The sequence below is a fragment of the Aristolochia californica genome, unplaced genomic scaffold, assembly GCF_029961685.1.
Source record: "Aristolochia californica isolate CCGP_79_NKW_82.1479 unplaced genomic scaffold, dmAriCali1.0.hap1 SCAF_13, whole genome shotgun sequence".
Lineage (NCBI taxonomy): Eukaryota > Viridiplantae > Streptophyta > Magnoliopsida > Piperales > Aristolochiaceae > Aristolochia > Aristolochia californica.
The window spans coordinates 26,394,743-26,455,690 of NW_027181804.1; the positions used below are offsets into that span (position 1 = coordinate 26,394,743).

Sequence of the window (60,948 nt, forward strand, 5' to 3'; positions counted from 1 at the left end):
TATCTCTATGTCCCAACGATCATTTTGTATCCATTCCTAATTGTTGTCAAACCAAAGTTCAAGGAATAGGCTTTGCATCACCTTCTTCATCTTTACCTATGACTAATGTTTAATTTGTTCCAAAATTTTCCTTGAGTCTTATGCCTATTAGTCAAATTAACAAAAGACTTAATTGTTTTATCTTTGTTTGAAGATGGGCCTAAGCCCACATGACCAAAGAAGGCCCACACGTCCAAGTGTGTTAGAAGATGGGCTCAAGCCCACATGACCATAGAAGGCCCACACGTCCAAGTGTGTTAGAAGATGGGCTCAAGCCCACACAACCAAGGAACCCATACATTCAAGAGAGGTAGAAGATTGGTTTGTGAAGAGTATTTCTGCTGAGAAATCCCGAGATTCGTTTGCCTCGATGGGAATTGAATTACATTGCCTTTGCATGAGCCCCTTAAAACAAAGAACTGGATTACCAGAGTGAGTCCCATCATGCATTCAACTACGTTGTTTCTTTCCATTTTGGTTAGAGCTTGACAAAGATCTGACTGGAAGGATCTAAAGGACTTGAAGGTGGATAGTCCAACATCATCGTAGTCAATGAGCACTTCGTTGTTCGAGTTCCCGAAGGTCTACCTCTGGACACTGCTACACCGATCCTCTGCTCTGGAATAACCGTCTACAAGCGACTCAAATACTTTGGCTTCTATGAGCTTAGCCTTCATGTTGGGGTTGGTGGTCTCGGTGGACTTGGCTACGTTGCCATCAAATTCGGCAACACTTTGATGGCTTGAAAGGCCTCTCGAACTACCAATCTTCCCTCTGATGAACACAGTGATGGAGCGTCTCCTTAAGTTTGATGTGCGATGCTGATTCGTGATTGATATCGCCAACACCTTGATGGCTTGAAAGCTAGCAATTCAGTTGATTCTATTAATTGTTGAAGATTGCAATTCATATTCGCTACTCAGTTGTTGATAGAATTTTTTCACCTACTGATTCTAATATCAAAACTGGGAATTGGAAGAAGTTAAGAAAATCAAAATATGGTTAGGCCAACTTTGAATGAATAGTTGAGACAACAAAATAGGAATTCAAAAAAACCACAGCTACAAGTCGTGAAAATCAATGCTCTAATACAAAGTAGATTTTTATGACTCCATGGATTAGCTCATGGAAAAAAAAAAGAGACGACATATTGGGGAGAAAACATGAAGAAGAAAAGGTTATGGACTTGTCTCCTAACCCTACCTCTTAAGCTCTATTTATAGATGAGTAAAACTATAATATTATAATTATGCCTCTAAAACTTAAACTAATTACATCAATGTCATATTTGTGAGATGACTCTTTATTTACCATCATGCCATCACTTGTGGGCCTTCTTTGGTTGTGCAGATTATCCCGCTGGCGTTTGATACTTCATTCCAAAAGTAGCAACGCCGAATAGAACATGCCAACTATAGAAATAATCTAATTGATTTCGTTTGGAAAGTTTCTCTGTGATCTCTAGTCGTTGCTTTGCTGGAATTTCCCTTCCCCACAGCTTCTCCAAGATGTCTAGCCGTAATTACCGTCCGAAGTTGTTGTCGGGATTGTTGTCCCGCTATGTTCATAAGCAAACCCCGTCGGGAAGATAATGTTCTATTCTATATAATCTACTAAACAACCATATGGAGAAAAAATGTTTAATTTATTGAGTCAACCCATCAAACCAGGTTGATCCGTCTCGAGCCGCACCAGACTTTTTCGAGTCAACTCGATACAGGTCAACTTGGTCCTAGTCAACCTGACTCAGTCCACTTGTTCTTTGACTTTGTATATGGGTCCAGGTCTTGAGTTATCTGCTAATTCCTCCCGTGATTCGGCTATATTGGTCTGATACTTGACTTGACTTGGTCCCTTGTCTCCGGCTGGATTATTATCTTGGATTTTTTGGCGGCTTATTACTCAGATCCCTATTCAAGGTTGGACTCTCTAAGGATTATTTCATGTGTCCTTTTTAAGGACTTTCTTTATTTGGTATGTGTTATTTTGGCCCAGGCCCATATCCGCTAATACTATTGTATCTCTCTAACTGAGACATCATTATTGAAGGACTTCTCGGTTGTTGAATGTTGTGAGCATTGGTTATTCTCATGAAGAAGAAAGCACATGGTGGCCCCAAGATATTGTCTTTTAGTGATTCCCCATTACCCTCTTATTATTACTTCTGAACAATGCTTATAGACCCGCTACCTACTGAGGATAGGAGTGCCCCCAACATCCAGCATGAGTCAAGTCTAATATTCACCTAAGATGTGTTTTTTTGAGCTACCTTGAGAAAGTGGGTAGACTATGTGCCCCATAATTGGGCTACTTTTTTGTTGTTGAAATTGAGTAGAGAGTATTTCTCACTATGACCATTTGACTGGACCATGGAGCTTTGACATACTACTAGGAGTGATTTTTTCTCACCATTATTATGCCAGCTAGGTATCTTGACAAGAACAAAGAGACCACAAGCTTGAGGGGGAGTATTGGAAGATATGGTAGTGCCATTTTATACGGGAATATCCTATACACCATTTGTAGCAAGCTTGGCGTTTATGATGTTCGCTCACTCCCAACTTGAGAGGCAGTGTTGGAAGGTGGGCCCAAGACCAAGGAATGCCCACACGTCCAAGTGTATTATAAGATGGGCTCAAACCCACACAACGAAGGAAGGACCACACATCCAAGAGAGGTGGAAGATGGGCTCAAGCCCACAGACCAAGGAGAAGGCCCAAAAGTGGTGGCATGATGGTAAATAAAGAGTCATCTCATAAAGATGACATTGATGTAATTAGTTTTAAGTTTCAGGAGCATAATTGTAATATTGTACTTTTGCTCATCTATAAATAGAGCTTCAGGGGGAGGGTTAGGACACAAGTCTATAACCTCTTTCTTCCTCCTGTTTTTTCCCCAATTTGTCTTCTCTTTTTTTCTCCATGAGCTAAACCATGGAGACCTAAAAATCAAAAATCTTTTTATCCATCCTATTTAGTTTTAGGATAGCTAGACTTAGCGGGTGGCTAGCGGCGGCCATGAAAGGGGAAAGCTTTCTTTTTTGGATGTTGCTACAATTTCAACAATGGCTGCTTCATTACAAGAGGTACTACAATGGCACAATTAATTGGCCGCCCCTCTTTACTAGTTTTATGCTCTTTAGTTCCGTCTTGAAAGTTTGTTTATAGTTTACAACGTGAATTTATTGATTTAAGAAAATATCATTGGAGTTCTTTTCACTCTAGACTTGAAAATGTTAGTTATGGTCCTTTTTTAGTAGTCCATTTAGATATATGGGGACCATACATGTTTCTAGTATTACTCAGTCCAAGTACTTTGTCATATTTTTAGATGATTGTACTCGAGTAACTTGGGGTCCTATATGAGAATGCCTTCCGAATGCCTTCCTCAATGCTGATTTACACGAAGTTTATATGTTGCAACGCCTAGTTTAATGGTTGAGAGGAAAAGGTACACAAATTTTAAAAATCTATTTATGGGCCGAAACAGTCACCACATGCTTGGTTTGAAAAATCCAATTTATGTCTAAAAGGTGTGAGGTTTAATCGAGGCATGATTCTTATGATTGTTTATGTAGATGATATCATTACCATAAACACTGATATTAATGGCATACAACATGTAAAAGAGGATAAAGCATTCCAAAGGAAAGACCTTTGATTGTTCAAGTATTTTCTTGGGTTAGAATTGCTACAATCCAAACATGACATTATTTTGTCTAGAAGGAAATATGTATTATAATTTTTCTGGAGAAATTGGTATGCTTGGGTGTAGGCCAGTTGACACATTTATGGATCCAAATATTAACTTATTGTTAAAAAATAGGTCATGAGGTAGACGTTTGTAGATTTCAATGATTTACTGGAAAACTTATCTTCCTTACTATTAGAAGGCATGTCATCTCATTTGCGAGTAGTGTTATTAGTAAATTCATGCAACAACCTCAACGGGTTCACTGCCTAGCATTGGAAACAAATTTTCGTTATTTGAAAAAAAATTCAAGACAAAGACTGCTCTATAAGTGTCATAGTCATATTAACATTGAAGGTTTTGCAAATGATGTTCGAAAATCCACCTCTGACTACAACATAATCTTAGGTGGGACCTTGGTAATATGAAGAAGTAAACAAAAAGAGTAGTGTAAGATCAAGTGTTCAAGCTGAATACCGGGCCATGGCTCATGCATTAAATGAAATGTTGTGGCTTAAATCCTTGTTGATTGAGCTTAGTTTTTTAATGTGTTGAAGTTATGAAAAAAGAGAAATACTTCATTGACTTATTATAATTTGAGTACAATGAACCACTAATTATAATAGAGGAAATAAGTAAAATCCAACTACAATTAAACTACCCTTGTCCCAGTTACACCTAAAGTTAAACACTAAAAGATAAGTCCTAGAACAATTGAACATAAATAGAAGACTAACATAATGGAACACCTTTAACTGAGACTCTTCATTGAGACTTACTCCTGGGAGAGTCCTATAAGACTCCACCATAATAATTCTGGCTTTATGAGACTTCTTGATGTGAGAGTCATGTAAGATTCTTTCATACCTGCTCTTCAACACTTTCCCATAACTTGGACTTTATAACTTCAGCTTGCAAGAAAAAAATTCTTGGTCTTCAATTTTATTTTACTGAATAAAATCTTCATAGATGAAAAAACTTCATCTTTTGTTCTCCCCTTTACTTAAATATTTTTTATCATATAAAAATTCCCACAACATGTGGAACAAAATAACTCTTTTTTGTACTTCTTCTTCTACTTCTCCCCTCAAGCTGAGGACAAAAAGGACATAGATGTTAGAAATTAAACGCCCTAATTCCAAACTAACGAGACCAATAATAATAAATGGGGAAGAAAGAAAAAACAAACACGAGAACAAATAAGATTTATACAGGTTTGCCTGAAGGTGAAACTACATCTTGTCTTCCGCTGCTGCAGTAATCCACTATTGATTATAAGTTGGTTGATAAACAACATGGAAGAATAAGTAACAAATAACTTTGTTCACTTGGAAACCGTCAAAGATATTTGACTGACATGTTTTAAACTATATTCTACTCCTGACTATCTTAAAAAGATTTATGATATTTTTTAGGAGATGTGTATGACAAAGCATGAGGATTACTTTCATGTATACTTTACTAGATTTAGAGGACTTCTACAAGAGTGACAAGTTACCCAACCATATTCAACTGATATAGCAACTCAAAAGAAATAGAAGAAGATTTTGTCTCTTCCATATGCCTTTCAAATTTAAAGCCTTATTTGGATGTTGCAAAATCTTAGCTACTCAGCTCTTCTGCTAGACCTTCTTTTGATAATGTTTGTACTGCCATGCTTAGAATTCTACTCAAAGGATCCACCTCTCAGCCAAAATAAGTAGAAAGTTCAGTCATGTTCTCCCAAAGAAGGGAACGTAGTAGGTATGGAAGAGGACGAAGAAGAGGTGGTGGATCATTTGGTAAAGGTAGAAGAGGCGGTGACTCCAATTCTAATTTCACAAATTTTGGTCAGAATAGAAAGTGAACTTTTTATGGTTTAAATTACCACCTGGTAGACAAGTGATGGAACTTACATGGTAAACTAGGTTTTTAAAGGCTAATCAAGCCTCCACCTCTACCACATTAACCAAAAATGAACTATCCTTAGATCCGTTTAAAGGGAAGATGGTCCTTATAGAGGAGGACACTATGTAAGGACCATGATTTGTTACAAAAACTTAAGAACCTAATGGCTACTTCTCAAAGTGATCCTACAACGACTATTGCTACTATTTGTACGTTCTCTATTGTTTCATGTTCCAGTTATTTACCTTGGATTATTGATTCAAAGCCTTTGAACACCTTATTGGTAAAATTGGAAACTTATCCACTTTGATTTCTTGTTTTTATTACCGATTTGTATCTATTGCAGATGGGTCCCAAATAAAGGTCCAGGGAACCCTTTCACTCTATATTACCCAATTAAACAAGAAGTTTAACTATTTTGTCACCTTTTTTTCTTTTCATCGAGTATTTCATAATATCAACAAGTGATTGGTGGCAGCCATGAGAGAGCAGGCCCTTATTTTCTGGATCCTTCAATTTTGATAGCTTCAAAAAACAAGTGATAAAGACGCATTACAGTGGCACAACCAATTGGGTCATCCATCGTTGTCAAGTTTGAAAAAAATAATTCCATCTTTTAAATTAATTTATGAATTACCTTATGAGTTTTGTAAGTTTGGGAAGCATCACAAATCAGTTTTTCAACCCAGGCAAAACAAAGTTTCATCTTGTTCTTTCTCTTTAGTTCATTTGGATGTGTGGGGACTGATTAATGTCCCAAATATTTCTCAATCAAAGTGTTTTGTGATATTTGTAGATAATTATAATACAATTACTTGGTTATATTTAATGAAAGATAGACCAAAAGTGTTAGCTGTATTTGATTTTGTTTGTTCTATACTCGAAACACAGTTTCAAAGAAAATTCAGATCTTCGGGTCTAATAATGCTAAAGAAAAATTTTCTTCTCAATTTAAATCTTTATATCAACAAAGGGGCATTATTTATCAATCATCTCATTCTTACACATGCCAACATATTGATATTTTAGAAAGAAAAAATAGACATCTAATTGAAGTTGCTTGAACACATAAACCCAAGTCCCCCAATTTTACTGGTCATATGCTGTCCTTACTACTTATTTCCTTATTAATCACATGCCTAAAAAGATTTTGCCTAAAAAGAGCACTAACAAGCCCTATCTATTGGAAAAAATAGGTTTGTACTTGGTCATAGAATCTATGATTCAATTGCAATTTTTGAAGAAAACGATGCGGTTGGAGAGGCTTCTCAGTGCCGCGAAACCAAAGGTGGCATTGTAGCTTAGCAAAAAAACAAAGTAAAATTGTTTTGGCAGAAAAAACGCAATTCCAAGATCAAATAACCAAATAAACATAATGGATTGTTATTGGATAGCCAACAACTACCACTTATGAAATCCAATAAATGCCTAAATTAATTTAAATCACAATAATTATTTAAAATAATTAAAGTTATGAAAAAAATTATATAAACTTTCTAAATATGTCACATGAAATACAAATGACCAAAAATATTTAAATTTATAAAAAAATATAAAAAATTTTTGATAAAAATATCAATTAAGTAAAAATAAAAAAAATTCTATATATCAATAAATAAAAAAATAAAATTTAAAAATTCATTAAAATTTAAATAAAATTCCAAAAAATATTTTTAAAAGTAATAATATAATTTAAAGAACTAATATTAAATAGAATAATTACAATAAAATAATTTAAATTGCTGAAAAATATTAAAATAAATAATAATCTAAATTATGGAAAAATTTTAAAATTTTAAATCACAAAACTTATAAAAATTAATAAAATTTACAAAAATAATTTAATAAAAATAATTAAAATTAAAAAATATTTTTAATTTATTAATAAAATTATTTTTACTTTAAATTTAAAATTATATAATATTTTTAATTAAATAAATATAAACAATAGTTTAAATTTTTAGAAAAGATAATATTATTAATATTTTTAAAAATAATTTGAACGATGAAAATATACCACATAATAAATCATAATATATTTAAATAAAAATAAAATAGCTTAAAAATATAAAATAATTATCATTTTAAAATATTATTTCTAATAAAATTATAAAAGATAATTTAAAATTTTAAAATTATTTGAATACACATCATCATATACATTTTACAATTGTCTCGTAGTTACATCTATTTCTTTAAAGTTGGATGTCTGGGATAAAAATGCCATCTTAGTTTCTATTACTTGAAAATGAGATAGAATGAAACTCATTCCTGTTCAAAAACTTACTATAAAATAGAATGGCAGCCACCCACACTACTATAAATATATAAAAAACATACAATAGGTTCCATAAGAAAGAAAGAAAGAAAACATGAAGCATCCCAATACATAATATTAGTTTATTCACAACTTGAACTAAGAGGCAAAAATATACAAAATAATTTGTAATCTTCTTTTGCCACCGTCACTTCTACAAGACATAAAACTCTTAGTTTTTTTAATCTTCTTAAAATTTAATGATAGAGCCCATTAAGTGCTCCAAAACAAAGTACAAAAAGCACATGTCTAAATGCTTCAAAACCTTCTCTTGGTTTCATTAAACACCAAATATCCATATGTAATTGAACAAAATATCCATCTCTTGGTTTCATTCAATAACCATATAAACTTATGATAACATTTTTTTTTTAATTTATTACCTCATCCAAGCACTTACAATTGTTGAAAAGGATGAACAATCTTTTAGTACAAATTACAATATGTTATCATGCTACAATTAGTAGAGTCATGTTATATAATACAGAATAAAATGAAATCACTCAAATATTACACACTTTACCTTGTGTTTCATTTATTGTCAAATTTTATGTTCTAGTTATAGCTATCACATTATTTGGGTGCATAGAACACTGATAGTGACCCAAAACCCGACCTACAGTGTTAAATGAAAACTTCTGGTGAAACTTTAGATATTGAAATTGCTAATATATCATGGGCTGTTATTTTCATAATAGGATATCTCGAAGCATTTTCTTTCCACCTTGTCAACATGTCACTGTATTTGCTAATGTATGTGCTATTTTAATAAACCAGTGTGAATCCACTTCATAGGGGTTACCATTCTTGACTAGGAGTAACTATGTGGATGATAAAAGTGATAAGAAAAAAGGACAATGAAATTTCTAAAGTTGGATTGCTATGTGATGTACAATAGGATTGCAAGTTCCTTTACACCCCTTGAAACAAGCATAAAACTTCAAGAGAGAAATTCGTAAAGAAAACTACAACAATAGTTATTAGAAGATAGGCCTAAGCCCACACGACCAAGGAAGACCGACATATCTAAGAGTATTATAAGATGGGCCACATGACCAAGGAAGAAGGCCCACAAGATGAGTCCAAGCGCATAGGAAGTAGGGTCCACCGTGATTACTACGAGCTGACATCTTTACCACATAAGTTGGAAGATCAAGAAGGAGTCACAAAGACATCTTTATCTTATGGTCACCTCCTAGAAGAGTTCTAGTTTTAGTTATGTTTATCTTTTATCTATATTGAGTTATTTAATTATGCTAGGACTTATCTTTAAGTGTTAGAGTTTGGGTGTAATTGGGACAAATGTAGTTTTATTGTAATTAGACTCTACAACCTTCCTCTGTTATAAATAGAGGTTCATGTATTCTTATTATAATAAGTTAATGAAGTCAATGAAATATTTTTTCTTTTCCATAAATTCAACATGGTATCAGAGCAGGTTCTGTGAGTTTACTTGGGCAACCCACAGAGATAATGAGATCCTTTTCTCTAAACCCTAAACCCTAAGTCAAGGTTCGTAGTTTTTTTTTTTTTCAGTCCCTACAATTGTAGTTTGCTTTGCATTTTCACCTCTATACTGAGATTTTTATATTGAAAATTATATATTGATGTAAACATATTTGAGTCTACTTTCCAAGGAAAAATGATGTTTTCCAACTGGAGTTATCTACAGAGAGATATCGATATTTGAATGAGCGAAGGTTAGATTGCAAAAGAGGTTCGAGCAGCAGTACAAAACTTCAACTTCCGAGGTATTTTATGCTATCAATAATGAGACTTTATATGGAGATATAGATATATATATATATATATATATATATATATATATATACACACACACACATACATCAAAAGAAATATATGTAAGTCTATTCTCTTATATATTCAACTAATTTTTATTTGGATTTATCCACAAAGAGAAATCAATATTTGAAGCAGCGAAGGTCAGATTGAAAAAAAGGTTCAAGCAGCAGCAGGAAACTTCAACTTCCGAAGTATTTTATTCTATCAAACGCAAGAATTTATATGTAGAATTATATATCAAAAGAAATATCTATAAGTCTATTTTCTTACATATTCAACAAATTCTCGATTTAAGTTTTTTATAAGGAGATATTGATCTCGGAAGAGTCAATGGTCATGCTAGGAAAAAAGGAGAAACAATGCTTAGTTCGTCCAGATGACAGAGACTGAAATTTATCAGATTATTTATCTTCTGATAATTATATTTTATGAAGAGAAGTTATACTTTGATGAAAGGTATTTAATTCTAGTTTCAAAAGGATAAAATTTTATGTCAATCTGATCAATATATAAAGATATATTCGCATTGGAAGAATCAAAGGTTATCCTGGTATTCTGTTGTATTAAAAAATCCGAATTTATGCCCTTTGTTTTGTATTATTCTTTGAGTTGCTATATCAGGAAAATACCTCTCTTCTCCCTGGTTTAAGGGCTTATTACTACGTTTATGTTATTTGGGCTTATTTATGCATCTATGATATTGGGTTTAATCTGGGATCACTGCCATTACCTCCCAGCTTGAGGGGGAGAAGTAGAAGAAGTACAAGAAAGATGTATTTTATTCCATATGTTGTGGATAAGTTTATGTGACCAAAATATTCAAGAAAGGGGCAACACAAAAGATGAAGCTTATGCATCTAAGAAAAAATATTTATATCAGATTATGATTATTTCATGGTCCTTCTACAAGGTTTATTATTTTAGTTCGTGTTACATTACAGTTGCTGCTATTATATCTCATTGGATGAGATATTATTATTGAAGAAGAGGTGGCTTCAGTACCATTTCTCATATCATAATTTATTTGACTATAAAAAAATCACGGTTGGGACACCATGGGAGTCGGTGCCCGAATTGGGACACCATGATAATTTTAACTGTAAAAAATATCACAGTTGCGATACCATGAGAGTTGGTGTCCGGATTGGGACACCATTATAAATAAACCCACTACCCCCATGTAATGGCTTTTATTACTCCTACCACTTGAGAGTCGTTGTCCTGTGGAGGGACACGGTGGTGGACACTTCAAAGCAATGCCGATAGTCACACTACCTATATAAGACGAAGTGTGCCCTACATCCAACATTAGGACTGGAGTATGGAGCAATGTCTTACCGTCTAAGAGTGATTTTTACTCTCACTTATATTATACCAACAGGGCCTCATGGAAGGCCGCAACAACGTGAGGGGGAGTGTTGGAAGATGAAGGCATATTGGAAGATGTGCCATTTTATACAAAAAGATTCTATACATCGTTTGCGACAAGCTGGGAATTCATGTTGTTCTCTCACCCCCAGATTGAGGGGGAGTGTTGGAAGGTATGCCCAAACCCACACGACCAAGGAAGATCAACATATCTAAGAGTATTATAAGATGGGCCACATGACCAAGGAAGAAGGCCCAAGCACATAAGAAGTAGGACCCACCATGATTGCCACGAGTTGGGATCCTTATCACATAAGTTGGAAGATCAAGAAGGACTCACAAATACATCTTTATCTTATGGTCACATCCTAAAAGAGTTCTAGTTTGAGTTATGTTTGTCTTTTATCTATATTGAGTTATTTAATTATGCTAAGACTTATCTTTAAGTGTTAGAGTTTGGGTAAAATTGGGACAAAGGTAATTTTATTGTAATTGGACTCTACTACCTTCCTCTATTATAAATAGAGTTTCATGTACTCTGATTATAATAAGTTAATGACGTCAATGAAGTATTTTTTCTTTTTCATAAATTCAACAATAGTAGCTTTTTATGTATGAGTAATGAGCATTTGCACAAAGGGATCCTATAAATTGAGTTTATTTTTTCCTTCATAGGCGAGATTTAGGAGAAAACCAAAAACATGTCACCGTGAGGGATTTGGGAGAAAATGTCTTTCATCTTTTTTTTTTAATCTAAACTTAAAAATAAGAATACATGAATGGGTTGGATGGATAATCCATTAGCTTAAGGACATGTTTGGAACCCATAAAAAAAGAAAAAAAGAAAAAGAGAGAGATATTTTCTATTGTATGGCAACAATGAATCATTGAGAGAAAAGAAAGTAAAAGAGAAAATCACTCTCTCATTTAGTTAATAATTTTTTTCTCACAAAATGATGAAATCTGGGGAGAAAAGAAAATAAATAGAAACTAAAGAGAAAATCTTAATAATAAAAAAATTAAAATATTACTAATTTTCTGTTCTTTTTCATTTTTCATATGTATCCAAATAAGAAAAACTATATTTCTCTTCTGCTTTCTCTTATTTTTAATGGGCATCCAAATAAGAAAAAAAAAAATTCTTTTCTTTTCTTTTCTCTTTCTAGTTCTCTTCTCTTCCTTTTCTTTTCTCTCCACTTTCTGTGTTCCAAACACAACCTAATGGGTTAAATTGATCTCTAATCCAATCGAATATCCATTTAGTGCATTAACGGATATCCAATTCTTAACGGGTCAGATATGGAGACTTACTTAACAAGTTAGAATCCGACCCATCAACACCCCAGTTAGTGTATAATCCCATGGAGGTCATTGACATGTTCACAGAACTGTAAGGTTGTTATTTTTTTACAAAATCAAACTCTCGGATGTGTTTTGTTTAACATAAAACTGGATCCATAATGTTTGATTCTGCCTTGTGACTAACACCCATTTGGAATATTTCTCAAGTGAGAAGATCTTGAGTTCAATGCCCATTGGTTGTAGCGACTACCCTAGAATACAGTTTGCTAAACCTGAAAAGGAAAAACAAAAAACGATCTGCAATGCTTTGAAGGTTACAAAGTTGGCCATTAAACAAAAAAATATGAAGGTTCTGGCACTGGTGCAAGTGTGCCACCTTACGACGGATCCATCTCTGTCGTGGGTCCGTTGAAAAGGAAGAGAGCAGCTTTCTGGGTTGATGACTTTTGAGAATCGATTCAAGGAAAAGGCCGTCGATGAGACAGGCCTACCAAATTCCATTTACCGACTTAAAGAGTTTGAACAATGGCGGCAAGTTGGTGGTTGCTTTCTATCCATTTAGTCAATAAAACCCGGTCGTCTTCTTTCGATTACAGAGGGAGACAAAGGCACAAGCGCATCATTCTTTTGTCACTGTAATCATAGGGGCGGTGGTTTGCCTCCTTCGCTTTTCTGTCTGCCTTCATTCCTCCGTATTATCTTAATCCTTGCGGTCACTCAAAGCATCTGAAGAATGAGAATTAGACCGGCTCGCATGTTGTAGCAGCAGATTTCTACGAGTCAAATTCAATTAGCATGAGACAAACTTTACCAGAAATCCTGCTTTTCATATCGAGGAACAAGAATGATGGTAGAGACCGAAGCTACGAACGCGTTTCGTACATGTGAAGATGAAGAAAGTCAACTACTTTTCTGAGCTTTCGTCGTGACAAAGCGAAGAGACGAAGAGGCGAGGACAGCTCGTTTTAGACCCATGGATGCGGCTGAGGTTGAACCCAGGTCATCGACAAAAGGTTCGTTGACGACATAAACAGCTCTACCAAAAATATACAGAAAGAGAAAAGAAGTTAATAGCGCCATACATGGGTGGAGTATATTGGGTTTAGGTATTGAAAGTTGGAATGAGAAAAGGAGAGAAGACCATTCAGACACAGAGAAGATGGTTCACGATAGGTTTTAGAGAAGAAGGAGAACTACCTGAGGATAAGTGACCCTTGAACTTGGGCCACGTTAGGAGAGTGATTCTCCTCTCTTTATTTTATTAAATAATGTATTTAAATTTACATTCAAGCCTTTGGGCGTATATTCTTAAAATATAGAGAGTAAATATTTGTACACTCCCTCTTACGTTGGACGATACGTATTATAGAATCCCTACTTGTCACTTAACTTGTTGAGATGAGAATTGGGCAATGCCTTTGGTGAACATATCAACTAGTTGCTCCTTCTAATCATGACATTCTCTTAAATGAAATGGTAATCTATTTTAATATATTCAAAATGTTCACGAAGTACAGGATTGTTGGCAATGAACATAGAGACTTGATTATCTCATAGCACAAGCATAGGTGAAGTCTCATGAATTCTAAATTTTGACAACAAGGAGTGTACCCAAATCAACTCATGCAGTATGAGCCATAACTCTATACTCACCCCGTTACTTGATCTCGTCACCACTGTCTTTTTCTTACTTCTCCAAGTGCCAAGACTACACCCTATAAAAAGTACTAAACCACTGGTTGATCGAGCGCCAATTTTAAATCTTATATAATATGGTTCAAAGAAGCTTTCTACATCAGTTTCACCATGTTTCTTATAAACAAGACCTTTTCTAGGTCCTCCTTTTAAGTATCAAAGGATTCTATGGGAGCGACTTCAAGATTAAGTCTTTTTTTCCAAAAGTGCTATCCAAGATAGAGTTTAATATATGCAATTCCTTGCATATCATCACCCAAAATAATGTGATTGACATAAATAATTAACAACACAATACTTGACTTCCTCCTTAAGATAAAAAATTGACCCGATCAACTCCTCTAAAAACCAAATTGCATCAACTCTCAACTGAACTTCTAAAACCATGCTCGTGGACTTCATTTAAGTCCATAAATTCACTTGTGAAGCTTACACACCTTGTCTCCCCTTGAAAACCCCAGTGGCTGCTCAATATAAAGTTCCTCATTCAAGTCACCATACAAAAACATGTTTTTAACATCTAATTGATGAAGATGCCAACCCACATTGAAATAAGTATTTGGAAAAAACTCGATTAGGCAACGGGAGTAGGGGTGGCTTCGAACCAAGCCGGCTCGCGAGCGGCTCCAGTTTGGCTCGGTGCCGGCTCGGTTCGATTAGTTATCTATCGAGCTCGAGCTCTGAAATCGGCTCGTTTACCTTAACGAGCCGAGCTCGACCGAACCAAGGTTTGGTTCGTCGGCTCGCGAGCCGGCTCAAGGTGAGTCGGGATCGGTATCGGGTCGGGAGTGGGGGAGCAGGGAGCTTGAGCAAGAGAGAGAGGGGGGGGGGGGGGGATTTTCCTCCCCTCGTCACCTCCGATCCCCTCCCGTCGGCTGTTGTCGCCGCCTCTACCACCGTCGACAGCAGTTTGCCGGCCGCCTCTATGGCCATCTGTTCGATTTCTTCCTCCGATTTCTTCCTCTCCTCGCTGTCGCCTTTGTTTCTATCGTTGTCGCCTTTGTTTCCGTCATCCCCGCCGTCTCGGCGAAAAACTAGAACCAGGGGAGAAATTAGGAGAGGAATAATCTCCCCCCTCCCTAGCGCGAAATGATTTCGCATGTGCGAGATCATACAATAAAAAAAATAAAATAAAAAATTCCTTAAATTCTCTTTCCTCGTAGCTTTTGAAAAAAATTAAAAATAAAATTTATAGAAGTAAGTTTCTACGAACTATTAGTGTCTCATATTTTTTAAAATATTTTTCTAATTAAAAATTCTTTAAAAATCATATAATTTCCTAAGTAAGATTTTCCTACCAAGATGGGGTAGAAAACTGTATAAATCTTTTTTGAATAAATATTTATGCTATAATACTTTTAGTATGAAGCAATTTTCATTGAAATTTTGTGTTTGACATTTTATTTGATTAAAAATTTATAAATAAGTATAATAATATATTAGATTGATTATTAATTTTTATTTATTTCCCTAGAAGATGCAATAAAATGTCCATTTAACATTCCTAAGAAAATTTAAAAATATTTTTTGTAATTTTCTAATATGTCACTAAAAGTAATAGGATTTTATTTAAAGTTTTTTTTTGGGAATATGTATTATAGGAAAAATATTTCTAGTTTTTCCTAGAATATAAATTTTCTCTAGGGGCACTAAGGAGGCCATAGTAAAATTATGGCCAGATTCAAAAATTACAAAACAAGCTAGACAACAATTTTGAGTAAAAAAGATTAATATTGGTGCATTTTAATCCATTATTAAAATTCAATCCTTAACTTTCTCTATCATTCCTTTTTTTTAAGGTGTATGCATAATTTTATATATAATTTATTCGAAACCTCCCCTACGTGCGAGATCATAAACAAGGAAAAAAAACTCTTTGTCCCTTCCTCATGACTCTTGAAGAAATTGAAAAGATATTTTAGTAGAAATACGCTTCTATAGACTATTAGTAGTTTTTTCAATAAATGTTGGAAAGACTTTTTTAGTAGAAATATAGGGATCATTAGTGCCTCATTTTTTTAAAAATATTTTTCTAATTATAAATTCGTGCTAAAAAATCATATAATTTTCTAAGTAAGATTTTCTTGCCAAGATGGGCTAGAAAACTGTATAGAAAATTTTTGAATAAGTATTTGACAGTTGATGATATAATACTTTTAGCATGAGGCAATTTTCATAGCAATTTTGTGTTTGACATTTTATTTGATTAAAAATTTATCGATAAGTATAATAATATATTAGATTAATTATTAATTTTTATTTATTTCCTTAGAAAAGGCAATAAGAGGTCCATTTAACTTTCCTAAGAAAAATTTAAAATATTTCTTGTAATTTCTAGTAAGTCTCTAATAGTAATAAGATTTTATTTAAAGGATTTATAGTTTTATTTGGGTGATTGTAAATTGATAGTGATATTTCATTTAATTTTATTGTGTTTGATTATTGTATAGAGTTTATTCATAATGTTATGCAATGTATGGAGTGTTTAGGCTATTTATGGAGTGTATAAACAATTTTATGGAGTGTTTATGGAATGTATAGACAATTTTATGGACTGTTTATGGAGTGTTTATGCAGGTATTATGTATATACATAGATTATGCTCAATTTTAAGTAGAGGCCATGCCCAATCTTATACATGTATTATATACATAAGTTATGCCCAATTTTATGTAAAATATATGCATAATTTTATATATATTTTTTGAAAAAAATTAAATGTATGTTGAAGCTCGAGCTCGGCTAAAAATTGGTTAAAATTTTTGGGCTCGAATTCGATAAAAATTTTAGGTTCGAGACGAGGTTTGACTCGAAATATTTAAATCAAGCTCGGCTCGAACATGGGCAGGTTCGGGCTCGGCTCGGCTCGATGCCATCCCTAAACGGGAGAATGTCTCACCATAATCAACTCCATATGTTTGGCTATACACCTTCAAGATGAGCTTTATATCTTTCAACCCATTTGATATTTGTTTAATTTTAAACACCCATTTGCATCCAACTACTATAACATCAAGAGGAGAGTTACACAAGGCTCAAGTCCCTCAAGAAAGTAAGGTAGACTTCTCTTCAATTGTAGCCTTCCACTAGGATACTTGAAACACTGCAACAAAAGTAGCAACTACTCGGTACAAGGGAGAAAACCTATGGAAAAGTCATATTTAGAAATATTAGCATACATAATGTGTGTCGGGGAATGAATTTGTCTTAGAAGCAACAATAGGCATAAACACAGTGAACATTGAAGGAGGGTTACAAGTTGAAGCTCACTAGAAGAGGATTTACTAAAAAAAAGACTTAAGCAAATATAGATTCATTTTTCACTAACCGGATTAAAGCATTTATAGCCTTTTTGTGTATGAAAATAACCTAAAATAACACATTCGATGATTTAGGAGATAATTTCTTTCTTATGGGACCGAAGTTATGAATAAAGTAAACACATCCAAATACTTTTAGAGGAAAAGGAAACAAAGTGATTGTAGGAATCAAGAGCTTCAGAGGGATTTGACCACCCAAGATAGAAGAAGGTAAATAGTTTATTAGAAGTACAAATGTAAGGACAGTTTCCCCAAGAACATTCAAGTACCATCTTATGATATAATAAGGAGCGACTGGTATCAAGTAGGAATTTGTTCTTGTAGTCAACCACTCTATTTTGCAGTGAAGTATATAAACAAGAAGTTTGATGTACAATACCTTCAAATTTACATAATTTGTTAAAGTTTGAACTCAAATATCCGTTTTGCATTATCTAATCAAGGAATACCAATAGTACACTACAATTGAGTTTGAATTTCATAAAAGAACCGCTTAAATATATGATACACTTCCTATCTTTAAGCAAGTAAAGCCAAGTTACACAACTATAATCATCAATAAGGTTAAAAATATTTATGCCTACCAATACTTGGAACAAGGCATGGACCCCATACATCGGAGTAAATTGAAAAAGATGAGAATTTCTTACACTTCCTTTGGTTGTTAAGGAAACTCAGTATTGCTTCCCTAATTGACATGCTTCACAATTAAACTTCAAGTTACTTCCTAAAGATGGCATGAGTTGGTAGACCTATAGAACTTTAGGATGACCCTAGCAGAGATGATACTCATGAGTGGATAATTTTGAGACTTCAAGGCCGATAATATCTATGATACAACTTCCTTAATATAATATAAAACGTCTTTCTCATTGCCCCATCTAATCGTCATCTGTGTGGAGGTTCTGAAAGTAATGAATATGAGAGAAAAATGTCATAGGACAATTTGGATCTTAAGCTAGTTTACTTTCAAATAGGAAACTAACAAGAAAGTGGAGAACAAATTAAATGTCATTTAAAGGCATAAAATTGGATGTTTGTGTCGACACAATGACTTCTCAAGAGGGGTGTGAATTGAAATTCTTAGTTAAAAAAGTTAAACGCATGGCTTGCCAAAATAAAGTATGACAAATAATAAAAACAACCACTTACTAAAAGAAGTTAATGATTTTTTTCTTCTTGGAGTTCCCCTAATGGTAGTCACCACTCAAGAACCCTTACTCGGGAAATTTCACTAATTTTCTCTACTAGCTGAAAATACATAGATATTTTTGGTTGTCTTTAAGCCATGTATAATTCCCAATTATACAAATTTGATCTCTCCCCAAGAAATTCAATACAAAATAGATTATGTTGGTTTATATAGCACACTTTCAAGCTACCCATTTTATTATTATCAAAATAATAGAGATCAACATAATTATACCATTTATCTAACAATCTCCCCCCTTTTTTATGATGATAAAATCTCTAGCTTGAAGTTTATACACATTAAAAGGCACATGTTGATAATTTTGGAAATGGTATGTTATTGCCAAAGAATCATATCTCTATGCATGTTCTAAGATTCATCAACCATATGAAATAAAGTCTTAATTGTTCTAGCAATATAGCAGAAGGGCAAATCTCTAAATATGGGCTACCCCTAGATCTATGCATGCGAGGTAAGTATTCCCCCTTTTGATTCATGCATGGAATGGTCATTGTTTGAATGTATTCCTATTGGTGTATACTAAATCCCCCTTAATTTATGCTAAACTTTTTCTCCCCCTTTTTTTCATACATCATAAAGATGATATTGAAGTAAGGCACTAGTAAAGAAAAAGAAGAGGAATGCCTATCTTAGACTTTCTCTTGATTTTTCATGTTTTAAGTTTATTTTTAATGGGGATACCCTCAATCATCACTAATCTTGAACTAGCTAGTCTAAGGGGGTTCCTCATGGCTAATTCTCCTCCTAGCTTATAAAATCAACCGAGTCCTAAGGGCTTGTGGAAATTTCGGCTCATCGTTTTTTAGTAGGAACAAATTCAATTTTTGACTGGCCTAATTTAATCTAATCCTCAAGTAAAATATTATCAAATGTTAATGTGTTTGGACTGAGATTCGTGAGCCAGGTTCATCCCTAAGCTAATAGTACTTGAGCTATCATAATAGATTGGTTTTGGTTGAATGTTGAATACCAAATAACTACGTATTGAAAGGAAATGATTTTACAACTGTTAGCTGTGATTCTTTAGGACCAGATTGGAATCTAGCAGATAAGAAAATTTGTAAGCATAATGCACTAGCTACTGAGAATTTGTTTTTACATAAAAAATGAGATACACTATCATAAAAAAACGTCAATAAAAAGTATACATAAAAATAATTCAAATAGAAACACAATAAAAAAATTAAATCCAACACATAAAACATCAAAAACATACATGCTATGTGGGAGAATCATGTGAGGAGGAGCTATCTAGGCATGAAGAGGAAGCACCATAAAATTTAGGAATGAGTATGCCACTAGTAACCTTGAATTGTCTCATCTAAGTCACCTTAGTCACAAGTTGTTGAGTCACATGGTCGTACTAACTCACAAAAAACTTTCATCGCTACTAATTCTACATTTGTGCTCTCTAATTTGCTGCATTAGCTATAGTACTATGTGAACTTGAACCCTAAAATCTTAGAGGATAGGGTGCGACAAAAACTGATCCCCTTCTTATAACCAAGTCTAGTACCCAATACTTGGGTTAATACCTCATCATAGTTTACCTCATCACTTGCCATTTGAGTCTCTATGACCTTCTCATGCTTCTAGTCTTGTTGAAAAATAGGTATAAAAGAGACTTACATCACTCTCGAAGCAAGAAGTCTTATAGAGTAAGAATTAATGTGGTGGAGTTTAAGAGGAGTTTCATGGGAATGAGGTACCACAAAAGAGGTTCAGTTTAAAGGTGTTTTAATTATCTTGGTATTCTATTTATATTCAACTATTCAATTGTTTTAGGGCTTATCTTTTAGTGTTTGAATTTGAGTTTAACTGGGACAAGGGTAGTTTAATTATAATATGATTCTATTTCAAATAGAGGGTCATTATATTCAATTATAAATCAAGTTAATGAATTATTTCTCTATTTTAGAAATTCAACAAGCTTGACTAAAGTTGGGCATAATATTAATAATTTGGATAAATTTATTTAAAAAAAAGGAAGTCAAAACAAAATGATCTATGTGCAACTCTAGCACCTTCAAGAGCCCATCATTGTGGCTCTTGATGATCTGTGTTCTTAAAAAATCTACTCGATTCACACTCTCACCCTTCAAATGTAACATTGAAGAGTTAGATCACATACAGTTAAATAGGAGAAATACAATGCCAATAATACTACACATACCATCTCATAGCATGCATGAAAAAATAATTTTTGAGCCACATAAACGTCGTATTGATTGTTTCTTTGCATTTTCAAAAATTTCCTCTGGTATTTTCTTCATTAAAAAAGAGTTTTATTATCACATTCTTGTGAAGAGCTTGCATAACTATTACTAATCATCCATGTAAACCCCATGTTAAATGTTCATCTCAACCTTCGCCGCATCTTTGAAACTGTTGGAACCACTTATGCATATGGTTTTAGTAATCTCAAAGGTTTTTTTCTCCCTAATGCATCGTCAAATATTCATGTCACTTAACAATCTACTTAAAATTTCTCCGACATAGAACAATAACATAAAACATCAATATCAAACTCAACAACCAATGTAAACACAATAAGACAAGAAAGAAAATAAGGTTACCTCAACTTGGGAAGTACAAGAGGGAAAACTAGTCATATATATATGCCTTAAACTTATTTATTTTTTCTTTGCATGGCTCCTAAGAATGTTGCCTGAAATTGAAGTGTGATTGTAATTCAATTTTTTTCACGGTGAGTCAAGGTATACAATCGGATCACTTCCATTCTCTCCCTTAGGTGCCCCCACCCTATCACTAAGTGAACCCAACCACCCTTAAGTCTGCCCTATATTTATTAAGGATGCAACAACTATAAATTCTTAGCTTCATTTAAATAATTTAATTACTATTTAATTGTTCAATATTGTGTAATAATTATATTTATTAAATAATAATGACATATAATAAATATATTAAATAATAAATAAGTAATAATAATTTAAATTAATGAATAAAATAATTTTATTAATTAATTTAATCACGTAATTAAAATATTTAATAATTTATGAATTATTCAATAATAATTATAAAATAATTATTTTATATGATAAAATTATCAAAAAATAATAGATAAATTCACTGATGAATAACTATTGAAGAGCAATTATTGAAGAGTTTGACATGACTTTAACAAAGAGAAGTCTCAAGGAGGAAGAATCAATATGGTGGAGTTTTACTAGAGTGTCACATGAAGGTCTCATCTAGGAGATCTTTTACCATTATTAGTCTTTTGTTTATGTTACAATTTCTTACTTGTTTTAGGACTTAAATTCATGAGATATAAATTGGGTGTAACTAGAAAGAGGGCGATTTTAATTATACTTTGATTCTAAGTGTTTCATCTATTATGAATAAAGGACGATTATATTCAATTTAACAGAAAATAAAATATATTTTCTTCTCTTGAAATTCATGATGGTATTAGAATAAGTTCTATGAGTTGACTTGATTAGCTTAGAGAGATAATGGAGCCTTATTCTCGTTAGATCTTAATTTTTAGTTTCTTTGTTTAGTCTTTAATTTGTGTCTCAACAACAATCCTTGCAAATCTTCATTTTATTAGTAGAATTATAAACCTCCCAAAATATCCTCCTTCATAGTGAACTGCTTGACTTAATTTACTTTGAAAAAATAACTCTTAGTTCCACCCTTATCTTGTCTTTTGCATACATTCTGCCCAATACATCTGGGATCAATGATTATGATCACTTCAATCTCAAGAGGTATAAGTCATTAACGTTGTCATCGCTTTGGCGAGTTGGGTCATCTATCACTTGAAACTTGACCATGGATCATGATGAGTTGTATCTTCCATTCGCCTCTTCATGCAAGCTAGATGAGCTACATTGAGATGATGATGAGTTCATTTTTGTTGGTAAAGTCGGATCAAAACCTCGAGTTCCTGCAACATGTAAGAACAATGTCTATACGGAAGAAATTCAATCCGATGAGGTGTCTCTACACCATCGTTACCAACCAGCACATCATCATGGATGGACTTCATGCTACCTCATCCACTAGCGGGTGTTGGAAACGTTATTTTTTTAAAGTTGACCCATTATTAGGTAGTTTCTCTTACATGTAGAAAAATGGGACATTTGTAACTGCCCATCTGTTCCAACTTCTCCTCTTTTGATGGAAAAGAGGGTTTGAGAAGTTGTACGTGAAAAAGAGATTTGGTATAGCAAAGAAGTAGATGTTCTCCATCAACAAGACTTTAGACAGACTAGACAAGTTTTTTTGCAAATTCGTAGAATCTATCTGCCATGACTGGAGGTATGTATTTGGGTTTCCATTTTTCAGTTTTTATGAATTATATTTTATAAATTTTGCTTGCATTTGGTATCAGAGTAGAACCTCTGGTTTGGCTAACATTCCATTAAATTTTATGGAAAATGCCCATTATATTTACATTCCGGCTATTTTTTTTCTTTTGCTATTGCAACTCGGCATGGAGTCACGTCGGAGGCATTGTGTGTGCCCAACCTAGTTGCGCACTAGGCGCACTACTAGAGCCATTGTGTGCGCTAGATTTGTGCACCAGTAGATTGTGCCGAGAGAGGCGTTGTATGCGCTGACATCAAACTGTCAATGGACCCATGGTCTGTCACCTTCGCAGCATTGCCGATCCTCGACTATGAGAGATGCCGAGAAAGGCGTTGCATGCACTAGCATCGATTTCTCGATGGATGCAGACTGGCATCACGCACACCTATTGCGATTCAGCAGAGGAGACAACAATGCAGGCATTGTGTGTACCTGCATTGGTTGCACATTGTTGGAAGATGTGGTGGACTGCCATTTTATACGGGAAGATCTTATACACCATTTGCAGCAAGTTGGACATTTATTATGTTCTCTCACCCCCAGTTTGAGGGGGAGTGTTGGAAAGAAGACCTACACGTCCAAGTGTGTAAAAGATGGGCTCAAGCCCATAGACCAAGGAGAAAGCCCACAGGCCCACATAGTGGTGGCATGATGGTAAATAAAGAGTCATCTCATAAAGATGGTACTGATGTAGTTAATTTATGATTTATGTCTCTTATTCACTCTTATTAGGGTGAAGGGTATAGGATATTGTCAAATGTGCACTATCATTCTCTCGTGATTCAATCTTCCTTCCTCTACTTTGATTTACTTCTTTTGTTACATATCATGAGGTCTGATTATAGTATGTTTTTTGTCCTCGTTCCCTGTCTGTTTCATTGTGATTTTAGTTATAATAGGACTCACATATGAACTAGGATTTGTCTATTGCAATACTTGTGCAATTCCAAATGAAGTCATGTTGTCTTTCCATTTCTAGTCAAATTGTATCCTAAAAAAGAACTAGGACTGTTTTTCTACTGCTTCGCGGTGTTCTTCCTCTTCCATTCAAATCGTGTCCTAACAGAACAAGAACTTGTTTCTGCTGCTTGCATATCTACATCTGCTGCAGCTGCTTTTGGCCGTCTGAAGTTTTCCGATTGGTTATGTTAATTTTTAGATACATGTTTGGTTTTCTTGCAATTATGTGATATGCAGCAAACGCATTTCCAGTTCCTTTGTCGTTACTGGTAGTCTCGACTCGATTCATAAAGGTATACGATATGTTCTATTTTGATTTATGTTTTCTGAAGAGAGTTTAGAAAGCGTTTGTATGCAGTCGAGTCTGTTTCTGAAGGTGCTTTTCTATCATATATCAGTGCAGCTTTGCTAGCATAAGATTCATAGCCTGTCGCAAGAGTCCACTTGGATCAACATGGACCCATATACACCCTAGCAGGTAGCAATTATTCAACTTTTTCTGTGTAAAGAAACAAAGGAGACTGTTGCTCACATGGTGCTTCTCTCCTTTTCCAAAACATGGATTTAATGGCCTCTTACTTACATCCCATCGAGCTGCTGTCAGTGTTTTCTTTTTGAAGGAAGAAAAGACTATAAGAGAAGGTGTGATTATGTTCACCTGAGATCAACCTTGGACAAGCTTGACAGGGTCAGCTTTCCAGTTCAAGTGTTTTGACCACGAGGCAAAGGACGATGAAGGAGTTGTATTTAAAAGATACGATAATTTTCTGGTTGTTTTGTTGAGCGACTTGTGAGGCTTGAAAGAGATACCAGAAATAGGTGGGACCAGCTTTTCAGTGTTTCGACCAGGTGGTAGAGGACAGTGAAGGAGATGTATTTGGAAGACATGAGAATTTTCCTTGCATGGGTGCAAATGGTTTCCTTGAGCCACTAGTGAAGTTGAAAGCACACTAAATGGGGTATTCATTGAACATTCACAAATTTTCTAGACGATTCGGTCCGGTTTAATCTAATCCATTTTGGTCCACGTGTTGATATACAAGTTTATCCTTAAAAAACATTATTTTGGTTTCAAGGAGAGATCACCCGGGTAATTAGGCGTAGGTCTCTTCTTTGTTTTTGGCGTGTTTGTCTGCATCAATTACCTATTTCCCACATTGTTATCTTCAATAAATTTAGTTTATCCCAAAACTTTCTTAAAGGTTATACTGGGTCCAACTTGTTTGTTAATTTTATGGTTCTACCTTTCTTAGATTTTTTTTTTAAAAAAGTGGCCACATCTTATTCTCTTGATTTGACAAGTGCCTTCTTATATTTTTAAATTTAAAAATTAAGTTTGGAAGTAGAGTGTTAGATAGTCACCTTCTTTTGCTTAAAACTTCTAAATTTAGAGTCAATTTTAGAAGTATTAATGTTCAAGTCTCGCTTCCTTTCCTCTGAAGTATGATTGTCACTATTTATGTGTTCCTCTAATATTTCTTTAATTTATCATCTTTCAGTACTTCGAAACAATGACTATAGACCCACCACCTACAAAATACTAGTGTGCACCCAACATCCAGCATAAGTAAAATCCTCTTATTCATCCAAGTGATGATTTTTCCTAAACTACCTTTAAATAACGAGCAATCTCGTTTCTTGTGGCAGAAGCCTGAGCCTTTTTTCCTGGCTTTGAAATTGAGTAGATTGTTTCCTAGCTTAGATTGTTTTGATTGGTGTATGAAGTTTAATAGTTAGGTTAGAAGTGATTTGTCTTCTCCCACTTTTTTTTTCACCAAGTTGAGTCTATTTGTCTTTTTTATCCTTGCTTGAGGGGGAGAAGTAGAAGAAGAAGTATAAGAAAGGGGTATTTTATTCTAATATTTATGTGACCAGAATACTAAAGGGGAAGAAAAGAAGAAAATTTTACATCTTCAATGATTTTTTCACCTCAAAGCATTGAAGGCCAATGAAGATTGAGGACAAAAAAAATCTTCTTTGTAAGCTAAAATTAGCTACTCTAGCTTCGAGAATGTTAAAGAACAATTATGGAGGAGTCTTACATGACTCTCAAAGACAAAAGTCTCATAGATGTGAAGTCTCACAGGAAGGAGTCTCACCATGGAGATCTTTTAGTGTTATTAGTGTTTTGCTTGTGTTATAGTTTCTTACTTGTTTTAGGACTTAAATTTAGGAGATAAAATTTGGATGTAATTGGGACACGGGTAGTTTTAATTATTCTCTAAATCCTAAGTTTAACACAATTCATGTATTTTTTTCTCCTAAAATTTAGCAAATAAAAAATTTATAACCTATTCAAATGAAAACATTTGATAAACATTAACGACAATAATAAAAATAAATAAACAACAAATAAATTATTAAACATGCAACAAATTCAAAACATATGTAAGTACTACTAAATGAAAAGATTATTATTTATTTACCTCATCTATATAACTTATATTTTCACATTATTACATCCATGATTGTGTCTTTCATTAAGCTACATTAGTAACTAACAAATTATCTCTCTCTCTCTCTCTCTCTCTCTCTCTCTCTCTCTCTCTCAACCCACCCCACCGCCCTGCATCCAAACGCCCCCATACCTTACCCCAAGACACTTCCCTACCCCTAGAAAGTATTGATCTACTGGTTGAACCCCCCAAACACATTCCATTCAGTTCAAAGTCACATTCCATTGAGTTCAAAGTAATAAATAAAATAACATGGTACGAACCTGGAGGTTGTTGGGAATGCATGTGTTCAGTGCTAGTAGAGGTCTTGGCAATGAATCTCAGGGAAGTTTTTTATGGCGGCAGTCTAAGCATTTAATGAAAATGGAAAAAAAATGAAGGGAAGAGAAATGATAAGGGAGAAGAATAACCGGGTGTGCAAAAATCATTGAAAACTTATCTTGACTGAATTAATTGCTCCAGTGCTCACAAACTTGACTGAATTTATTGCTTCAATGCTCACAAAAGCATCATCGGTTTGTGTTTCTTCCCAGGCAGGATAAAGTAGTTTCATGTTCTTTTTCTCTAGTTCACTCTAATGTTTGGAGACCAGTTAATGTCCCAAATATTTCATAGTCAAAGTATTTGTGATTTTATGATGATTATTCTAGAGTGACATGGCTTTATTTACTAAAAGATAGATCAAACGTGTTTTCCATCTTTGAATCTTTTTGTGCTATAAAGCGATGAAGCCAATGTTTTTAAATTTGATAATGAGGGATGACCAAGTGTACTATTCCATTGTTGTGCATCTGGGGTTTATGTTGTTACTATCGTTAGAATGGAAGAGTTCAAAAAATAGAAACCTCCTCTCTCATGGCCACTACCAATCACTTGTTTCGACTTCATGTCCTGAAAGCCACAATGAGAGGGAAAAAATGTTAGAAAGCAATGAAGTTTATTAGTCAATTTACTAATTAACATGAGGCTCAATGGGAATTGTGGAACAAATAGAACATTATTAAGTGATAAAGAAGAAGATAAATTTGAAGTACTGGTACCTTGAACATTGGTTTAGGACCCATTTGCAATAGATATAAATCTGTTTGTGGCACAAGGAGACAAAGAAGTCAAACTATCGATTTTACCATCGAGGTGTTCAGAGGCTCTAAAATCAATGATCCAAGGTGATAACTAGAACATGAGACAAAAAATAAAGAACATACCAGTAGTAGCAACAGTGGTTGTGGGTGCACTTTAAGAGTTAACCATTAGACCTTTGAGTTTCTGTAAGAAATTATAGTCCTCGTTGTGATAGTCATTTTTCCTTCAAAGAGGTTCGAGGTCCCGTCTTTAGTTGTTTCAATGACAAGAGTTGAGACATGATTTGCCCGGAAAAGTCTGGTGTTCCATGTAAATTCTAACACTTTTCAATAACATGATTATTGAGGCCACGAAAGCACACTTTCTGTTGTGAATATAATTTCAGATGGTAGAGGTGAAGTCACCTCTTCTTCCTCTACCTCTATGGCCATATCTACCTCCTCTTCCATTTTCTCAACCATAATTTCCACTCTCCCTTGGAAGTCGGGAGTACATTGCAAGTGTTTCAATTGATTTGGCTAAGATGTAGCCTCTTTAGTTGGAATTTTGAGTATTTCTGCACAAACATCAACAAAAGATGTCGAAGAAGAACTAAGTACTTGCAATTTTGCAACATCAAGATATGGTATCAAGTATGCAAGGCATATGACTGAGATAATGGTTTCCTTTGTTTCTTTTGAGTTACTATATCTATTGAATATGCCTGAGTAATTTTCCCTCCTGTAAAAGACCTCTGAATTTGGTAAAGTTTTCTTGCATATTCACTTTGCTTTGTCACATACATCTCTTGAAAAATTTTAAAAATCTTTTGAAGGCTAGTAGAAATAGAATACAATTTAGAACATGTCTCCAAAAATTCCTTGGCTATATCCAATTGAACCAAGTTGTTTCCAACTAATTCTTCCATTCTATTCATTAACCAACTTATGACCAAAGTATTATCCTTTTACTACTTATGGTTGGAAGGATAATCTTCAGTGATAGACGGTTGAGTTAAATGTCGAGCAAGATCTCTAGTAATCAGGAAGCATTTAATAGATTGTAACCAAGATAAATATTTATTTAAACCTTTGAGTGGAATAGTAGTGATTCTCCAAAAAATCATGTTTTCTAAAATCAACATACGATGAGGAAAGAGATGACTCATTTGAAATTTCAGGAGCCAAGAAAGTGACTACTTTTTAATACTCAAATAATAACATAGGAGATCAAGACGCAAAAATCGGTACTAGATTATTAGATTGTAATCAAGTGCTGAAATCGAGTCGTGAAGAACTTATAAAAAACCAACATTGTCAATAATTCAACAACTAAGAAATAGGATAAAGCAAAAAAGACTCTAACAACAATTGGATATGGGAAATATTTCTGAAATATCCCATGAAAATAAGGATTTGGAAAAAAGGATTTAAAATAACTCAAACAAAGAATTTTGCTTCAATATTTAACATCAAACCCCAACTTAGGGTTTCATGCACTTTATGAGCCAATTAAAATTTCAACTCAATGACTCTTAATCCAGACATCTAGAGAATGTTCTCAATTTTCACAGAGGAATTTTTTGTATCCATTTTAGGACTGAATGAAAAAGATTTCAAGTATCCCAAAATATGGCCACGTGTTGCTCCTTTTTCGCATGAAAAGGCATGATTTTTAAAGAAGGTACATACTTGATTTGGATGCCCAAGTAGGAAGCTTAATGCTTTTAATTTGAGGATTTAAAAACACACAAGATGTGAGGATGATGAAACTTATTTGATTTAAAACCTTCCTGGAATTTACTTCAACAACTTCATCTTCCAATAGCTAAACTTGGACCCCTCTTTACAAGCTTGTTAGAACCCTAGAACCCCTACTCTGATACCATATTAGATTTTAGGGCTTCGTGCTTAAAAGGTTTGTGAAAGTAGAGAAGAAGAAGGAGAGGAAGAAGTAGTGTAAGGTTTAGAGAGGAAGGCCACAAGTGAGATAAAAGAGGAGATGTAGGGGGGGTTCAATATGAGCTTGCCCCCTCTAGGATTTTTAGTTTATAGAGTAAGGTAGAAAAACCCTAATATATAGTAAAGAGCAAACATGTAATTACAAGTATTCCTATTAAACCTTGAATTACAAGATATGTCATTAATGCTCTTTCGACAATCCTGGTGGAGGAAGAAGCACATGAAAGGGTAGAAAACATACCTATGATTGCAATGGTGGCTAAAGAGGTGCTACGAGGGGTGATGAGCGTACACTTCAATCATCGAAATACTTCATATTCTTCTTCAGTGAAAGTTTTATTTTTTTAGAAACTGACCTCCTTTTGTTCACTAACTTGGTTCATATTTATCGGTCGACCATGATGCTTCCAACACTGGTCTTGTGCATGACTGAATAAACAATAGTAAATTCAAGAACAAGAATTTGAAGAATCAGACATACCTCATCTTTTGTCGGAATTATTACCACGACCTCTTCCCCCTCTACATTGGCCTCTTGAACCATTAGAGGAGCCTCTTCCTTGAGTTCCTTGAGTTCCTTGAGAGAACAAAGTAAATATTTATGTTTGAATGGAATCGTGGGCCTTTGATTATTTTTGTGTCGAAACTCGATACGTAGTAGCACATATGCTATCAAAAGATGGCTTGGTTATGGAACTGAAAACTTGATATTTTCCACGTCAAGACACAATTTCTTATTGGCCAAAAAATTGCTCCAACTAACTTTTCTTGTTGTTTTTTTGAATAGTAACATTGGTGGAGTACGGTTGTGCCAATTTCCAATGTTATAAAAAAATTCAAAATTTTGAAAAAAAATCATTGAGATTACCTCTCTTGCTTAGTTGTACATGGCTTGGAAAATATCTTAAAGTTTGTGAAGACTATTAGTAGTAGAGTATATCTTAGCACATGTATCCTAAACATATTTTGTCGTATCTAGATGCACAAAATTATTAACCACACCTTCTTCCAAGCTATTAATCAACCAATTTATTACCTGTTGAATTTTTGGAGAAGAAAAATAATTTATTGACTTATTATTGAGTACAATGAGCCTCTATTCAAAATATACAAAACAAGTAAAATGATATTATAATTAAACTACCCTTGTCCTAATTAAATCCAAAGTCTAACTCATAAAGATAAGTCTCATAATATTTAAACTATTGAACATAAATAGATGATTAAAATAACCAAAACTCCTCCAACTAAAACGTTTTTGTGAGACTTCTTCATGTGACAATCATATAAAACTGTTCCATAATTGTTTCTTCAACACTCCCCCACAAGCTGGAGTTTGTAACTTCAGCTTGTAAGGAAAAAGAATCCCGGTCTTCAATTTTCTTTGGCTAAGAAAAATTCTTCATTGATACAAAAACTTCATCTCTTATATTTACCACAACATGTAGAATAAAATACCTCTTTCTTTGTACTTCTTCTTCTACTTTTTCCCTTCAAGCTGGGGAGAAAAATGACATAGAGATACAACTTGGATAAAACAAATATGAAAGAAGAGAATCACTCTTAGTAGTACGACAAAACTTTAAACACCAGTCAAAACAATTATAGTTTGAAAAATAACTTTGCTCAATTTCAAAGGCGAAAAAAGGCCTAATTTTTTAGGCATAAAAAGAGATTACTCACTTTGTACGGGTAGCTTCTAAAATCACCTCTTTGGATGAAGAATAAAAGGATTTGACTCACATTGGATGGGGGCGTAGACCTATGCGTTGTAGGTTGTGGGTCTAGGCATTTCTTTGAAGTGATTAAAAATAAGAGAAATTAAATAAATATTAGAGGAGCACAAAGATAGTGGAAGGAGGCAAAAAAACAACACTCATACTTCTAGAAGTTGTTCATCAAATCAATAAAACAATTATCAAACAACTTAGAAGTATATTTCTATCATGCCTTTTGAAACTTTTTAAAGGAATGAAGTAACATTAAGTAGGGGCAAATAGTTTACCACAATTGACCAAAAAATAAAAAGTTTTGAACGAAGCTCAAGGACACATAAGGCCAATGAAGGGAGTTGAAATCTATTTAGCTTAAGAGTCAATGGAAGCAACTTAATAAAAAAAATGAAAAATTCCAATAGAAAAGAGTAAGAATACGCCCTTCATCACCCTTGTTTCTCTTTTGAAACAACCTTAAACCCTATTTTAGGGTTTTATATAGGAGAAAAGTAATTTTGTCCAAAACTTTTTTATTGAAGAATAAATTTCAAAGGAATTTCCATCCATATAGGAGTGAATTTATTGCATACAAGTTGAAGGTAATGGTTGGAGAGAAACAAAGAGAAACTTTTGCATGTATGACTGCTATATGGTGCATACATAATAGGATTTTGATAGAGAAGAAAGGACTAGAATTGATGAGGTATGCAATTAAAAAAATAAAATTTAGAACCTAGAATTTATGTACTCAAAGGAAAATAAACCAGAATTGATACACATAGACTTATCTTTAAGGAGCTTAAAATTCGGATTTCAACAAGTAACATACTTTCAACATGACCTTAAGTCGTCCAACATTAATATCTCTCAGTAATATACTTTCAACATGACCTTTAAGTCTTCCAACATTAATATCTCTCTCTAGAAATATCCGATTGAGAAACAGTTTGGTGGGTTAGAAACTAGACTCACGTAGATTTCATTAGAGATGCAGTTCTTCATATAAAGTCTTGTTTTCCTTCACACAAAGCATTCTACTGTCATTTGAACTTTTCCTATTGCATGACCTTTGTCGATTTCTCTTTGTTTAAAACTTTGATCGATAAAATTATTATTATTTTTTTGAAAAATAAACTCAAATACCTTTCCATAAATATATAACTCACAATATGGAAAGTGTATTATGGAGGTGTGAATGTAAAAGATAAATAGACCCTAGGACTGGAAAACATCAATGGGAAAGAAAAGGAAGAAAACAAACCTCAACTTATAGAGATGACAAATAAGAAAAGGATAATATTATGTTTTTTACTTGAATGAGTTAAGACTTATTGTTTACTGAGTAAAATGAGCCAACCAAAAAGGAAGGTTTTCCTTGTCAAATTGATTTATAATTTATAATAAATTTATTTATAATTTTCCACCATAATTTTTTTTATAATTTTTTATTTTACTCATATTTCCTGGGAATTATTTATTTTCAAAGGTAAATTCTAATAATATTACTAACAGGAGAAAACCAAGAAATGAGTATTTCAATACACCCATATTTTTAAGTTTTTTTAAAAAAATTTAACTTTTAAAATTTATGAGCTACAAATTCATATGATATTTCTATGTATTTCAAATTATTCAAAAAATATATAACTAATCATGCTTCTAATATTAGATATCGATATATGGAGACATTACATATAGTCTAGGTATTAAAATTTCATTAAAAAAATTGATCATATTTTAATATAAACTTTTTACTAAATTTATTTTTTGTTTACATATCATTTAAAAAAAAACAATTTCAACTCTAAAAAAAAAATCAAATAAGACTAAAATTCTAATGAGATATTCTTTACCAATGAAAGCTCTTGAAGTTGTTCTTCAACTTAATCCCAATATTTCGTTACCAAGACCGTATGGCTTTACCGATATTTTACAGTAAAAGAACGCAACATAACTCGTGGTCTTTTTATCGTATTTATCGAACATATACAACTCTTGGAAGAGGGAATGAATGTGAGAAATCTTTCCAATTGGGATTAGAAATGAAAAGGGAGAGAATGAGAGCAAAGTGGAGGAAGTTGTATTTCTACCAATCAAATCCACCCACAAGCCACAGCAATCTAACAAAAAATCCACTTAAGGAGTGGAGAAGCATTTTCTAGCACTAGAGGTTATGTTTGGGCTCCAGCTAAGAGCAAGGCCGGGGCAAAAGCGTGTAAATCCCACAAATACAGCAACCACTCTCCGCGAAACTCCCACGGTTTCCATTCCCTTAAATACCTTGGGAGCCTCCTCGTCGATGGCAAAAGCCCAAACGCCCCCATTTGGGCACTTTGCCCGGTCTCCTACTGCACAAAACAGACAACAACAAGAAGAAAACAGGGCCCACCTGCGTGTTTTTTCTACTCTCTATGGCCGACCCGCCTTCCTCTGGGGGCCCACCTTCGTACGTGCACACAACCGAACAACCGCCATCGCCTTTTCCTTCTCCTGGCTCGACCCAAAACCCTCCCTTCCCTCAAACGCGATCGCCTCCCGGAAAGCATCCTCTCTATCGTGGAATCCGGTGCCGGAGCGGGAAATGGGTGTCGGAGATTCGGGAGCCGAGGAAGACCACCCGTATCTGGCTCGGCACTTATCCCACACCGGAGATGGCCGCTGCTGCTTACGACGTCGCTGCTTTGGCTCTCAAGGGCGCGGAAGCTGTTTTTAACTTTCCTGATTCCGTCCATTCGCAGCCGCCTCCTGCATCCTCTTCGCCTGCTGACATTCGCGCCGCTGCTGCGGCCGCTGCCGCCGCCAGACTGCCCAAGCCGACTGGTTACACGGAGGCGGCCGCTGCATCGCAGGCTGAGAATAACGAATACTCGGCCTCCCAGTCGGAATTTGTGGACGAGGAAGCACTGTTTGACATGCCCAAGCTGCTGGTGAACATGGCGGAAGGAATGCTCGTGAGCCCTCCGAGATTGAGCGCGCCGGATACTGACGACTCTCCGGTGAACTCCGACGCGGAAAATCTTTGGAGCTACGATTAGTGAAGAAAATATTGACTCCGTCTCCTTAATAAAATCGAAGGAAGCCAACGGTACGACTGATTTAGATACGTAGTGACCGGAAAAAAAAGGGGGTTGTTTTTTAATTGCCTCTGCAATACAACAATCCTCATTGCAATGCCTCCACTCTTGAGAGAGTGTATAAGATATACAGAAGGCTCCGGTGTATATCCAGATATAGGATTGTTTCGAGGATCCTGAAATTAGTCCTCCTGGTTTGTTCATTTCGTTTTTCATCAAACTTTTGCATTTTCAACTACCTTCGCAGGTAGAGTGTTTGTATGTAAATGGCGTTTGCAGAAATACGACTTTCTTTCTTACATTTGAGTTCAAGATTTTTCTTCTTTCTTCCATGCCCTTCAAAAGAATTGATGTTTTCATCTCATCGCACTGTGCTTTTGTCATGCTCTAGGTTTCTTACTGAAACAAGGATTCTTGTAGCATTCTTTTCTGTCTCAGGTCATGTGAATCCATTACAGTTCGCCTGAAACAAAATGACTCGGACTTGAAGCCAAATCATCTGCTCGTAGAAGAGACGAAATGGAAAACCCTTGGTAAACCCCTTTTTCCTGCAATACGCATGAAATCTAGGTAGGTCAGGAGATAGATAATCCCCTCATTCCTAATGGCTCTGTGTGAGAAAGGCCAGGAGATAGATACTCCCTTCCTCCACGGACCTTTAGCTTTTTACGACCTACCTTTATGTATATGCAGTAGAAGGGATTTGCAGAGACAGCTGAAGCCAATGCGGCACGGAGATTCAAACTTGACATCAAGATATCACATCGCGATGTTAGTTTCGACGTGGGTGAGCCACACAACTCACATCTAAGTCACATTTTGGACCCATTTCCGGATGTGATGCCTGGATTTGAGGTTTGAATGTCGAAAATCTGCTTTTATCACTACTGGTTTTGTGTAATGTACTGCTCGTCTGCTTGTCTGGCAATCCTCGGACCTTTCCTGCTTCTTCGATTCATCCGTTCTATTAACGAGTTACTCGTCTCTGTTGATTAATTTCTTCATTGCTGGCATCGATATATAATTCTGATTTCAATGGCCGTTTAATGAACTGATCTTTAGACATGCAGGAGTTCTACACAGACGTTTTCTATTTTTTTTCTCTACGGAAATTAAACTACCGATATGGAGGAACTTCTTTAAATGGGAAGATTCGATTGCATTGGGGACGTCGAGCCGCGTCTGTCCAAGAAGAGAATCTCAAATCACATTTAAGTTGAACTCGATCAACTCATTAAATGGAGGCAAATGGTCCCTTTGAGCTCGAAGTCGGAGAAATGTCAGCTTGATACACGCAAGTACTGCAACAGTGAAACCCTTCCCTTCCTTTCACTTTTATCGTTTTATCTCTCTCTCAAAACCTTAATCTCAATATGTTCGAAATTAGAGCACAGTGAAAGGAATAGACCATTTCCGGACTGTAAGGATACATTGACCAGTAAACCTCACAGTTACGGGTGAGAATCCTGGAAATCAGCGTCGGTTCTTGCGGTTCTGAGCGTGCGTCGTCGTTTTTCATTTCAGAGTTCATTCCCAAGCAGCTACGAGTACTTGGCATCCATAGTTTCACACTTCGAACAGGGAATTAAAAGACACAACCATGTAAGATTAATCTTTCCGACTGCCGAATTCTCCTGTCCGAGAGCTACTGCTGCTCTGTTTCACAAAGTTCAGTAAAAGTGATTCGTTTCTTACCATCATCTCTCTAAGAATTAGTGCCCAAGGCAGATAGAATCTCCAAAAGATTTTGGTCAAATAAAAAGGAGACCAATTCTGGCTTACCTGATCTTTCTCATCATGCTATCTCGAGACATGGCCCTCCTTTCTACTTTCTTCCAATTGGCTGACATTCCATTCAAGAATTCCTTACATGGTTTTGAAAGGGTTAAGAAGGAGAAGACAAAAAACCCAAAAATGTTTTTTTTCCATTTAAACTCTTCTTCCTCTTTCCTTTGGGGCAGGCCTTGGCTTTACTAGTGTTACATGTGGTTGTATTCCTGAACCCACTAGCAAGGTTCCACAAATAGGAAAAGGGAATTTGTACATGAATTGGAAGTTAAAAAGAGAAACCGAAAACTCGATAATAAAAACTTTAAAAGAAATGTAATATTAGGAAACAAGTAAAAATTATTTGAGAGAATACTTCTATATGTAAGATATGTATTTGAGAAACCGTTTAGGAGAGAAAAACTCGAGTGAATTCAAAGTTCCACCAACCTTTCTAGGGTTTCCAATATAAGTGGTAATAGGGAATAATCAAATGTCTACTCGAATTATAAAGACTCCCATGTCTTCCATACTTTACTTGTTACTAGCACGGGGAAATCGATTGTCCTGAACATCAACATTGTATCATCACACCAACCCCTTGTTAGCTATAAGTGTGACTTATTTCGACCGAATATTTTACAATTTTCACTTTTAATCTCTTATCTTGGTTAAATATAGAATGCTTGACTAGGTTTTCAATACGAATTTAATTAACTTTAGCATAATTTTTCACTTTTTAATTATGTTTAAATTTTTGAAAAGCTAGCTTCTTATAAAATGTAGGAAACGTTTCATTTTTTTATTTCCAAGGGAACTTTTTGCCACCTCCATAAAGCATATGTTTCCGGTAATGCTTCCTTGTTGATTGCTCGTCTCAATATTCATCGATTACTAGATTTGACATGCTATTCTTGGACGAATGCCGACCCATTTGTGACAATGATTTGATGTAATAAACGGTGCCTTCACCACTAAATCTACTAAAAGGAAAGCAATCAATCCATCTTGTTCATTGTTTGGTAAATTTTATAGAACATAATCGATAATATTCAACTTTAGGGCAATCTTATAATAATAACACTAGTCATCACTAATCCACTTGCCATACTTTATTTTCCTTTTTCACTATTATAATAGTCCATGACTCATCACTTATCCTTGTGTTAGAAGCCATTCCTGCACTTGAGGTTGGGTCTGGTGAAAAAAAAATTCAGATCGAATCCATTCCATGAAGCAAGATGACATTTCCGTCTCTATTGACCGGAAAAAAAGTAACCCAGGGTTGCTCAAAATGGAAGAGAAGTGCAATGGCTAATTGCTTCGAACCCTACTCTTTCAGTCATGAACGGATCCTTTTTCAGAACCTTTTACGTATTTTAAATTGAAGTCAGAGGTGACGGAGGTGTCGTTAGCAGATTCAGTTCGTCAAAATTATGGAAGGGGACCAAAAGCTAGTCTTAGATTGATTAGACCGGAAGGGAATCAAATGTCGGCTTTTTTTGTCAAGAACTAGATTAGCTACATGTCGGCAGTTGCAGAAGATCAAAGAAAAGAACGATTGATGTAAGAGAAACTTGACTTTATTGACTGGAATGGGACCCTCTTTCTCTCCGTTCTCCGGTAGAAGAAGATGTTTATCTTTAACAGAAGTCGCTAAAGCCGCATTTCAATTCTCATTATCTGCAAACTGACGGCTTGTAGTTTACCCACGTCTTCTCTCTTACTGGAAACGCTCTGGAAGTCTTTTCCTCCATCTCTCTCCCAACGCGGAGAAATGCCAGTCGGTTCTGAATATTTTGAGTGCGACGCACCGGACGAAGAAACTTTAGCACTTAGAGGAAACGTGGGAATGTGTTTGTTCTTGGAAATCATTTTCGAGTTGATTGCAATGAATTTGTCGGATATCATCTTTTTTTTTTTTAAGAAATCGAGAGCCGCATTTCAGTAACATTTATGAATCGACGTTTATTTGCTTCCGAGGAGGAATCTGAAAAGTCCAAGTCTGGATCGCTTTCCCAACGCGGACATGTCCCTGTCTGCTCTGGAACATTTTGAATGTGGAATACTGGACAGATAAACATGGGAATGGATTGTCACGGTTACCGGGAAATCACATTTTGGAGTGGATTGCCGAGAAATTCTCGGCCCGATGATTGTTCATGGTTCCGCGGTAGCCAAAGTTTCCTGTATATTCATGACCAAGAAATTCCTGCTCTGGTCCATGAATAAATAATAGTCTGCCGGAGAAGAAAGCAGACGTGGTAGACCAGAGCGCAAAGCTTGACAGATGAAGAAACGTTTATGGTGAAGTAATGACTTGGTAGAATAAGAGGAATGCATTCACATGAGAGCAGTCTTTGGACGTTTAGAACCTGTTCATTAATGCCTATGTAAACTCGGAGAATCAAGAAGCAAAGTATATAATTGAAGTGAAGTTAAATATATTACAATGCTAATTCAGTTCTAAAAAGTATTGCTAGTACAATTTATCAAATTCTAGGGCTTTAATCTATAGACTTGCTTAGGTAAACTAGTGAGAGAAGGTAGAGAAGAACGAAAGAAAGAAGTGGAAGAAGGAGAATGACAAAAGAGAAGGAAAGAGAACAAGCTTGTGGAGAAGTTGTAGAATGAAACCCTAGGGAGGAGATGCTCTCCCACATGAGTGTGGATGATTTCTCCTTGTCTCTTGTATTTATTGAAAAATTAAAGAAAAAGACAAGCATGGATGATTTTTCCCTTGGGGCGACATAAGTGTATGCAAGAAATACTGTAATTTAAATATAATGTTTCTTAATCTTATACACTCCCCTTCAAGTTAGTGCATAATGTAAAAAATACCTAGCTTGGAACATGCATTATGATGAAAGTTGGCAGCAACTGCTTTAGTTAATATGTCTACTAGTTGATTCTTTGAAGATATGTGATACATATTGATGATTCCAACTTAGAGCTTCTCTCAGACAAAGTGACAATCTACCTCAATATGTTTTGTTCTTTCATGAAAAATTGGATTAGTTGCTATGTACATGGTTACTTGATTAATTGTCATAGTTAAACTGCATGGGGCTTGCAACAGAGAAACCAAGTTCAGTTATCAAGGATTTCAGTCATAACATCTCACATACCGCATGTGTCATGCCTCAATAATATTTTACTCCAACATTTGATCTTGCTAGTATATTCCATTTCTTGCTCCTCCCGATGACTAGATTACTCCTATTGTTGTACAAAAACCTAAAGTTAATTTTTTTGTCATCAGGTGAACTGGCCCCATTTGCATTTGAAAATCCTTTCACAGTAATTGGTCCAATTTTTTTAAAATACCAAAGAATCCTTTATAAAAGTTGCCAATATACGTGAGAGCTAAGTTTGATGCATAAACTAGCTAATTACACTTTCTGTAAAAGAAATATTCGACCTAGTTACAGTGAGAAAGATTAATTATCTAACACTCCTTGAAATTTACCCATATCTATACCATTGCCTGTTCCAACATATAGCTTCACATTCAAATCCATACGAGTGTCAATAGGATAAGATCCCAATATGCCTTTTTCATTTAATAAGTCAATAACATACTTCCTTTGGGATAAGACAATCTCATGTCAGAACTATAACACTTTTATTCGAAGAAAATGCTTAAGTAGTTTGAGGTCCTTTATTTGGAAGACCTTGCTCAAACCTTCCTTAACCTATCGAATGTCACACTTGTCACTACCTGTTAGTAAAACATTATCAACATAGACTACCATGAGAACCATACCCTGACTTATTTGTTTAAGAAAAACTGAGTGGTCCACCTCATATCTCTTGCAACCCAACCATGCACAACTTTGCTAAAGTACTTATCAAATCATGCCCTTGGTAATTCTTTGAGCCCATTAATAGACTGTCTTAGCCACCATTCTTTCTCCCCCTTAACCATAAATCTGGTTGATTGTAACATTTAAACTTCTTCATGAAGATCACCATTAGAGCAGACATTGTTAACATCTAATTGGTGAATAGGACACTTGAAACTGGCAGCAATGGAAATAAAAACTCATACCAAATAAAGTTTAGCCATTGGAGAGAAAGGTTTCCATAATCTATACCATATTACTGAGGGTAGCCTTTAGCTATGGTTCATAATTTAAGTAGAGCAATGTTGCCATCTAGGTTGTGTTGAATTGCAAGGACCCCCATAACAATCCACTGGTTATTTTTTGGAATGTAAAGAAATCAGCTCCCAAGTTTTGTTATCGAACATGGATGTCATCTCCTCTTTCATAGCTACTCTCCACCATGGATGACCCACAGCCTCTTGATAGGTATTGAGAATAACCACTGAAGTTCAAGGATGCTAAAAAAGACGAACAACTCAGGGACAATCTATGGGTAGAGACAATTAGAGATAGGTTTGTGTAATGAAGCTAAAAGAAGTGTTTTAGATGATAAAAATTGATGATGTTATTCTTTTAGTGTTGATTATGAAAAAATAATGTGTTAATTTTAAAAATAAAAAAGGCTTAGATTGCCATGCATTTACCTGATTCTAAAACTGATTTTAGAAATGGTTAGTTTTACACTGCATTGATCTTATTTTTATAATTTTTATTTGAACCTTGAAAAATAAAAAAGAGGCAGGAATGGACATCAACCATGGAAAAGATGAAGACATGACATTTAAATCATCAACTGTAATTCTTTAGCTCTTTTTTCCTAATATAAATTACAATATTTTACTATAAAGTTGTAGTTATAAGACCATATAAAATAAGAGATCAAACAACATAGAAGGGGCAACGTCTTTTACAAATAAGTGTTAAGCTACTATTGAGCCATTGCATATTGATTGATATAAAGAAATATCCATCCTTGATATTCACAACTGCATGTACAATATTAAAGAAGTCTTGCCACTTACCATTCACATAAATTGCCAAGAGTACACCATGTAGAAACAATCTCTATAAAATAGATTTGATTTATACATTTCATGCATTAAATATGTTTCTTGCCACCTTGAATTCTAGGTTGAGCTCAAACATCAAACTTGGAAGAATTTGTTGGCCTAGGTGGCTTCTCCAAGGGGGGTGAAATGAGATTCTAAATTTAAAATTAAGCGCTTAGTGTGGAAAAATAAAATATAAGACATAATAAAAAAAACACACCACAAGGAGAATGATTTTTTGTTTTCATTATTTACCTAATGGTCATCACCACCCAGGAACCTTTGCATGGGAAAACTCTACCTATAAACTTTATTAGTGGAAAATTACAAAGAGATTTTAGGCTCTTTTTAAGCCAATTGTAATACTAATTACACAATTTGATCTCCCCCAAGAGATTCAGTACAAACTAGATTCCATCTCTAGTTGGCTTTCCCTTTCTAGATTTTAATCCTAGAATGTCAATTGTTCTAGCTTTAAGGTTCCAAGCCTCCAAATCTTTAAGCACGAGAGATGATCTAAAGGAACTTAAGAATGCTAGGAAAGTTGAGTGATTTGAAAGAATGATTTGATTTTACTAAATATACAACTTTGTCAAAAATGGGTTTGTATGAAGATTTTAAATGAATAGGTTTTTTTTGTAGTGATTTGAATTGCCAATAAATATTCACACCTTAGTTTCCTACGAGTTTGGGGAGCTATTTATAAGATTCTGAAACAAATTAGTCATATTTGTACTATTAAATAAAAAACTACAAAAAGTGTTGATCGATCACTAAAAAGATATGATCAATCAACCATATATAGCGGCTATATTTTTGTGTTCCCTAGGTCTATTGATCGATCAAGGCATCAATAAATGAGTTTTTAACTTTTTAGAAAACTCATTGATCGATCAATCCATTTTGATTGACCGATCATGCTTTATAGAAATGGCTATGCAGAGTCCTATATGATTGATAAAAAAATTAGGGGATGGTCAATCATGTGTTATAGCATCTTCATGGAAGTATTCAGTATGATCGATCATGCTTGATTCAATGATAGATCATGCTTTATAAGTTATGCCAAACTGCATTTTAGATGATCTATCTAGTGCATTTTGGTTGATCAATTATCCCAAATGCCAGTGTACTATTTTAACATTTAGACAGGACATAGGCTATTCTAAGGGATTTACCATTATAAAATATTTATATGTATTTGGTTAAAACATGGTTTTGAAATATTTCATGCCCTAAGCTTCATATGAATGTATTTAAGAATCAAAGTCTGACTAACTATCAACTTACATACCTAGAGTTCTTGAGATTATTTTAATGATGATTGGCCTCTAGTCATCAAATCTCTATTCATCTCTTTTGTGTAAGTTCTTCTTCACAACAACAATTTCAAGGTATTTTTGCGTCTAGTCTTAACTTGGCAACTTGATGGATCATTATTTTATCTTGAGTTTTTGTCATAGACCTCGTAATATTTGTGCTAGAAGGCATATATGTAAAATACACTGATAACATTGTTAGTAACACATTTTCAAACCGCCCATTTTTTAATCATCAAAATAATAGAGACCAACATCATTTTACTATTGGCCTAACAGAGTTCTCGATTGATTCAGATTTTTTTTTTTTCTAGAATTCAACTATCATCATCCGCTTCACATTGAAATGCACAAGAATATATATACATCATAGCCTTTTGACCAAATTTTCCTCTTTTGTCTTATTGTCTTATTGGTTTCAGTGTCCATGCTGTCTATTAGTCACTTCTGACAACTTTGTTGGAGTTCTATCATTACATCAATGACTACATAAATTAACAAAAAAATAAACTAAGCTTACAAGAGAAAATTTTAAATTGCACAGATACTATATAATTATTTCATAAATCTACACCATCCAATTAAAAAATCAACTTTTATTCTTAATAAAAAAATGGACTAATTCTACCCTACTTATCGATACAAAAATGCCAAACTATGCCTATAAAAAAGAAGTAAAAGGCAAGTGAATAAAAGAGGTAAAGTTCAACCTAGAAGGCTAAATGCAACAATAAATTACAATTAAATTTGTAGCAATACAGGTAAGTAGCAGTGAAGTAGCCATCTTCATTTTTTCTATACTTTTTAAATCATCATTTTTTTCTCCATTTTTGAGTATTTCGTCCTTCTAGTCTTTGATTTTTCATTTTTCTTATTCTCTTTTAAAATTTTCTTGTGGTTGTAGAAATGAGACCTAATATCTTATCATCAATCAGATTGTAATAGTAAAAAAAAAAAAAAACCAATAGAAAACTCCAAAAAGATTGAACCGCAAAAATACTCGAAAGGCTTAAAACTCCACAAATTCTTAGTATTTATCTTGTGTAAGTGGTGAAACTAAAACTTTATTGATTATAATTTCATATGCATAAAGTTTAGTGTGGCCTCTAGCTTGAATGTTTCTCATCTACATACATTGTTTACATTATTCTGAAGTAGTTCACCTTCCGGATCTCTGATTGATAATATGTTTCATTTCATAGTACTCATTTCATTATGTTTAATATTTTATTGTACTAGTGACTATACTGCCAATGCTTAATTACAATTTACTACGAGCACTTAAATGACAGTCTCCAAACCACAACAAATTTACATTAGCAATTCTTTATTTTGAAGGAGAGTGGTTTCTTGAGCCAAGTTAGAGGAAGAGATCAAATAAGGGTTGTCCATTCTTGTTTGTCCCGTTAAATGGGAAACATTGTAGTCAATCCTTATTAGTCAGGTTGTTGATTTTTAAAATTGTGTGATGTCATTAGATCTAATGATATAAATTTTATTCTTTCATTTAACAAAAGGTATCTCAATATAAAAAGTAAAAGACTACCCAAAAGCACATAAAACACTGATAGACAACCTAAAAAATTTAAACCATGAAGAATGGGTGGATATGGCATTGACAGTTTATGGAATGAAATCCCACATAGAAATGACAAACAACATGAAGAAATCATAGATGAATCATATTTAGAGAACGTTTGAGATGTTTAGGGGATAAACTCACCTCGGGTTGTATAATGAAGCTGTAAAGAGGTGTTTTAGAAGATAAAAATTGATGTTATTCTTTTTTTAGTGATTTTGATTCTAAATTCTTTTAAAAATATATGTTAATTTAAAATCTAAAAAAAGCTTAATTTTCCAATGCATTCATGTGATTTTAAATGAGATCTAAGAAAGGGTTAATTTTACATTGCATTTATGTAATTGTTATTGTCTTTATTTGATCCTAGAAAACTAAAAAGAGGTAGGAATTGGCATCAACACAAGATTGGAATAAACAATAAGAAAAAGATGAAGACATGAAATTTATGCCATTGAACATAACTCTATAGTTGTTTTTCCTCAATGTAAATCAGAATATTTTACTATAAATTATCTTTATAAGACCATCTAAAATAATAGAGCAAACAACACAAAAGCGACAAGGTCTTTCACATATCAGTGCAAAGCCACTGTTGAGCATCTTATTCTTGATATCCACAAGTGTACATACAATCTTGAAGAAGTCTTTCCACTTGCCATTCACATAAATACCAAGACTTGGTGGAATAAACATCTTTGTAAAATATATTTGACTCAGTCATTTCTTGCATAGAATATGCTTCTTACCACCTTGAATTCTTAGTTGAGCTCAAAACATCAAAGTTGGAAGAACTCCCAACTGATTCAAATTCCTTTCTTTTAGAATTCAACTATCATCATCTATCACACATTGAAATGCACAAGAAAATAATACTTCACATAGCACTACCTTTATTTTTTCTGTCTTATTGACTCTAGTGTCCATACAATCTATTAGTCATTTCTACCGGTTTTTCTGGAGTTCTATAATTATATAAGTGACGATATGAATTAAAAACTAAAGTGAACTTACACGAGAAAATTTTAATTGAACAGAATACTGCATAGTTATTTAAAAAATCTACACCATCCAACTAAAGAAACAACTCTTATTTCCTAATTTCAAAAACATTTGGACCGATTCTATCCTACATACTAATACAAAAATGCCAAACTATGCCTGAAAAAAAAAAGAGTAAAAGGCAAGTGAATAAAAGAGGCAATGGTTCCACTTAGAAGACTACATGCAACAATAAAGTAGTAGTGAAGTTGTAGTCTTCACTCTATTCTCTACTTTTAAAATCATCATTTTTTTTCCATTTTCAAGTATTTTGTCCTTCTATTCTTTTATTTAATTTTTTATCTTATAACTTCTTCTTGTGTCAATAGAAATGAAATACAATCTCTTATCACCAATCAGATTATAATAGTTAAAAAACAACAAAAATTCAACCATAGAGGATACTTAAAAGATTCAAAACTCCACAAATCCTTAGTATTTATTTTGTGTAAGTGGTGAAGCTCAAACCTTATTGAGTATAACTTCATATGCATTAAGTTTATTATGGTTTATAATGACAAATAATTCTAAAAAAACATACATTAATTAAGCTAATGTGGACTAGTTGATCTTTTGAATCTCTGATAGATACTATGCAAGTTCATTTCATTGCACTTAGTTTACTATGTTTAGTATTTTCTTGTACTAGTAATTATAATGCCAATGTGTAATTACAATTTACTCTATACCAATCAATGGTGTCTTCAACCCACAACAGATTTACATTGGCAATTCTTTGTTTGAATAAGGGTAGTTTCTTAAGCTAAGTATCAGAATGAGACCAAATCAGTGTTGTCCACTATTGTCAATCCTATTAAATGGAAAAATTGTCGTCAATCCTTGTTAGTTGAACTATTGATTTTTAAGATTGAGTGATGTCATTAGATCTAATGACATAAATTTTGATTTTTCATTTGACAAAAGGAATCTCAATATCGAAAGCCGTAGGAGAAAAAACAAAAGAAACCAACAATGAACAAGTGGGCCATGGTTTCAAGTATTGGATTGGATCAATGTAGTGTGTCTCCAATCTAATTTAACTATGTTTGGAGAATTCTTACTCAACCTAAAATTATGAAATATCATAAATGATCACACGAAGACGAGGAAGGTTTCTTCAGCCAAACAAAAAATCAAATAGTGAAAAAAATTTAAAGATGAGAGAATTCAGAAGTGCAAAAATGATAATATAGAATTGTCTTCTCGTACCAGTTTGGAGCCATCTAATTTTCTGGAAGAGACTCAGGACAATATAGGCTTGGGAATGGGGGTGGCACCAAGCCAAACTAGCACGCACATCGTTCGTGCTCGGCTAAAAAAAAACTCAACTCAATTTAGTTTTTACTTGAGTTCGGCTCGCGCTCAAACTTGAAAAAAGGCTCATTAAGTATAAGAAGTCAAACTCGAGATTTTCCAAGCTCGATTTATTAGCTCGTGAGTTGACTCGTTAACATAGTTTTTTTATGAAAATACCATTTACTCTAATTGCTCTTGTCAATTCATTCTTTAGTTGGTTGATAGTTTCTCTTATTTACCTCAAACCTCAAAGATGATCAATCATTCAACCCTTTTGGGTGCCTCAACATCTAATGTTGTTATTTGCCAATGGAATAAAGACTATTGATGGAGGTGTTTACTCTTTCTTTTAGGTCTATTAAGCTGGTTATTATAGATTAGTATGATCCATTGCAAAGTCTTCGACTCCTCTATGATAGCTTGAAGTTCAATGGAACTAAATTCATCTTAATATTCTCTTTATTTATTTTTTATAATTTTTATTTTTGTAGTTTTAAATGGAGGTTGGAGCTCAAGCCTGGCTCAAGTTCGACCTCAATTCCAATGTTAGGCTAAAGGTTGAGCTTGAGCTCGAGCATGAGTTCAAAGTATTCAGATCTCACCAAACTCAAACATATATAGGTTCAAGCTTGGCTTAGCTTGATGTCACCCCTACTTAGGAAGGTCACCAATATCCATAGAATGCCAATTGAAGAATGACTAGAGATACCACTTTTTGATGGTTGGTAACATGGATAGTTGACGATAGATTGTAAACAGAAAGAAATCAAATGAGGAATTTGAAAGGTAAGATAGAATTAACAGAAAGGATGGGGAAAGGCAATTTTTGAAAAGGAAACCATGAAGTGTGATCTCCCCTCCTCTTGGCCTTTAAGCATTCCACAGTGGGATCATCCATTGACCTTTCCCATTCTTAAGCTCAAATAAAATCAAGTTGTTATTGTTAGGAAACTTAGGGTGCCTATTCTAATTTGGGTAATATATTTATTATTTAATTATATTTATTATTTAATAGAATGGGCCAAAATTAAGTGATCTAATTTTGTTAAGCACATTAAGGATTATGGGGCATGATTATGGGCCAATTGAGTAGATACCATAGGGAATTATGGGAAACCTATAAGGAGACACATTATGGTTATGGTCCCCAAGAGACTAAATCACACACAGTTTCCCTTCTACCCATCCAAAAGAGAGATGAAGTTCTCATTGAGGAACTAAGGAGATTTAGTTGAGGAAGATCTCAAAACTAATCATTCATTTGTATCGATTGCCATAGAATTCCGCAATAGTAGGTGATCCTGTTGTATTATAATCCTTCCTTTCTCTTGCATAACACCAAATTTCGAGGAGAAATACGAGTCTCGGGTTTTACATGCTCTGCATTTGCTGTTTTTGTTCAATGGCGGGTCGGACGGGATGTATCATTGATGCCGATTAGCCTTATCAATTATCATGCAATAAACTTCTGGATTTCTTATATTTTCCCTCTGTAGATCCACATCAATTAAATGGAGTAATTCGTTATTCTTTTCAATGCAATAAACTTCTGGATTTCTGGGAAACTGCATAGTAGATGGAGAGTCGGAACTCTTCCGTGAATTTAGAACTGTTTTATGCAACTGAAGGGATGAGTTGTAGATTGGAACCATCCCTGGGCATTACAGAGATAAGGCGCATTGTGGTAATCAGATATCTGAAATTCTCTGAAAAAATTAGATTCTGATTTTATTTGCCCATGTGCTTGCATTGGAGAAGAGTTTTCAGATTCTGATTTTATTTGCTCATTTCTTTGCATTTGAGATCACGTCGTCAGTTGGATCCCTCTTCTCTCCCTTGATAATCTAGATTTTCAGCCAAAATAAAGCAGAAATAAATCACGGACATGAGATTCTGATATATGTTTCAGTATATTTAGTGATTCATCAGGCAAATTTAAAGCAGAAAGCAAGTTTTGCCAAAGCAGAAACAGAAAAAAACAACTCAATATGAACAAAAGAGAAGTATTTTTCAATGCCAAGTCAGTGTTGGTGGCTTTTCAACTCTGTTGGTGAGTGTGGAACCAAGAAGTTCATGAGCAAAGGCTGCATCTTCTCATCCTGCTTCAATGAAATCATTTTGCAGAGTCCATCTAAACCCTCTGCAGATCACATCAATGAAATGGAATAATACGTTTTCTTTTCAATGTTTTCTGTAAACTTGTGGGTTTCTGGGAAGTTGCATACAAGACAGATTCATAACTCTTCCATGAATTCAAGAGAAAGGATGCTTGCTACGCCTTCATCCTCTAAATCCCTGAGTACCCTAAAGCCTTTGCTGTAGCTTTTGGGTTAGGTTCTGGGTGGAAATTGGAATAGGAAAACTTATTCCACTCCATATCTCTACCGACTTTTCTCCTTTACCCAACTGCCCACATGTTGAGAGAGAAACCCCATCTCTTAAAGATTCAGGTTTGCTTCCCGACTTAGTTTCACTTGTGTCCACCCATAACTAATCCCAGTGAGATCAAGTTTACCTAAGATGATATTATCTAATGGGGTATTATTTTAATGTCGATAAACTGAAAAAACTGTAGGATCAAGAGAGTGTTTTCCCCATAGCTGTACAAGTGAGGATACTTTCATATGGTAGAAGTGAAATTCTGACTCTTTTTAGTGCTCTTCACAAGATGAAACAAGGAGAGAAGCGGAATAGGGTGGGGCTCCTCCCACCTCTCCCAATAACTTTTTGCAATAGGGCACCCCTCCTAGGCAAAAGAGGATAAAAGGAGTGGTGGCTCTCTTCCCTTCATCAATGTTATCAAGGAAAGAGGTAACATATTTATGACATTTTGATAAGTTTAATTCTACACTATAATCAAATCAAGGACCTCGGTCGTAAAATCAGCTGCTTCAACTCTAGTTAACCATTCATTAGATCAAGTGTCAAAGACAGTTAAATCTACCTTCACTGACTATTTAACATCTTCTTTTCGGTTTTAGTTCAGAGGTTGGCTTTGGGGGGTTGGGGTTGGGTCTTTTGCTAGAATGGAGTCAAAGGAAGGGTTTTTTTCAACCCATTTTCAGAGTCAGGTTTAGAGGTTGGCTTTGGGGTCAGAATCGGGGCTCATAGCGATCTACGAGGCAGGGATATGGTCAAGGGAAAGGCGTGGGAACAAGATTGGCTTTCCAACCCTAGGTTTTTTTCCAAGTCGGGATAAGAGGTCAAGGTTCGGGGTTAGATTGAGTGTTTAGAAATTCGATCTGATCCAACTGGTGCCCACCCCTATGTAAGACCTTATAAGCAGCATCTTTGTGTTTTTTTTCATGCATCGCATGAATTTCACACTAGTGCTTATCGAAGATAACATATGCTCTCTTTAGATGGTTTTTTTTTTAAAAAAATTTAAGAATGTTTAACGACATCATCATGAGATCAATCCTTGATTAAACTAATTCAACTGGATCTTATCACATTAACGAGTCGAATATTATATCCAGGGTTGTTTCATGAAACTTATCTTGGCAACATTATATCAAGATTTTTCCATGAGTCAATATGCATTGGGGTCATATTCATTCTTTTGTATGATTTGAAGGCAATGATAACAATAATCTGACATCACTTTATTTGAGCTCTTTGGTACTTTAATTTTCAAGCTTATTATGACTTTACCTCTTAACAACTTGAACCATCTTTTTTTTGCATGCAACAAAAGGGAATTGTGGAAATGTATTGAAAGATTGATGGTTTTGTATCCTTTATTTTCAACAAGGAATGAGTGCCTTTCGCTTTGCTTTTGATGCTAGCCTCCATACGGTTGTGACTTCATGCACATATTCATGTCTACTAGTTCAAGTAGTTACGTCATGACTCTAATGACTTCTTCTAATGATAAATAAAACTTTTCATCTATGTATGAAGTTTTTCCTTTGATGAAGGGACTTTCATCGACAAAGACTGTTTTCTCTTCACCATCTTTGCTATACAAAGCATTGATGGAGAGTTGAATGAACAACCTTTTTATCATGCAACCAAGGCCTCCATGTAACGATTTGTATGATGTTTTGACATCTATTACATGAAATATAGCTCTAGAGACCATCTCCTCAATATGGGCTTTGAAACAAATCATACCCAAAGCCCTTTGGCCTTCTTGATTGAAACCCTGAATCATCAAAGAGCTCATGGAAAAATCATTTATTGTAAATACAATATTTTTTATGGTTCGGATATGAAGAATGGAAACCACAATCAAGGAGGATTTCGTTTACTAGCTGTTCTCTTATGTGCATAGACATAAATGAGATGTTGATTGTGCACTTTGAGCCCAACTACAAGTCTTCTTTTCTTAAGAAGATGCACGACATGCAAGAAGTTTCAATAGTTGTCGAATCATTATGGAGCATGTTGAGTTGCTCGACCTCTGCAAGAAATGTTTTTGGAGAAGAGAGAACTTCGACTTGCACTTCTTGTTATGGAATTGTGAGTTCAAATTCATCATGAACAATTCCTAGAAAGATACACTTGATAGATTTAGGATCAAGTTTACTGTGTTTTGGGGAGGAAATATGGACAAAACATTGAGACCCAAAGATTTTCAAGGGCAATGAAAATGGATCATCATTTGGTAAAAATATAGAGTAAGGAGATTTATTACCAAGAACAGAAGATGGTAGACGATTTATAAGAAAGCATGCAGTAAGGACTACATGAGGCCAATAAAAGTATGGAACTTTCATGTCATATAATAAACCTCGAGCTACCTCAAGAATATGATGATTTTTTCGTTCGGCTACACCATTTTGTTGAGGAGTGTACGCACATGATGTTTAATGGATAATACCATTTTCTTGACAAAAAGAGTCAAGTTCTTTGGAAATGTATTCTTTGGCATTATCAGACCGAAGTATTTTTATGTTCTGACCAAACTGAGTGAGTACCATAGCATGAAAAGACTTAAAAATCAATGGTATCTTAGAACGCTCCTTAAATAGAAACAACCAAGTGCTATGAGTGAAGTCATCAATAAATGTAATAAAATACCTGACTTGAGAAATATTTGAGGCGCTCAAGGGTCCCCATACATCAGTATGAATTAATAAAAATGGAGTGATACTTTTGACTTATGGATAAGGTGAGTATGTACCCCTTTGATGTTTACTCAGTTGATAAAGTTCACAATTAAACTCGGACCTGACTTTAAGAGTAGGAAACATATAATGAAGTGATTGTGAAGATGGATGTCCCAACCAGTTGTGCCATAGCCTTGTCTCATTTTCACTGGTGGAAACAATACTTATTTTTGGCACATCCAAGTAGTATAGCCCCCCTTGTTCACGGCCTCCACCAATCACTTGCTTCGTTATAAGATCCTAAAATACACACGAAGTGGGTGAGAAGGTGATAGAGCAATTAAAATACTTTGTCAGCTGATTAACAGATAACAAATTCAAAGGGAAGGTAGGAACAAATAGAATATCAGTGAGTGGAAGTGATGGTGTAACAGAAGTGGATCATTTCCCTTGAACCTTGGTTTGAGAACCGTCAGCTATGATAACAAAGTTATGTGAAAGACATAGAGATACATAATGTAATAAATGTTTGTTACCTGTAAGATGTTCGGATGCTCCTGAGTCAATTATCCAGGATGAAGATGAGGTAGATAGCATACCTGAAGCAGTGGTGGCAGTGGTATTTAATGAGGAACTTGGAGAAGAACCCATCATTTTCTGAAACAACTCATATTCTTCATCAGTAATTTTTTTCTTTTTAGTTGATTTTGTGGGTTGATCCTCATTTGTATCACCTACCAAGGGTTTCAAGTCTGAGTTGTCGTTGGTATTATAACATATTTCTCCATACTGACCATTTTTTCCAAAGTAACTATTTTCCTTGTTATAGCATGTATCGATAGTGTGGACATATCTCCCACAATGAGTGCATTTTTTCCACAATTTTTCCATGCTTTTGATAAGCCAACTAATCACAATGCTATCATTTTTTAACCATTTGTTATAAAAAATTGTTTTCTTGATCAATAGGTGATCCACGATTGGTGAGATGACCAAGTAGGTCCTTTGTTATAAGAAACATCTGAACCGATGTGGATCAACTTCATAAAATTTGATACCCTAAGTAAGGGTATTATGGTAATTTTGAGTATACCACCTTTATTACTTACATTTTCTTTAGCCATAATAGGCACTTTAACGAAAATAATTCTCCAAAAAATTCTAATCAAAATATCCAAGTAGTATTGTTCAAACAACTTGGTGCATGGAGAAATTTAGCATTAACTCTAAACAATCATTATTCTGATTTTTTTCTGAGTAAATAACCACTCACAATAGACTCAATATCAATCTTCTATATCAGGGGAATCTTGTTCCCACAAAAAAAAAAAAAAATCAACAATCTGATCATGGACTGGTCTCGATTAACTAAAATTCCAAACCGACAAAACTGCTTTGATAACTTCTTTTAGATCAAGAGGCATTCATATCTACAATCTCATAAGATGAAAAATATTCACATACTCATCTTTAAATCATCTTCTAAATCTGGAAACCAGTAACATGCAGTAATAAAAAAATAATGAAGGAACTTATCTCACGTTTTTTTATCTTCCTTCACAAGGAGCCTTCTATGAGTAGTGTTGATCATATCTTCTTAGAGAATTCCTTTTGGTGTAGGGTTCCTAAATTTAATGCTCTGATACCATGTTGAATTTAGGATCCTTTTTCCAATATTCCGAGCAAGGGAAGAGAGAAAGAAAAAGGAGAAAAGGGGAAGAAGGTTCTCGGGTAAAGAGAAGAAGAGAAGAGGAACAAGGTGTGCGGAAAGCAATGAGAGAGAGCGATTTACTCAAGAGAAAATTGTAGAACTTGATTAATTCTGAACTACAATACCTCTATTTATAGTAGAGGAAGTGATAGAGTCCTTATACAATTAACCTTTAAATCTCCTAATTACATTCCAACTCTAACTCTCTAAGATAAGTCTATCATAAAAGGATAACACAATCTAATAGTGTTCTAATATAAGTTGAACTATAACTCTTCTTCAAGAACGTGGAGATAAGGGAGGAGGCTAGCTCGTGGCCTTATCCTTGTGGGGCCCACGTGATCTTCCAGCTCGTATTGATAAGATTCCAGCTCATGGTATCTTTTTGGGTCCCACTTGATCTTCAAGTCTTCTAACTCATTTCAGCTTGTGCTTCTTATCTTCTTAACTCATACTAGCTTGGGTGAGGACTCTTCTTGGCATCCCATGTCCTCATGGTGGGTCCCACCAACTCATGCAACATGGTGGGTCCCACATTGTAACAGTCATCAATAGGAACATTTTCTTCATCTTTTTGTTCGATAAAAATTTCCATGTAATGTGCCTTTGTAGATAACTCTTGAAAATCTTTGAGCTTCTAACTTTGTCCAAAGAAAAGCAAGCCTCGATGCATCCCTCCAATGTGCATATTGATTTCATTTTTAGTTGACATGTTGACACTTTCGTTATAATTGAGACCTAGATTTCTTTGATAATTGATACAGTCGATCACTTTTTCTCACTTTTGTTCCTTCATGTTGGTAAGCTCCATCAAGGTTATAGTGCAACGAATGTTATAAAATCGGCTCAAGAACTTGTGTTTCAGTTGCTCTAGGCTTTCAATTGATTTTGGTGGAAGTTCAATGAACCAATCAAGTGCATTTCCTTTTAGGAGGCATCCAAAGTGTTTAACAACACAATCATCATCAGTGTCGACATTATTGCATGTCAATGAAGTGGTCGATGTGTTGTTTGGCATTTTCATTACCATTGAATTGCTGGAATTTTGGTGATATCAAACGACATCCTAAGTGTTTTGAAATGTTGAATATAGGGCCTTACGTAGGCTTGAGATATTTATCCCCCATCAATAAGAAGACTGCTTCAAACAGCATTAGTGATAATTTCATTGAGCGCTTCCATGGTAATGTTTTCACCTTCTACTAGTCAGAATCCTTCTTATGTCCCATTTTGATTAGGGAATAAATTAATTCATACGTATTTGTTGCATGAGAGGTTTTCTTCCATATTAGTTGTAAGGAGTTCTAACTTGTTCATGAGGTGAACAGTTTAGGCATATCTAGACAAGATTTGTTCATCTTTTTTCTTCATCACATGATCGAGTATAGGAATTTGTTCCTCAAGTGTTTTTGCTATAGTCATCGTTGTAGTAATCTTGACTAAAAGTGTGATAATTGATGAAACAACCTTTGAAGGGGATAGAAGATTTGACCCACTAATTAAAGAAATAGCATTGTAATACTTTTCAATTTGCTTTATTATAACATGCCCTAGAGTTGTACTTAAGGAATGGAATTTCACATATGATGGGGCGGTAAGAGGATAATGTTGCTAACATCACTACAATGCTTGCATAACTTTGTCGCCCTGGAGTCTTTTCTATAGAAAAGACAATGATTTGGTTGTTCTCTCTTCATCTGAAAGAAGGTCAGTTGGTGGAAAGATTTTTGTCGTTGCTCAAGTGACTAGACCAGTAGGAAGCATGGAAGAAGCACCGTCACGTGCCCCTCTTTGCGAGAAAGAAACACTCAAATGCGTAGAGACTGACTTGAACACACATGGGTAGAAACAATTGGTTTGAAGGATCGTGTGCTTGGGCGAGTAGAAGTAGAGTTTTTTACATTAACTCACTTTTGTTTACTGTTGCCAAAGGATGTCATTGAGTTGAGAATGCAAAAGTGGACAAGGAGATGAGAGTTAGAGAGGTTGATTGATTGATCAATGAAAAGTATTGATCAATTAGCTACCTGTGCAGCTTTATGGTAATGGTCTGAAACAACAATTTTTGCCAAGAATCTTATAAATAGGAACTCCAACTTGTCCCTTAGGAATAAATGAGCATTTATTGGTGAACCTACTCGCTCAAAAATTATTTTCCAAGTGCACACTTCCAATTTTACTCATTTGCAAGAGCAATCTCATATTTCATCCAAAAATCCTCTGAATCTTTTGTTTTCACTTGGTATTACTAGCTCTCTTGGCTCCAAAATCATTTCAGATTTTGTACTTAAAGTTCTAGAAGCTTAGAGACACTCTAAGAAGTGGCTATCTCTCCATTAAAAGTATGTTTTATAATTCTATTTTATATTTTTACTGTTAGACAAAAAGAGTTGTCAAGATACGTTAAATCTAGAAGGGAAATTGCCCATTAGAACTAGAATCTAGTTGATTTGGGTTGTGTAATAGGGTATTACACTTGGCTCAAAGAGGGTCTGAATTTCTTTACTTGTCATTTCAGCTAATAGAGCTTATTAGTGATTTTTTTTTCCGAATAAGGGTCCTTGGGTGGTGATTACCACTAGCGGAATATCGAAAACACAAAAATTAGCTTCCTTACAGTGTGTGAATTCTACTTGAGTTGTCTTGATTTTATTGCACAATCACTTTGGCAAGACTTTTTCTTCTTCTAATGAGAGCATGACACCTCATTTGCTTGTGTGACACTGAAGTGGCCTTCTTTTCTGATTTTATTTTGGTGGTGATCCCATTACAACCAATTCATCTTGACCATAGATTGGACTTTGAACTCAATAATCAATCCAATTTTCTACTTAAACTATGATTTTGACAATTGTTGCACTATTTGATAAAATCTCTATATTTTGACTATCAAAATATTTGATTTTGACCGTCGATCAATTGGTGATTAGGTTCATTCAATCTTGTTCATTGATCAATGTCGATAATTTGGACCTTTGATCAAGTTAGAATTTTGATGATTAAAGTTTTATACCTATAATAAAATTTTAAATTATAATATATATTAAATTTTCAGTTTTTTTAGTATTTTTAGTTATACAATATAATAATTTTATATAATTAATTTTAAAAAATATAATATTAAACTAATAGAAATTTGAGTCATAGGGCAAAGCAAGAATAAGTCAAGAAGATAATGATAAGGTGGGGACGATTTTTTTTTTTTTTTTAGGATTGACATTTAAAATTAAAATTCAGAGTTGAATTCATGCTTTCAAAAACCCAAACCTAGACCCTAAACACATATTTTGGATTTGCATTTTTAAAATGTCGTATTAGAGACTCATATATCAAGCAAGTCGAAGAAAAAAATGTCAAAATAATGTTTGGCATATGGTCTTTTGAGGCCCTCCTTATCGAGTATTATGTTCTGTCACTTTTGTCACCATTCATAAGTTGATGGCTTGGTGGAATCAAATTCCTAAGCAATCTCAACAACCCATTCTTACAAAGAACTTGAATCCAGTCATTTTCCACATCAGCATCGTTGAACTGTTGAATTTATGGAAAAAAGAAAAACTTCATTGACTTGATGTAATCAGAGTACATGAACCCCTATTTATAATAGAGGAAAGTAGTAGAGTTCAATTACAATTAAACTACCCTTATCCCAATTACACCCAAACTCTAATACTTAAAGATAAATCCTACCATAATTAAATAACTCAACATAAATAGAAAACTAACATAACTAAAACACCTTTAAACTGAAACTCTTTTGTGAGGCCTGCTTCCAAAATAATTTTGGTTCTATAAGACTTCTTATTGTGAGAGTCATGTAAGACTCTTCCATATTTTCTCTTCAACACTCTCCCCCAAACTGGAGTTTATAACTTTCGTTTGAAATGAAAAGGATTCTTGGTCTTCAATTTTATTTTACTGAATTTATTTTTTCACAAATACAATTCTTCGTGGATGCAAAAACTTTGTCTTTTGTGCTCCCCCTTTCTTAAATATTTTGGTCACATAAACATTACCAAAACAAATGGAATAAAATACCTCTTTCTTATGCTTCTTCTTCTACTTCTCTCCCTCAAACTTCGAGGTAGTGGCAGTGATCTCAACATGAAACAAATAACATAGATGTAGTAATAATCTCCTCCGTCACAGTGTCCCAAGGATAAGTACGAAACTGGACACACACTCTCAAAAGGTAAAAATGGATAATAAAGCATAAGTCAAAACCAACATCAAAGGAATTCAAACAAAAATAGTGACAATAATCACTAAAGTGGGTAATGTCTATCATTCTCAAGATAACAATAAAAAGGATACCAATAAAAAGTTTCAATGGACTTAAAAACACACACACACACACACACACACACACATATATATATATAAGTAAACCAACCGAAGCAACACACAAGAGGTTGGCTCAAAGGGGTATGTGAGAGTCAAAAGAGGATGGTAAGAGAAATGAAACCAAAAAGAGTGTAAGTGAGATATTTTCCTAATATTTTTTATCAATAACATCAACTCAAAAAGTGATGCAAAAAATTCGGCTTAAATTCAGATTTTTCAATGCAACAGGATACCAACATGACCTTTTATTCTTCCAATGCAAATATATCCTTAAATATAGATTAGATTGATCTTATAAAACTAGAGTTAAATACCTTTCATCTAAGTATAAATTCTCCTCATAAAATATACTTCTATTGAGATATATAATCTAATAGATTTCGGTCTCTGTAATTTGGCAGAACTAAGTATTTTTTCCCCTTTTTCCAGCGTAACCATTGACTCTTCTAATATCAATATCTCCATATAAAAAACTCAGATCAAGAATTAGTTGAAAATGTAAAAAAATAGACTTACAGATATTTCTTTTGATATATAATTCTCCATATAAAGTCATGTCCTTCATAGCATAAAATAGCTTGGAAGTTGATGCTTTTTGTTGTTGCTCAAACCACTCTTGCAGTCTAACTTCTGCTACTTAAAATATCGATTTCTTTTTGTAGAAACTCTAATTGCCAAAATTCGTTTTGCGTTGGAAATTAAACTTGAATATCTTTCCATCAATTTATAATATGTAATATGAAAATCTCAGTATAGAGATGATAACGCAAAGAAAACAACGGGTATAGGGACTGAAAAGAGAAAAAAAATTACAAACCTAAACTGCTAGAGATAATAGATTAGAAAAGGGTCACATTATCTTTGTGCTTTGACCAAGTCAATTCACAAAATCTGCTCAGATACCATGTTGAACTTATGGAAAAGATAAAAACTTCATTGACTTGATGTAATCAGAATACATGAACCCCTATTTATAATAGAGGAAAGTAGGAGAGTCCAATTACAATTAAACTACCATTGTCCCATTACACCCAAACTCTAACACTTAAAGATAAGTCCTAGCATAATTAAATAACTCAACATAAATAGAAGACTAACATAACTAAAACACCTTTAAACTAAAAATCTTTAGTGAGACTTGCTTCCATAATAATTTTGGCTTTGTAAGACTTCTTATTGTGAGCGTCATGTCAGATTCTTCCATATTTGTTCTTCAATATGAACCATGTCAGCAACCAACATTTGCCAACTTGGAAAATTTCCTAGCATGGTGTCCATTCAAACTCCGCGTCTTTGCCACAAGGAATCAATCAATGAATAGTCGATTCAATGTCCCAACTCCCAACTAAGGTTGCATCGCACCGAGCTGGCTCGCGAGGGGCTCGAGCTTGACGCAGTTCGATTCAATTTATCTGAATCTCAAATCGAGTTTGAGATGTAAGTCAGGCTCATTTAAGTTAACGAACCGAGCTCAACCGAACCATGGTTCGGTTTGAAAGCTCATTAGTCGACTCGTTAACTTAACAAGGGCCTGAGCGTGAAGACACTCTTCAATCTTCATAACCGAAGGGAAGAAAGGGGGGGGGATTAGCGCAAAGACTCTTCGGAACTGGAGGGTTCGGCAACGCATCGAGATTAGGAGCCTTCCTCTTTGACTCTTCGGGCTTTGGGGAATCCGTGAATTAGGGATTCGACGCTCGACAAAATCAAAGGAAGCTTGGAAGAAAATCGGTGATGGCGACGTGAAGTTCCCTCAGTCGAAGAAAAAATAGGTTTGCAATCTGCCGCTTTAGGTAAGTTTTGATTTTTCACCCTCTATTTCTACGATTTCTTCCTCAATCTCATTGTCGTCTTCGATCTTCGTCATCAATCGATTTTTTGTAACCGATGAACAAATAATAGAAGCTCATCTGCCCCATCTCTCCCCTTTCTCTCTCGGCTAGAGGTGCTTGCGGCTAGCAGGAAGTTGTCCTGGCTTTAGAGCTGAGACCAGAGGTGCTTGACAACCTGAGGTCACGGCAGTTTGCTTTCTAAGGTATGAAAACGAACTGGTGAGTTCTTGCGGCAGGCTTTCTCGAGGTCTTTGGTCCAGCGAAAGCCTTCTTTCAAAACCAAGTGGTAGAGACGAAAGGAAGGCACACGCGCAGCCAGCAAGTAAGATCAGCCCATCGTTTATTTTTTGTAAATTATTTCCAATATTTTTTTAGTTTTAATGGTGGTTTTAAAGTTTGATAAATTCACAGAAAGCTAGCTTCAGCTTATTTTTTTAGTTTTAACTTTGATTCCTACATTAACTTGGTGCAAACACCGCTAAAAAAGGCATTACTTTTAGGTATGTATTGAATTGTTTTATACCTTGCATGATACAAACATGTCTTTACACTAGATTGTCTATAAGATTTTTGTTCTGTTAGCATAGCTTTTCACTATATGTTGTCACAAATGAATACGATAGCGTGCCCTAATCCTATGAACCCCTTACATAACAAAAATTGTTTTTATGTTCATAGGATATTATAATTCTAGGTAGAGGACATGCCTAATGTCATGTAAGTTGGAGTTTGAACCCGGCTCGAGCTCGAGTTCGAAATATTTAAATCAAGCCCAACTTGAACATAGGCAGGTTCGGGCTAGGCTTGATTCGATGCCACCCCTACTCGAAGCGCATCTTCCAACTCCTCTTGCACCTATTATAAAATCCTTCATTTCCCTCTATTTTGCACACACCTCACTCACCTCACTCTTCACTACTGCTGTGTCCCTCACTCAGCTTACTCCAACTTCCCACGTCGGTCGAGAGCATCAATGGACATCTTTAACAGTGAAGGGACTGGTTTCGCATCCTTCGACGCATACCCAACGTCGATGCCTGAAAGCGGTGAGGCCCCTGGGACGAGGAACTCGTCGTCGTTAACCTGGCATCCAACTGTCCCGAGAAACCGGCCGGTCGGAAGATGTTTCGTGGGACAAGGCACCCTGTCCACCGCGGCGTCAGGCGCCGGAATGGCGGGAAATGGGTCTGCGAAGTCCGAGAGCCTTGCACAAAGGTGAGAATTTGGCTGGGTACGTATCCGACGGCAGAGATGGTGGCGCGGGCACAGGATGTCCTGCTATGGCTTTCCAAGGTCGCTCTGCTTGCCTTAATTTCGCGGACTCCGCTTTGCTTCTTCCGATTCCAGACACAGACGACGCCATAGACATGCAAAAGCCGGCCGAAATGTTTAGACCGGTAGAGGAAAAGGAGAGGCGTTTCTGAAGAAAAAACTTCTCTCACATGGGTTGAGTGCAGGAAAGCCTCACCGGAGAACGGATACTACTTGGAGGTTCGCTCTTATCTATTCCAGAAACGACAGTGGAGGCGATGCTTCTGTCTCCGCCGCATTCATTGCACGGTGGACTCTGCTGGGACGACAATGTGGACTTCAACGCTGATGCAAAACTTTGGAGTTTCTCCTTTCGATACGGTGAGCAATTCAGGCATATCTAGCCAAGATTTGTTCATCTTTCTTCTTCATCACATGATAGGTATAACAATTTTGTTCCTCAAAGTGTTTTTGCCATACTCATCATTGCAGTAATCTTAACTAAAAGGGTGATCATCGGGTAACCAATCTTTGAGGGTGATAGAAGATTTGACCCACTGATTGAAGAAGTGGCATTGAAGTACTTTTCAAAATGCTTTATTATAACAGGCCCTA

At 34.8% G+C, this 60,948-nt stretch overlaps 1 protein-coding gene and 1 pseudogene across 1 annotated transcript; both read left to right on the forward strand.

The window, feature by feature from the left end:
• The first annotated feature begins 33,540 nt into the window (after window positions 1-33,540).
• LOC137947750 (ethylene-responsive transcription factor ERF027-like) lies at window positions 33,541-34,164 on the forward strand. The gene has a single exon (XM_068793520.1). The coding sequence runs from the start codon at window positions 33,541-33,543 to the stop codon at window positions 34,162-34,164; it is 624 nt and encodes a 207-aa protein (XP_068649621.1).
• Window positions 34,165-53,908: 19,744 nt separating this feature from the next.
• Window positions 53,909-60,737, forward strand: LOC137947751 (dehydration-responsive element-binding protein 1E-like; annotated as a pseudogene).
• The last annotated feature ends 211 nt before the right edge of the window (window positions 60,738-60,948 follow it).

Bases quoted from the DNA above. Each gene is read 5' to 3' on its own strand.
- LOC137947750 (XM_068793520.1), top strand. From the start codon at position 33,541: ATGGCCGACCCGCCTTCCTCTGGGGGCCCACCTTCGTACGTGCACACA.